General features: G+C 40.4%; 1 protein-coding gene across 1 annotated transcript; it reads left to right on the top strand.

The window, feature by feature from the left end:
• The first annotated feature begins 18,412 nt into the window (after nt 1-18,412).
• On the top strand, nt 18,413-51,620 carry kif4 (kinesin family member 4). Its single transcript, XM_034152301.1, has 31 exons — nt 18,413-18,599; nt 19,950-20,092; nt 20,206-20,320; nt 20,541-20,731; nt 20,822-20,911; nt 21,060-21,226; nt 24,336-24,430; nt 24,541-24,660; nt 25,124-25,299; nt 25,735-25,796; nt 25,888-26,020; nt 26,876-26,934; nt 27,083-27,188; nt 27,335-27,430; nt 28,427-28,609; nt 32,424-32,527; nt 32,620-32,764; nt 34,173-34,283; nt 34,414-34,497; nt 34,604-34,705; nt 35,243-35,398; nt 39,154-39,251; nt 39,638-39,767; nt 41,442-41,612; nt 41,706-41,822; nt 44,554-44,631; nt 44,898-45,002; nt 46,837-46,992; nt 47,275-47,388; nt 49,130-49,240; nt 50,676-51,620. Exons 2-31 carry the CDS (start codon nt 19,970-19,972, stop codon nt 50,889-50,891), a joined length of 3,714 nt encoding a protein of 1,237 aa, XP_034008192.1. The 5' UTR covers nt 18,413-18,599; nt 19,950-19,969; the 3' UTR covers nt 50,892-51,620.
• Nucleotides 51,621-72,089: the final 20,469 nt, after the last annotated feature.

Here is a 72,089-nt window from a genome sequence, read left to right as displayed (position 1 = left end):
TTTTATTTCAGGGCTGCTAGAAATTCCATGCCTCATGACCACATCTTCTCTGGGAGCCTGAAACAGTGAATTAATACAAATTAGTTACTTTAATCATGTCACAAATGTGTCCTGTCGAGTTCTGGAACCTCCTTAATCATTCTCATGTCCAACACATTTTTTTTTCATAGCTTCAGGAATATTAATTTGTAACAGTTAAGACAACAGTGACCAAATCTAACGGACAACGCTCAAAACACACGGTCAGCTGATGATGACCGTCCCCTCATTGGTAAAACATCACAATATAACATCCATTTTAGGGTGTGTTTTCCTTCTCTCTCATGCATTCAAAATACTTATTATCAGTTAAATACTTACTTTGGTTTAAAGTTTGAAGCACTAGGAAAACAATTCCTCCCTTATTACAGATTCATGCCTTTTTCCTATGGTTTTTCATTTGAATTAATGGGACATTTGTAAGGTCTTAGAGATATATTGGATCCAACCGAACCTTGTCCCTCTTCAAGTTGTATGGGCCAATATTGATTTTAAAACGTTGGCAAAGCTGCATACTTTAAAAAAAAATGAAATGGCCAAAACAGTTTTCTAATGTTCAAATAATCAGCCCACTAGTCCAATCCCCTTTTAAAACTAATGATCACACAGAGCATCAGCAGTTAAAGCCTCACTGAGAGAGAACAGGTTGAGTATATTATTTTTAGACCAATCTTTAATATCCTCAGTGCTATTTTATTTATGTATGGTAATGATTCTCAGAAAAGCACTGGCAAATACAATTATGTAAATTCTGTAAAATTCCACTGCCAAATGGTGCTTGTGCTTTCGATTAAAGTGGACCTATCATGCTATTTTTAGGCAATAGCATAGGTCTCAGATATATAAAAAACATGTCTATGAAGTGTTTTGCTCAAAATACCAAACAGATCATCCATTCTAACCATGCTGATTTGGGGTATAAAGCTTTAAAAAAAAAAAAGGAGGGGGCTGAGCTCATGCGGTAGATTCTACCGGCAGATTCTGCGGTGATGAAACGCCATATCATGGATTATCAAGGATTATTTCTGAAACAGTATGGAGCTCAAAGGCTTTCTCTCTTGCCGGTTATACCACAAGGTGAGTTCCTTTTTATTTCCTGCTTCTTCACACACATGCTCTACAGTGGCGCAGCTGAATCCTGGCCACCCTATTGGCCACCCCAAACACCCTCACCACGGGGGCCCAAATAATTGTAGAACATTAAGAAAAAAATGTTTTATATAGGTATGGCCCTACAATATATTTTTCAAATATAGCATGATAGGTCCACTTTAAGTAACCTTTCATCATTCATCAATAATTAACATTAATATAACGTTATATTGATAATGTACTCACTAAACTTACAATTTATTAAATTTATTTTCTTCTAAAAAGTTAATTATCCAAAGTCTCTGTACACCCCCTTCTATTTACATGTAATGGTTTGGTCCTGCCTCCAAACGCAGCACCGGCACTTTCTAGCAGAGTGAGAGCATGTGAGGAGCAGGGATGCTAGTACTTACGTGTGTACCATGTCTCAACAACTAACAAAATCAGGCTTTCAAAAAGAAAAGAAAGGAGAGAAAGACAAGGGAGAGGGACTAAAGGGCGACAGTATGTCACCCAGTTTTTCAAAAGAAAAGGTGGGTGTGGTCCATGAGTGGTTAGCTAAGCGTAGTCCATTGTAAATAATAATTGTTACGTTTTTTTTTGCTGACATTAAGTACTGTTAATATCTATAAAGAAAATGCAGAGGTTTTTAACTAAGTGCTGGGAACTAAGTACGGCAAAGTACTTGGTGTGAAAGCGGCTATTGGTCCCATCAGCACATTTATGCACAATGCTTGCTAATATGCTTTCAATGATGGGGTTCTACAGCAAAATACTTAAATTCACTGTAAACTCAGCAGACTGAAATAAAGCTAAGATTGCTATTACTTTATCTTATGTTACATTTTTTACAGTTAATAGAGCGTTTAGCTTAGTCGTGCATAGAGCTTGTGTGCACACATTGCTCGAGCAGCTGAGCATATTGTACCGTCTTCAAAACCTCAATAGGCGCGTTCACACCAAGTACTTTGCAGTACTTAGTTCTGGCACTCAGTGCCCCGGCACTTTTTACCCCAGGGCACTAAGTACCAATCGCGTTCACACCGGAGTACTTTTCCCTGAGGGAAGATTACGCAAATGAGTCGCTGACGTCACTTCTTCTTCTTCTGCTTTGGGTTTACTGGCAGCCCACAAACCACTTCACGGCGAGTACAGTAGGTGGCGGTATGCACCTTAAAGTTGTTTGCAATCCGCTACAAAAACAAGAGAAGAAGAAGAAGAAAAACTTCCCGCGTATACTGCGACGCCCACCCACTCGCTGTACATTAGGCGTCTGTTGTTTACCTTCCGACCTCAGACATGATGGAGATGGAGTCGACTGAAGTTGTGCTGTTTGTGCTCATGTTATACAGCTTTGTAACTGAGTTAATGCAGCCTGAGCAACTTGCGTACAATAACAAAACAAGCCGAGCACGAGTGGTGGTGGAGAACGCTTTTGGCAGACTGAAGGGCAGGTGGCGGTGCTTGATGAAAAGAAATGACTGCAAGATGGACAAGATCAAAATCCAGGTGGCAGCATGTTGCATATTACATAACCTTTGTGAAAGTAATGATGATGAGTACAGGGACGAATGGACTGCCTTACCGGCGACCCAGCTTGATGGGCCAGCGCCAGCCATTGCCGAGGCTGGGGGGCAAGACACGCGCACAGCCCTTATGAGGCATCTGAACAGCGTGTAAATTGTACATTGTAAACATTTTGACAATAAAGCTGATCTTTTGTACAGTGCTTTTGTTTCTCTCTTTTATTTTCCAGTCAAGACAGGCAACATTACAATAGTGTACAGTGTGGCAATATAATAACAATAAACTGTGCCAGGTGTGTTGTATGCACAGTAAATAGGCTCAGCAGCAAACCCACCTTTATTATATATATATCTTCCTCAGACCCACTGCATCCGTCTGCCATAAACACTATGGAAACCTACATGTTAGTTTTGGCCCATAGTGGACTCCATTTTGTGTTGTGTAAAATGGGGGGGGAATTAAAAGTTTGCAAATCCCCATGTCCTCCTCAGAGGATAATCATAAAAACATTTAGTTTTAGGTCAAATAATATTTAAAATTATATAAATTATCATATTTGTGTATGTGCCCCTGCCATTCCCCCACAAGGTTGCAACATTGATGATAAATAAATGACAAATAAAGCTTCGCCAGTTTATAACCGATGAAATATGATGGTATCAGAATAATCACTTACATGTGATGTATAGGATGCTACACAGGTCACTAAAGATAAAGTGTCAGGAGAAATAAGCAAGATACAGGATCTGTTTAATCGCCATGTACAGTAGGTTCTCTTTATTGCACACTCAACACATAACAGTAGTAAATAGAAGTTCACATTTTTAATGTAAATAAAATAGAAGTTGTACATGTAAGTTAACATTATCAATATAAAATAAAGTGTCAGTTGTATCAAGACTATATAATAACAGTAATAACAATAATATAAAATAAACTGTCCCAGGTATAGGGATAGGCTCAGCAGCAGACATTGTTAACAGTGGCAACTATAGGGAGGAAGACCTGTTGGCTTTCACTAGCTGGGAAAGCACTTCCAGAAACCCATTCTGAAAAGTGGTTTGTCGCTCATCCTGCACCGACACTTCATCCTGGTGCTCCTGGCGCTCCATCTGCCGCTTCAACACTTCAGCCTGGCGCTCCATCATCGTGAGCATCTTGTCCTCCCGTTTCCTGGGCCTTGGTTAACAGCACCATCTGATCCCCGTGCATCGACTCTTTCACCACGGCACGCCGGTCCTCCAACGCCTCGACGGTGTCAAAGAAATTCACATCCCGTGCCCGCTTTCCTAAGAGGGAAAATAAGCAAGATACAAGATCTGTTTAGTCGCCATGTAGTTTTACAACATACTAGGAATGTGTTTACTAGTCAACATTGGACAGGGTGCAGGCCGGGACAAGACAGTGTACACAATGCAGGTGTATAGTAGAAGATAATATAGGATCAAATAGCATAAAATATATATATATATATACACACACACTGAGTGTGTGTATATATATATATATATATATACACACACACACTCAGTGTGTGTGTGTGTGTGTAGCTGCCGCTCAAAGTGCCCTTATTTATTGTTTTGTATTTTTGAAGAGTGCTTCATGTATGCTTGAACTTTGTTTAATGTTGTTGAGGCAAGTTTTCTTACCGGAAGTCATGTGACCTCTAGCCCGGATGTTTACAATGTTTGTGAGAGAGTAAAAACGGCGCGAAAATGTGTAAACGCCGGTCTAGGCGAATACGTTTTCACGCTGTTTCATAATTGTACCAAGAAGGAAATAAACGTGATTGTGAACATCAGTTCGATGCGTAACGTTCTTTCAAGACCAAGTTACAGTGTGTGTACCTTTGCGTTTGGTTGCTGGTAAGGGGGACGAGCAAGCGCTGTGATCTGGAAGGGAAAGCTCGCTTGTTTCCAATCCTGAGAGTTGTCCAGCCTCGCCTGAAAAACACGATTAGTGCCATGAGTTAGTGAAGCAAATTACAGAAACACTGCACAGTTATTCACAAGTCAAAACGTTTTCATAGCGGCCGAGAATATCTAGCTAGCTAGATGTTATTAGCCAGCTCCGGGCCGGTGTTAGCCAGTTCAGCCTAGCATGGCTAGCTTGATCTACTGAGCAAATAAAAGTACATCCGAGACCATTATTGTGCAGATTAAAACCCCAGTGCATGTAGTTGATTTTACCTTCGTCGTGGTCGTCATCGTTGGCCACTGAATCCGCCGTTTGAGCGGCCTCCCACACCATCGTGCCCGAATCGAAGGTCGATGCTGTCCCGGAGAAAAGGTCTGTGGCCTAGCAGAGCATCCAAGCGCTCGTACCATTTACTGGTCTTCCGGTCGTTACCACTCTTGTTATAATAGTCTTTAATTTGTTTGTAGTCCTGCCTGAGTTTCTTTATTTTTAGCCGGTATGCCGTGGCGCTGTGCACGATTCCCAGGTCACGCTCGAACATTTTGGAGTTGGGTACTGGCTTCAGTAGCATTCCCTGGGTCGCGTCCTCGGCGTAGATTTCCAGAAGCGCAGACACCTCCTCATCACTCCACCGCTTCGATTATTTATTGATGCTTGCCATAACTGCTTTCAAAACAAACTACTCTCCGTTGGTGCGCTGGGTTTTTGTAGCGAGCAAATAAAATGGCGGCTCTACAAATCATTTCAGAGTTTTATGGGGCGCGGTTTGCAATTCGCCCAGCCAATCAGAACTGGGGCACTTTTTTTCCCCAAGGAAAGTACGATCTTTCAGCAGGCACTAAAAATGGGGGTAAAAATTCCCGAGATTAAGTACTCTTTTTGGTGTGAACGCTGTGAGCGGGAGGAGCAAAACACACACTTCAAGTCAGATCATCACCCTTAGCTATTTTAATTAGCCTACCTCTCAAACTACCTAAACTAGTTATAAATATGTTTATTTTTTACTGTCGGCCGGGTCACTCATTACTGGATCAGCTGCTGCATGAGACAGACACTGACGCTGTCAGAAGAGAGGAAAAAGAGAGGCTCCGTATATTTTATTATTATATATAGTCGTTATTCATTTGTTTTAAAGCTTAATAAATAACAAAGAAGACCTTTGACCGGCACTTTTATAATTTTGTCCGGAAGATTTAAAGGGGACCTATCATGCAAAATGCACTTTTGTACGTCTTTTATACATGAATATGTGTCCCCGGTGTTCCAGGGAACTCACCAAGTGTCAGAAAACACAACCCTCTCTATTTTCCTCCATACCCAAATCTCTAAAAAAGGGGCTGCAACGGATCTGATAAAAACTGATCCAGATTTGAACACTGTCCTGACGTCAGGACGGTTGCGCTACGGCTATTGGGCCAACTCCACCAATCAGGAGGAGACAGCCACGGCCATTGCCGTTCGACAGCGCTGGAGACGCTGTAGTACATATGCCAGGCCAGTAGATGGTGCTGTTGTCACTGAATCTGCCCTTGCTAAAACAGATCTAAAAAATTTCAAATTGAGCAAAATGAGGCATGGCTAAAATGCATGATCTGTTTGGTATTTTGAAAAAAAAAAAGTATAAATATGCCTTATATAGGTATGGCCCTACACTATATTATTCAAATATAGCATGATAGGTCCACTTTAAACTTTTACACACGTTGACCGGCGAAAAACTCTGCCCGGTTCCCTCGGCCCCCACCACGGTGAATAAACAGAAGGGCAACCATGCTTCTTCGCTGCTTTTGTGGAGGAAGTTACAGCGCCACGTACAGGCTCGGCATATGTACTGCAGCTTTTTCCAGCGGTTGGATCTAAACGGAGCTGTCTCGTGTGAACAGACACTATCCGGTGTATATTGCGTGTGGAAGCTTTTTTGCGATTGCGATTGCGTTAATCCTATGCGTTTTGCCGTATGCATTCCCTTGGGGCAAGCACCTAAAGGCCCTGACACACCAGGCAGTCACCAGAGAACTCGCCGACACCGACACCGACAGTTCCATCGACGAGTTCTCCTGCGTCTTGGCCATGTGTCGCACTGGAACACACCGCAAAGACTTCAGCCGAGCACGTACGAACTGCGCATGCGTGAGTGGCAATAACTCTCCTTACCAGCAGGTGGCGGTAGTGTGTATTCATCATTCAAAATAGGCAACAACCGGAAGACAGAGAAGAAGAACAGACTGTGATATAAACAAACAGAAAATAGCGCGTGCGTTCCATTTTAACTCTGGTCCATCGAAAACATGTTTTAGAATATAAAAATACATGAATGATGAAATGAGCACATAAAGTGCAGACATACTATAAAATCACAGTTAATATACCTGCATCTGATGATCGCAATGTTCTGGCGGGTGTGTAGTTTATTGAGTCAGCAATGTAGTAATGTAATAATGGCCACTTCTTGCTAAATTTACATTTCCATGTGATGCTTTTATCCGAGGCGACTCACAATAGGTAAATGAACAGCAGTAGACAGTATCTCATTTACTTAGACACTGTACTTAAGGACAATGTTGAGGTACTTGAGATCCTGCAACTTTATACTGACAAATAAACCGATGAGATGAAAAACCGGACTTGACCAAACAAATCACGGAGCTCTCAGCAGAGGACAGCCGGGGACGCTCCCGCCGATATCAGAGATGTCCCTGCTATGTGTCGGAGGTAAGAGAGGACATTTAAGGGCTATGTTTGATGTCTTTTAAGTATCACCTGCTGGGGTTTAGCTGCTGTCCTGTGCCTTTTTAAATCGTTTGTTTACGTCCCTCACTTCCGTTTCGCTTCTCATTTGCTAGCTGAACAGCTGATCAGAGTGGTTTCTTGGCCCGATAGCTTGTGTCCGTATTTTGGCCGATTCAACATGTTGAATCGGCCATGTGTCGACCGTGAAAGGCCAAATAAGGCGTGTCACGGCCGAGGGTTCGGGACACACCAAATTGACTTTGGGCGACAAGGAACGCGTTGTCGCCAGACAACCGAAGACGGCCGAATACGGCCTGGTGTGTCAGGGCCTTAAAGGTGAATACAGTAAAATGTGTATCTAATAACGTCATCACAATCGCCACATTGATATGCAAATTAGGCGTTAACTCGTACACTAGTAATAAAGGACTTATCTCTTATCTTATCTTAATTAAAATGCGCTAATTTGCATGCATTTACCAAGGCATTGCAGGTTAAAAGGATAAAACAAAAAACAAACAAAAAACATATCACCTTACAACTTCCCCAGATAGTTACTTACGTCAAGTTAGTTTTTTCCCCAGAAATGTTATGTTTAAATGCAGATTAGCTTTAAATCTATAGATGAATTCAGACATGGTAGTAAAACGAACACCATTTATATGTGTTTTTTGGAAGTTTTCTTTCCATTAGAGTGAAAGAATACATGGAAGCAAAATAACAAAAAGTACATGAAAAAACGATATTTTTGCCTGTAATGTCCTGCCTTATACAGTAAGTTCATAATTTAGATTGTTGGCTGCTCATTTAATAACTATTAATTGTACTAGTTTGTTGTCTGCTCTTGTGCGTAGTGAATACTAAAGAAGACCATTGTCTCTGTGTTAGCTGATTATTTTGTAGAATTCTGTTGAGTATTAAACAATTGCGTGAGTGTGAGGGTATTCAAATAAATTGGTCAGTAAGTCAGAGATGTGCAACTATATTTAACTTTTTGTTTTAAAATATTTAGTTATAAATTATTATGGGAAGTGCCCTTATTCCTACTTGAGCTCCCGCCCCCCAAAATGTCTGTGCACATCCCTGCCAACATGGATGCATGAATAGCCGCGTTCACACCGGAGTACTTTTCACCGTACTTTTCGGGTTTAGTTCCGTTAGTACCCCTTATGTCGCGTTCACACCAAAAATAGTACTTAATCTCGGGAACTTTTACCCCCATTTTTAGTGCCTGCTGAGAGATCGTACTTTCCTTGGGGAAAAAAGTGCCCCAGTTCTGATTGGCTGGGCGAATTGCAAACCGCGCCCCGTAAAACTCTGAAATGATTTGTAGAGCCGCCATTTTATTTGCTCGCTACAAAAACCCAGCGCACCAACGGAGAGTAGTTTGTTTTGAAAGCAGTTATGACAAGCATCAATAAATAATCGAAGCGGTGGAGTGATGAGGAGGTGTCGGCGCTTCTGGAAATCTACGCCGAGGACACGACCCAGGGAATGCTACTGAAGCCAGTACCCAACTCCAAAATGTTCGAGCGTTGTTCGAAAAAGTTACTCGACCTGGGAATCGTGCACAGCGCCACGGCATACTGGCTAAAAATAAAGAAACTCAGGCAGGACTACAAACAAATTAAAGACTATTATAACAAGAGTGGTAACGACCGGAAGACCAGTAAATGGTACGAGCGCTTGGATGCTCTGCTAGGCCACAGACCTTTTCTCCGGTACAGCATCAACCTTCGATTCGGGCACGATGATGTGGGAGGCCACTCAAACGGCGGATTCAGTGGCCAACGATGACGACCACGACGAAGGTAAAATCAACTACATGCACTGGGGTTTTAATCTGCACAATAATGGTCTCGGATGTACTTTTATTTGCTCAGTAGATCAAGCTAGCCATGCTAGGCTGAACTGGCAAACACTGGCCCGGAGCTGGCTAATAACATCTAGCTAGCTAGATATTCTCGGCCGCTATGAAAACGTTTTGACTTGTGAATAACTGTGCAGTGTTTCTGTAATTTGCTTCACTAACTCATGGCACTAATCGTGTGTTTCAGGCGAGGCTGGACAACTCTCAGGATTGGAAACAAGCGAGCTTTCCCTTCCAGATCACAGCGCTTGCTCGTCCCCCTTACCAGCAACCAAACGCAAAGGTACACACACTGTAACTTGGTCTTGAAAGAACGTTACGCATCGAACTGATGTTCACAATCACGTTTATTTCCTTCTTGGTACAATTATGAAACAGCGTGAAAACGTATTCGCCTAGACCGGCGTTTACACATTTTCGCGCCGTTTTTACTCTCTCACAAACATTGTAAATATCCGGGCTAGAGGTCACATGACTTCCGGTAAGAAAACTTGCCTCAACAACATTAAACAAAGTTCAAGCATACATGAAGCACTCTTCAAAAATACAAAACAATAAATAAGGGCACTTTGAGCGGCAGCTACACACACACACACACTCAGTGTGTGTGTGTATATATTTTATGCTATTTGATCCTATATTATCTTCTACTATACACCTGCATTGTGTACACTGTCTTGTCCCGGCCTGCACCCTGTCCAATGTTGACTAGTAAACACATTCCTAGTATGTTGTAAAACTACATGGCGACTAAACAGATCTTGTATCTAGCTTATTTTCCCTCTTAGGAAAGCGGGCACGGGATGTGAATTTCTTTGACACCGTCGAGGCGTTGGAGGACCGGCGTGCCGTGGTGAAAGAGTCGATGCACGGGGATCAGATGGTGCTGTTAACCAAGGCCCAGGAAACGGGAGGACAAGATGCTCACGATGATGGAGCGCCAGGCTGAAGTGTGGAAGCGGCAGATGGAGCGCCAGGAGCACCAGGATGAAGTGTCGGTGCAGGATGAGCGACAAACCACTTTTCAGAATGGGTTTCTGGAAGTGCTTTCCCAGCTAGTGAAAGCCAACAGGTCTTCCTCCCTATAGTTGCCACTGTTAACAATGTCTGCTGCTGAGCCTATCCCTATACCTGGGACAGTTTATTTTATATTATTGTTATTACTGTTATTATATAGTCTTGATACAACTGACACTTTATTTTATATTGATAATGTTAACTTACATGTACAACTTCTATTTTATTTACATTAAAAATGTGAACTTCTATTTACTACTGTTATGTGTTGAGTGTGCAATAAAGAGAACCTACTGTACATGGCGATTAAACAGATCCTGTATCTTGCTTATTTCTCCTGACACTTTATCTTTAGTGACCTGTGTAGCATCCTATACATCACATGTAAGTGATTATTCTGATACCATCATATTTCATCGGTTATAAACTGGCGAAGCTTTATTTGTCATTTATTTATCATCAATGTTGCAACCTTGTGGGGGAATGGCAGGGGCACATACACAAATATGATAATTTATATAATTTTAAATATTATTTGACCTAAAACTAAATGTTTTTATGATTATCCTCTGAGGAGGACATGGGGATTTGCAAACTTTTAATTCCCCCCCCATTTTACACAACACAAAATGGAGTCCACTATGGGCCAAAACTAACATGTAGGTTTCCATAGTGTTTATGGCAGACGGATGCAGTGGGTCTGAGGAAGATATATATATAATAAAGGTGGGTTTGCTGCTGAGCCTATTTACTGTGCATACAACACACCTGGCACAGTTTATTGTTATTATATTGCCACACTGTACACTATTGTAATGTTGCCTGTCTTGACTGGAAAATAAAAGAGAGAAACAAAAGCACTGTACAAAAGATCAGCTTTATTGTCAAAATGTTTACAATGTACAATTTACACGCTGTTCAGATGCCTCATAAGGGCTGTGCGCGTGTCTTGCCCCCCAGCCTCGGCAATGGCTGGCGCTGGCCCATCAAGCTGGGTCGCCGGTAAGGCAGTCCATTCGTCCCTGTACTCATCATCATTACTTTCACAAAGGTTATGTAATATGCAACATGCTGCCACCTGGATTTTGATCTTGTCCATCTTGCAGTCATTTCTTTTCATCAAGCACCGCCACCTGCCCTTCAGTCTGCCAAAAGCGTTCTCCACCACCACTCGTGCTCGGCTTGTTTTGTTATTGTACGCAAGTTGCTCAGGCTGCATTAACTCAGTTACAAAGCTGTATAACATGAGCACAAACAGCACAACTTCAGTCGACTCCATCTCCATCATGTCTGAGGTCGGAAGGTAAACAACAGACGCCTAATGTACAGCGAGTGGGTGGGCGTCGCAGTATACGCGGGAAGTTTTTCTTCTTCTTCTTCTCTTGTTTTTGTAGCGGATTGCAAACAACTTTAAGGTGCATACCGCCACCTACTGTACTCGCCGTGAAGTGGTTTGTGGGCTGCCAGTAAACCCAAAGCAGAAGAAGAAGAAGTGACGTCAGCGACTCATTTGCGTAATCTTCCCTCAGGGAAAAGTACTCCGGTGTGAACGCGATTGGTACTTAGTGCCCTGGGGTAAAAAGTGCCGGGGCACTGAGTGCCGGAACTAAGTACTGCAAAGTACTTGGTGTGAACGCGCCTAGTGTCTCCCCTTAAGTACAGTAGTAGGCAGTGGCGGCCGGTGGTCTTTTTTTTTGGTGGGGCTCTTGACGTACCGTAAGTGACCTACCCGGGGGGGTCCGGGGGGTTTCCCCCCGGAAATTTTTTTCGAGAAATGACCCCTTAAATGATGACTTCTGGTGATGTTAGAGGGGGGGGGAAAGGAGAAATCGAGGCTTAAAAATATGAGAAGACTGATCAATACCTCCATAATCTTCAGTGTGGAAAATATTATTTATCAACCTGAACATCTACTACTTTACCAGGAATTTGTGTTCTCAGAACTGGTCTGTTTTTTTCTTTCTTAAAACTGTTCATGTTTTATGAACCAACACCTTCACCAAGTAGCTTTACAGTGAACTGCATGTGAGATATAAAATTAATAGCATCTTTTCAGTAGCATTAATTATAAATATTTAAGTGGTTCAATACAAGTCACTACAGCATTTCAAACTGAACTGTGAATAAATGCAATTTAAAAAAAATAACCACAGCACAAAATGTCATAAATTGTGTTTTTTCTTTGTTTCTCTGAGGATTATTTACAAACAGGCTTATTTACATATAGCAATAACTCAGAAATGAAAAAGCTACATCGTCTAACACGAACAACCAGTTAGCATAATGATAATATATGTGTTATGTACAATGTAACTGGCAAGGCTAGAGCAAGAAAGAACATAAAGTTTGCAAAAGGTTTAAATAACTTCAAGTATCTGTCTTCAGATTACGTGGAGGTTTAGTCCGATGGGAAGCAGATTTTAAGCGACACCGAAGATAAACCAAAAATGTGGTGGAGCTGCAAACCGTGTAGTGTTGCTGGGACAGAACAGGAGCTATAACCGTTGGAAAATACATCACAGACAATGCAACAAACGTGGAGACAGAACAATCACTTCTGTGATAAATGCCCACTTATTAATAAACTTCTAACAACCATGGGAAACCTCCTCTCTACATATAAAGTGATATCCAAGCATGGGAAACAAAAGACAGCATTTACCTGTTTGCATCCAGCTAGCCAAGCCTTTCTTGTGTACCAGCTACTTGTGAAGCCTCGTGTATAAATTTTGTCTTTTTCACGAGATTGCTGCGATATATTCAAATCGGGTTGGTCCGGTGCAAGGGTCTTTAAGCAACAATTTATCTGCCAAACTTCTCCTTTCGAAAGGATTGGAGATTAGCTCTTGAACAGAATTAGGCGGGGGACCGAGGTCCGGAGACTCCACCTGCACACGAAGCCATCCTCATCAACTACTGCGTCAACCGGATACGAGTCACTGTCCAAACTACTCACAGACTGCACTGGGCGCTGACATTGGCGCCCGGTGACCGTCATCTTTGACGACGCTGATTGGCTGAAATTATATTTTCGCGGCATAGTTTACACGTTACAGATAGCAACAGTCAGCTGCTGGTGGCTGCTGCTGCACTGGTTGAAGGCTCCTCTCTTAGCGCCCAGACGAGAGAAGGTGCATGGGCAAGGCCAGGCAGGAAACATGTGACTTATCAGTAACTTTAGACATCGTAACACAATTTTAAACGAGATTTTATTGTAGATTATACATTTTACTGATACCAATTATATAATATTTACCTTGTTCATTAAAAATAAAAATAAAAACATATATATTTTTTTAAACATATTTTTTTTTTTAATTTTAATTTTAATTATTATTTATTTATTTATTTTTCAATATGGGAAGAGGTGGGGCGGCGCCCCTAGCGCCCCTATGGACCGGCCGCCACTGGTAGTAGGCTACATTAGCCTGTATGCCCATGATAAATTGTCTTAGCTAAACCTTGAGCTAATTTATCCATTAGCTAGTAGCCTATAGTTAATAGCCTATATTTGTTCTTGTCTTTTGGCTAATTAGCTGTAAACTCGAGGCACTGGCAGCTTAGTCATTTGTTCATCACCACTCAGCTTCAAACAAGCCAAGAAAAGCCGGCATAACATGGGACAGTAAAGTGGGAGGTGCTGCTACCTGTGTGTCTGAAGTGACTGCCGATGTCCGCACCGCTGTGCGCGAGACGTCGAGGGAGGGAGGGAGGGTAGAGCATAGGAACTTCACAGTCTAATCTCCCGACCTGATATTTTTATTTTGTATTCAATCAATATATTTTTGGAAAGGGAAACTGTGTGTAAACAGCAGTAGGCTAGATAGGCCTATATATTAATTTATTTTTAAAAAAGAAAGGGAAAAAAGGGCACTTTCTCTGGAGGAAGAAAATGGCAGGGGCTCAAGCCCACTTTGATGTATATGTGTGCACGTGCCTGCATGTTGGCCTATATGCATGGATGATTGCAATGTGATCCAGATTATATTTTGCAACTACAACAGGAAAGAGTGAAGCAGGCGGAATTTCCTCCCTTTTCAGCAAGAGTTTTTGAGTTGTAACTGCTGTCCAAGGTCAAGGTGGCTTTCTAAGCCCCACTGGCTAAACTGATATTATCGACATTTAATCTTCCTATTTAAGAATTCCCCTATGCACAGTCATCATGTAGTGAATATACTGTACATTGACAGAATAGCCTGGTTTGTTCTATGCATTCACTGTCTGTTCTATTTTTAGGAGCGGAGACAATCTGGCATGTTGTTATTAGGCCTTTGGTGGAATTTCCTGTACCGCCAGAACTCTCTGGCCTCTCACGTCTATGTACAGTAGCCTAGACAAAGAGACTGAGCCATGAGATAATTGAAATAAAGATACATTTCAGTAAAACTTCAAAGATGCTTACAAAGTCAGAGAAATACAAAATGACATTACACATCTGGTTGAAAGGTATTTAAATTGTACAGAGGTGAATATTATATAATGGCCAGGTTTGGTACAGATAACTTAGAAATGGTGTCAGTCACTGGATAAAAAGAGATGTACATTCTTGTAATTCAAATATTTTTAAATCAAAATCTTAATCTCATTGTAAATAAGAATTTGTTCTTAATTGATTTTCCTGGCTAAATAAGGTTCTTCTACTACTTACTGTACATTGAATATATAGCACCTTTCACACTCTGGCTATATACGTAGCCACCAACATTTTAGTTCCACAAACAACTTTCTTTCTCTTTTAACCTGTAAAAAACATTTTCAATGTAAAAAAAGCATTTACTTTTAATCAAATCAAAATTACACTTACCAAAACAGTGTTGCCACAAACTGTGTGTGTTTTACAGGATTTAGGATAATGGATCTTTTGTGCACATTTTCATTGCTGATGTTTTTAATTAAAGGCCGCATGGAGAACTCTGCTCTTGTAACGCAGGAGGAGCACTTACTCAAAATATTCATCTTGCATTTTCAATGTTTATAAAAAAAGGTATTTCATCTCCATTATCCATAAATCATGAATAAAACATTAAATTAAAAGCATTGGTTGTAAAAAAAAAACTCATGTTTTTAAATGGCCATATTTAACAATAATGTCATGCTTATTATAATTACAATCAAGTAGTCCTTGACAATTTTACTAATCCTTGACTAATTCTTGTCACAACATTTTTCCACCCACTGATGTTTCAAGGTTTTAAGGCCGAATCCCCCAACCCTGTTATCTCGTTGCTTTCAAATATTCAAATGTTAAATGATTAATTCTCAATAAAGAATATGTACTGTACAAGCCAACAACCAGCATCAAAAGACTTTTGACAACATTTTGGAACATGATGTTAGACTCAACCCCACCAGGTAATTCTTTAAAATGTGTTTTTTATTGTGTGATGGAAATTCAATGAGCAGAGCACCTGAAAACAAAATAACCTGAATGTTGAATTGAAGCTTGATCAAGGAGAATTGACAATGACAAAACAAGGACACAGAGATGTGTCCAAGCTGACATCTGAAGCCCAGCCTTTCTGTTCCCATATTCATCCTTCACAGAGCACAGGCTTCTTTATTTAAACATGAGTCATTTTGATGGAATTTCTGTCAAAAACAATCTTAGGAAGACATTGTATCATCACTGACTTTACCTGCATGGCTTTGTATGGCAGAGCACGATGGGCCAGTCTTATGGGCCAACAGTTCTTCATTTGTATGTTATGTGACTATATTTTGGGGATATGTAAAAGGTTTGAGCTTTTATTGCTCACAAAATGACTTAACAGGGTGGAGCCAGACATCTGTGTTGGAGAGGATACGTTTCATACATGTTCTTGCAGTTCCAATTGGCCACAAAGTTGATAAAGGTCATGGATTGCATAGGACCATATAGTTACAACAGTGTTTGGCAAGGACAGCATTTCGATCAAAGTCCATTTCAGTGCCAAAAAAAAAAGAAAAATTATCGTTTTGTTAAATAGAAACATATGCTTGTCAGAAATGCAACACAGGTTCATGCTGTAACTTCTGACACTATTTTACCCGCCTATAGCCCTTGATTTCCAGCATAAACCCAGTTGTCAATGTACATCTGGACTCTGCTGTTTTCCCCTTTGGCTCCCTTTGGAATGACCTTTCACATTCAAAACAGAGCGTCACTCCCCATTAGGGCTGGAAGTCATCTCATCAAGAGGAATATATGTCATCCACTCAGCTTCCCTTTTGCCTCACTTCTCAAGAAAAAAAGTCTCTCCTGAGCTTTTTTCTTTTTCTTATCGTTGCAAGTCTGTCTTACACAACTACTGAGTGCTGTTGCCTGATAAGCAGGGTTTTGCTGCAAGCTCTCTTCACTCTGCCTCACATACATGCTTGTTGTTTTGTAATATTAGTCATGTAGGAATTTCAAAGTTTTCTTTTATTGCCTTCATTGTCAGCAACTAACAGTGATTCACCTCCTGCCCACACTTTGCAATAAAAGTGTAAAAATGTTTAGTAAGTGGGTGAATGTGTCTTGTGCAAAGGAAGACAAATCTATTATTTTATCAATTTGGTTCATTTAATTAATACAAGAATACGTTGAAATGTTATAACTTTCACAACCGTTTAAGTGTGGCCAATGGGTTCATGAAATCTTCATGTATGTATTATCTGTTATGTGAGCAGCCCATTGAGAGAGACAAGCATTTGAATGCTGACTCATTTAAGAAAATAATAATAGATAATTTGTTTTATAGTCATAATTAACAGAATCCCTTTGAATTTTTTTATTTCAAAGACATGATTACATTATTTTCCTTCAGATTAATGCATTCTTTAATGCACCAAAATAACCTATTTACAATGGAAGACAATTAGGAATTATTATTACTGTGAACTAGACCCACTTCGAATACAGCAAAGAAGGACTGAAAATAAGTAAATATTTTTGAGTATAATGTTTGCTTTATGTGGATATATTTAAAATGATCAAGGTGAACGATTGAGGCAATCATTATTTTAAAGGTCCCATGTCATGGCCATTTCTACTGATCATATTTCCACTGTTGAGGTCTACTAGAATAGATATAAATTGTGCAATTTTCCAAAATCACATTGGTTTCTCATACAGCATCTCTGTATAGTATGTGTATTCACTCTCTGTCCTAAACGGCTTGTTGGAGCTCCTGCCCCCGCTCCCTGTGAGCCCAGTGACAGCCCGGGACAGCTTATATAAAAAGGCTTCAAATGTATTCAGTATTGTATGAACATGTTTTAATTGAGGGGTGGACGTCACATCCTCTAGGGGGGTCCGGGGGAGAATATTTGTTTTAACATTTTAAAGTAAAATGCTTCAATCTGGTGCACTTTGAGCATAATTACTAGAGACTAGATCTAGAACTCTAAAACACCCATATGAAAAAGATCGGTTTGCATTTTAATAATCAAATGAGTATGTGAACATAACCAATAACCTACCATAGCCTAAATGTATTTATTTTACCTAGTTAACATTTATTTATTTATGCATTTTTTTTAATATCTCCAGTTTTAAAGGATATTTTTGGTTTACTGTCCTATAGTATAAATTGGAATGATTTCAAACCTGTTTTTATTTATCCTAATAATTATAAAGGTGTGCCTTGGAAATATTTGTTTACATAAATTGTGACCAAACCGTTTGAGACCCACTGAGATAATTTAGACTAAAGTGAACTATCTAAACACTCACAGAGTCCTTTACCTCACTGAGCCTCTGAGGGCAAATGGAAAATGTGACCGGGGTGAAAAGGGTGTTATCTTTACTTAATTATGAATGTTGTTACATCAAGGCCGAAAATTAGTTTTTTGTTGTAGTATATGTCTATTATATTTCCATTTAATCTTGTGGACGTGCAGATTCCCTGTCCTCCATCAGGGGGTGCTGCAGCACCCTCAGCACCCCTACTTCCCACGGCCCTGCTATGATAGACAGGTCTTTTCTGTGTTAGAGTTGTACTCGCTACAGGGTGTACTTTGAGGGTTTTTGACTCTGCAGACCGTTTACATGCATAAAAACCTTCATAACACACAAGGGGACGGGTAATAACCGGAAAAGCATGACATGGGCCCTAGTGCATAGAACACTTGTGTCTTATTTATTTTATCCTGTAGAGGTCAGTGTGACGCTGCCGAGCTGCGTTGAGTCTACCATAAATCAACCAGTAGAAGAAGAAGAAGAAGGAGGAGCCGTTTGTTTGAAAGTGGCGGGCAGTAAAAACAAAGTGAGGACAAAACTCAAGCCGTAGCAAGTGGGAAGCGATTCTTCATTGAAGAAGAAACAATAATAATAAGAAGCCGTAGCAAGTTAAAAAGTATACGCTTTCCAAGCAGTATTTACAACTTAACTGTACTTAATGCCGTTATAGTGATATCTAAGCTCTCGTACAGGAGGAAACGTGAAAAGGTAAGTTAATGTTAAATTCGACGTATTGTTAACAACTAGCTAGCGTTATTCTTCTAGCTAACCAACGGTCACGTTAGTCAACAACACAATTATGACAACTTGATTATAACCCGTCAACTGGGGTGCAACTTTGTTTTCCATCCAATACAAAGCATTTTAGCGACTGCTACCAATAAAGGCGGTAGATAGTTTCGCTGTGAATTCTTAAACGATAGGCTACATTTGACAAGTTAACGTTAAAGCCAACTGCGTATGTATCTGTTAAGAGATCGATTGAGACGTAAATGTCCATAATAACTTATGCTTATACAGTTGCACAGTTTGGTTTTTAATTTGTGTGAACGAAAGGTTGACAACCATGTTAAATATATATATATATATATATATATATATATATATATATATATATATATATATATATATATATATATATATATATATATAAAACAAATGTAAAAATAAAGAGTGCAAGAAGAAACAGAGTAGATTACGCAGACAACAAGTATGCAAGTGTTAGTGGACAACGTATAAAGCCATTACCTTAATAATTGTGGAGCTAGATACTAACTTTCCTTTATAATTTCAACAACACATTGCATTTCGTTATGTTTTTCCTTTCCTTTCAAGACCAGACACATTTATTTATATAACACATTTCAACAACAAGACTATTCAAAGGGCTTTCAAAAACCATTAAGGCAATATGACAGTGCAAAAGAAACACTAAATACAATTTAAATACATTGAAACGGTCATTAAAAAGCCAATAGAATACAAATTTAACATTTCAGGCAACACTTTTATTTTGTAAAGCAACTAGGTGTCAAATTTGTTTTATATGCAACAAATTATACTTTCAAGAATATTGTGTTGTCTATGCATTTTAAACTAAACCTTTCAACAAGCACTTGCCAAGTTTGCAAAATTCAGTGTGAATCAATATAGTAATGTCATGGTTTAACACAGCAAAAACAATGACTTTTAACTTCAGGTTCTGATGTCTTTTGTTGGCATCATGCAATAAAAAGTCAACACCAGTTCTTTTTATTTAGATGTTATCAGCACTTCATCCCTAAATCCTCCTCCAGTAGTCATGCAATACATTTTATTGCACATGAAAAAAATGTTGAAGAAAATCCCTTTATCTTGATTATGGGAATCAGTCACTATGTCCAAACATCTGCCTGCTTCAACATCTGCCAGTGTTGAAACTAAATGTTTCAACACTGTTATATTTGGGTTGCATCCCTCATTGTTTTTCAAAGTTTTCTGTCTCTTCTTGCTATTTCATGTTGACTTGTCTTATATTACTTGGCTTTATTATGATACCCTGTTCTTGTTTGTTACAAGGAATATCGTCTTGCATCATCATGACAAATGAGGATGATAAAGGGATTCCAGTGCGAGTGGCCTTGAGAAGCCGCCCGTTGGTACCTAAGGAAATCAACGAGGGATGTCAGGGCTGTCTCACGTTTGTGCCTGGAGAACCACAGGTCTGTGCTCAACAACAATTTAGGAAAATACTTATTTCTTTATTCTGCCATTATATCAACATTATATCCACGTTTACAGCTACATAATTAGCCAAATTGTTGTTTGTTTTCAGGTGATTGTTGGCACAGAGAAGGCGTTCACATATGATTATGTGTTTGATCCCACTGCTGAACAAGAAGAGGTCTTCAATACGTCTGTGTCCCCCTTATTATGTGGGCTTTTCAAAGGTAGCTATATGTTTTCAACATAGTGTTTTCTAGGGGGTAACAGTGCAGGTTGTGCACCCAGATTTAGCTGGGAAACACATTGGTTGCACACAAGTGAAAATGATTAATATAATTCAATGGCAAAGATGTTAAATAGCTATAAGGAAATATATATATATATTTTCTTTTCTTCTTGTCTTTTCAATAATTTTGCCTCCTCAATTAATTGTCCTTTTTGTAGGCTACCATGCCACCGTTCTTGCATACGGACAGACGGGATCAGGGAAGACCTTCTCGATGGGAGGAACATACACCTCAGCTCAGGAAACTGATCCTGTAGTCGGAGTTATACCAAGGGTGATCAAAAGGATCTTTGAGGAAAGGGATAAGAGGGCAGACTGTGAATTCTGCCTGTCAGTTTCTTACCTTGAGGTCGGTGGACATGTTGTGCAGAAAATGTTATTAAATGATACAGTGTTTTCAAAAGAAAAGTTACTTAGACCTTTTCCTTTTCGATTGCAGATCTATAATGAAGACATATTGGACTTGCTGTGTCCTTCTAAAGACAAACTTAGCCTCAGCATTAGGGAAGACCCTAAAGAGGGAATAAAGGTGAGTGACTGGCATGTTTTTAAAGAATAAACTTTTGCTTTGAAGCTTAGAGTAGATGGACACACAAACCGAATTATATTCCTTTTTAAATGTAATATAATGTAAAGGGTCAGCTTTTGTATTTATTGAAAATATCCTGTTTTTCCAGATCGTGGGTTTGACCGACAGGCAGGTGTTCTCTGCCCATGAGATGGTGGGCTGTTTGGAGATTGGAAACTCAGTTCGCACCGTGGGTTCCACCGCCATGAACGCCGCTTCCTCGCGCTCACATGCCATCTTCACCATCACACTGGAGCAGCGCAGAGGCAAAGACAAGTCAGTTTGCTGCTGTTTTCTCAAACAACCACATATCTCCTTAAGATACAACATTTTGAGTTTACACAAAGTGAAGTGTTAACAAGGACATGAACACACATTTGATGGCTATGGTAAACAAAACAAAAAGGCTTTTATTGCATTGCAGAAGCTAAAAAGGACGACTGGATTGCGCTTTCAGTGTTTCCCCTAGGATGGAGTCATAGCAGCGGTGCTAAGACACGTGGGCCCAGCATAATGTGAGCGCGGAGCGCATGGAATTTTTTAGTGTGTGCACGTGCGATGTGCGCCCCGCCAATTTGTTTCTATGTGTCTGCCAGCACAAGAAAGGCTTTTGAGGCCTAGTACCAGGGCCAGTTCTAGCCAATTTGCTGCCCTAGGCGAGATTTCATATATAAAGAATAAATGAAAAATCTCTACAAAAGACAAATACACTACAAAAACAGAAACTTATTGACATAGGTAATATATGTCAAAATGGCTTGAAATGTATTCAGTATTGTATGAACATGTTTGAATTGGGGGGTGGACGTCACATCCTCTAGGGCAGCGGTTTTCAAAGTGTGAGGCGCGCCTCCCCTGGGGGGCGCCAGAGAGCTTCAGGGGAGGCGCAGCGTGAGAAAAAATAATAACGAGAAAAAGACGAGTAAAGTGACATTTGCACACTTTTGCCTGTCTGTGGAGACCGAGTTCCCCCACCTCGCCAAAAAGGCTGTTAAAGTGCTCACTCCCTTCACCTCCACCTACCTGTGTGAGTGCGGGTTTTCCGCATTGACTCTGATCAAAGGAAGTGCCGGTCAAGGCTGCAGCCAGAGGATGATCTGCGTTTATTCCTGTGTGCATCAAAGACGCAGACTCATTGTTCCCACTAAAGTAGGGGTGAGTGTAATAAGGAGATAAAGTTGACGTTCAGTGTGTTGCCGGGAGCATATAAGGATGTATCCACGATGTTGAAAATGTTAAAAATGTTTAAAAGATATGTGTTGAGAACACGGCGTGCGAAAATATACGGGTCGTGCTGCAGCTAGATGTGCCTGTCCTCTGTAAGAAGGTGTCGGCGACTGACATGCAAGGAAGAACGGCTGTCCACAGGCTGTTCCAACTTTAACAACTTTATTAACTTCCAGGGTAGTGAATTGAACATGCTATTGTAATTGGGTGTGTGGTATATTTTCATGCACGGACACGCATGTTCCACAACACACAAACTGAACAACACTCAATTGTACGATCGCTACCAGTGTCCTTGCGATCTTGTTATAACAAGTCAACAAGTGCACGTTATTACTGATGCAATATGGTTGAGACCATTCGGGCTTATTCTAGAGGGGTGCAAGGAATAGTCCAAGTAGTGGAGGAGTTTTATACAATATGTTTAAAACATAAAGATAAAAGGTTTTAAAAAGTGATTGTTTAATGTTTTAAGGAGGTGACGCTACTCAGCCAATCAAATCGGTGCAGTCAGTGAGTCAGCACAATAGATTCAAACACTCACAGAGACGAGACAAGAGGAGAGAAACAGTCGGAATAATTTCAAATGGCGGAAGGTAGACAGCGAAAACAGAGCATTTAATGACATGTTCTCTTACTGGACCTCTTTGAAATGCAATGTAATAACAACAATAATAATAATAATAATAATAATAGCAATAATAATTGAGAGGGGGGGCGCGGCTGTTCATATGTTCTCTGAGGGGAGGCTCACCTTCCCACACTTTGAAAACCCCTGCTCTAGGGGGTCCGGGGGTATGCCCCCCCAGGAAGATTTTTTTGAACATTTTAAAGTAAAATGCTTCAATCTGGTGCACTTTGAGCAGACAATTACTAGAGACCTGATCTAGGGGGTACAACTCTAAAACACCCATATGAAAAAGATCGGTTTACATTTTAATAATCGAATAAGTATATGAACATAACCAATAACCTACCATAGCCAATAACAAATAAATGTAACTTATTTTATTTTTGTTGTTCATTCATATCTTATTTTACCTAGTTAACATTTATTTATTCATGCATATTTTTGTATCTCTCCAACTTTAAACAATATTTTTGGTTTACTGTCCTATAGTATACATTGGAATGATTTCAATTTGTGGTCAAAACGTTTGAGACCCACTGAGATAACTTAGACTAAAGTGAACTATCTAAACACTCAGAGAGTCCTTTACCTCACTGAGCCTCTCAGTCTGACAGGAGAGCTCTCCTCCACCCTGGTTGTAGAAACATCTACTTCTTATATTCGTTAGCGCAGCTAGCACCAGATTCTAATAACAACAGCGCCGGTACCGGTGCGCCCTCTCTCCCTCGCTCGCTCTCTCGCTCCCACGCTCGCACTTTGGCTGTGAGCTGCGGGCACCTGATAAGCCAACATCCCCCACTTTCATCACTTACAGCGCCCATCGTACAGGGCAAATGAAAAGTGTAACCGGGGTGAAAAGGGTGTTACATTTACTTAATTATGAATGTTGTTACATCAAGGCTGAAAATTAGGATGAGCGCCAACGGTCAAAAATGTTTTTTCCCCTCCCAGAGCTACCAGTGCAGTGCCCCCCAGATCTGGCGCCCTAGGCGACCGCCTATGCCAAAAAATCGGCCCTGCCTAGTACATACAGTGGCAATGTCTCAAGATTTTGCAAAAATATACCTTTATTGAACATACAGTAACACAAATACTACAAATCCACATAACAAACAATCAAAAATGAAAAAGGGTCGCCACTTATTACTATTTGTATATAGGGGAAACACTGGCTTTGTTTACTCATTTCAAATGCCTTGAAACCGCTCTCTTTGTTTCAGCAGTTAATGTGACATTCAACAGTTTTTAGTTATATATTTTCAGATTTGGATTTCATTCAGTAAAGCTTTAGAAAAATGCGGGTTGTGTTTTTGTGAAGGGGACAACATAATCGGATATCTTTACATAGATATCGTTCAATTTCTATCAAAACAGACTTGACTTGATTTTGATGTGTTTATGCTGTTGTTTTTCATGACTATAAATTGGCCCTGAACTATGTCTGGTTTTGTGTCAAGTCTGCATTCTAAGGCTCACAAAGCGTGAGATCCAATCTTATTTGAACATTTGGGTTTTCTTTTGTTTCAGAGCTGACTCAGTTGTTTCAAAATTGCACCTTGTGGATCTGGCTGGTTCAGAAAGGCAAAAGAAAACCAAAGCAGAGGGAGATCGTTTGAAGGAAGGTAACTGGAAATGTTGCTGACCTGTATATTATTTATATGCTGTTTTACTGTATTGTTGAAGGTCTGTTAACAGCATTTCTGTTTTGATGCTATTCCATTTTCATCTTTAGGCATCAGCATCAATCGTGGGCTTTTGTCTCTGGGTAATGTCATCAGTGCCTTGGGGGATGAAAGCAAAAAGAGCAGCTTTGTTCCGTACAGGGACTCAAAGCTCACCCGTCTGCTTCAAGGTACACTTTGATTTTAAAGTTCAGAGGTTAGTGGTCCAAAAATCTCGGATTGCTTTGAGGAACTTTAGACATGAGCCAATCCTGTTTGTTAAGCAAAGTCAAGTCAACTTGGCTTTAGTTGTTTTGATTAAAAAAATGAATTCTGCTTTATTGATTGCATCGTTAAATGGGGATGTATCATGGTTGGCCATGTTAAACAGGATCTGTGTATGGACACCAAACCAGCTGTGTTTGCACTTTACCATTTCATATTACTGCTTTTTTTTTGACCTGCTATGCCACTTTTCTTTAACACTGTAAATATCCCCGCAGAAGGACTAATTAAGGATTCATGTATTATGTTAGTATAACAATGGCACTATAACTGGTAAATGTACATTAAAACAGGCAAGTTGTTTAGTTTTCAAACGATGCAGTAATGATTTTACTTGGCTGTGAATTGTTTTCTGTCTGTCATCATCAGATTCGTTGGGAGGCAATAGCCACACTTTAATGATTGCGTGCATCAGTCCTGCAGACTCCAACATGGAGGAAACCATCAACACATTGCGATATGCTGACAGAGCGCGCAAGATCAAAAATAAACCTATAGTCAACATTGACCCTAGAGCTAAAGAAATGAACCATCTCAAACAACAGGTACAGAAACAGGAAGTGGAACAAATTATATTCTATGATTTCACAATCAGATCTCAAACTGCCATAAAGGTTAATACATTCATTAATACAATTATTGGTAATACACCTGTTATATATTGTAGTACAGTGTGACTATTTTGACTTTAACTTGTGTTTTATAAATATTGATATTCTATTTCTCTTTTTGTATCTTCATTGAACATTTTTACTTCAACCTCCTTTTTGTAAAAATACTTAAAAAAAAAAATTATAATTGTCTTTTTAATGCACATTCTTACTTTAACTTTTTAACTTTATATTAATAAATAAAACATTTTAACAGTCACAAAACCCAATTCCCCCCAGCAGAAATAGTACTCTGATTATGTCATGATGCTGCAAGTTAAATGCAGTTTATCTTCGTGTAACAATCTCTTGATCCTTTCACCTGTTTAGGTTCAGGAGCTGCAGGTGATGCTTCTTCATGCCCGGGGAGGAGTGGGTCCGGTGCTCTCTGGGTAAGACGTGCTTCTTCCCCAATAATCTCATGTTGCACTTTCAAATAAATGCTTTTCCTTAAACAATGGTTACTGTGTCTCCTTGTTTCAGGCCAGAGTCCACGGAGAAGGTGAGCAAGCTGGTGGAAAGGAATCGCTCCCTGCAGGATGACAACAACAAACTGTGCAGGGAGCTGAGTGAGGCAGCTGGACAGACTGCCCTCATGATTGAGAAAATCATCATGGTGAGTCAGAGCGTAACAACATTTACTAAACCTTCCCCCAATGTCATCAGTGAAAACTGTTACTAGTGTAATAATGTGGTTCCTATGAATATAAATCCTATAAATACATTTATGATCAAATTGACACCTATGCTATCACAGAGATAACACAGGTCTCCTGACCCACAGCAGTGCTAACTTACTGTCTGTGGAAATGTGGTTAAGCTAGCAAGAGACACGATCAATGACTATGAATGATACACTGTACATAAAGATTTTTTCTATAGTTTGTTTTTAGAACAGACAATCGTGCTTTTTGAAATGATTGCTGCATCTCCTCAAAGTTGTTACTAGGACTGAGCAATTGTCTGAATTGTATCGAGATCGCATTATGGACTAGATTCATATTCAAATGAATCAATGAAGTGTGTTGGTGCTGCAGAGAACTGCCAGCCAGCCTACAACACCACTCTCATTATAACATATTTTATAATATCAATTAGAATATACAAAGCACTATCAGCCAAATTGATTGTCATGGGTTATTTCATACCGTTTGACCCTAATTCCTACCCTTAGTACCTAGCCTATTGCCTAGTGACAGCTTTACTCAGAGCAGCTGTCAATCATGACGTTGTGTGACCTATACTGTAACCAGCCCTCGAGATGTTATGCCTTCCCTTTGGAGGAGCTGTCATGTCGTCCATCTTTATTTACAGTCTATGTTTCTTTTCACCTATCGGTAGAAAAAAGCCAGGCCTATTTAAACACATTTCAATTCGTCTTTATCATTTTTAGATGTCCTTCCTCTGACATTTGACTGCTTTGCATTGTCATCCATCGGGTTAATTACATTTAATTTGCTTTCTTTTACAGACGGAACAGGAAAATGACAAACTGCAAAGCAGAATGGAGCAACTGGGTCAACATGCAGCGTGAGTTCACAAAGACATGAAGCTAGGGGAGCTTCAGCATGGGTCTAACATGGCCTGAGTCAGTTTTGATGATTTTAGCTAATTGATTTGTTGACCACTGCCACAATGATAACTTTTGGACCACACTCTTTATTTCCCTGTATTTCAGATGTACGGTGGATCTTCAGAAAGTTCTGGAGACATTGGAGGACCAGGAGTTGAAGGAGAACGTTGAAGTAATGAGAAACCTGCAGGACATTATCTTGGAGCTCAAGGTACACAAGGCAATGCTGAAGACCTTTTAGGCTAAATAGACTTATTTACATGTTATTAATGGTTATTAGAACGTATATTGTAATTAACATACATTTTAAATCCAGCATTGTTGATGTTTACACTATGTTGTTGTGTTTCTCCTTAGAGTGAGAGTGAAGGCATCACTGCCTCCATCGATGGTATGGCTGCTGGAGAGGACGGAGCTGAGGTGTCTGAGAATGGCAGTAGCCATGACGATCCAGTACGTTTGACACTTTTGTCCTCTTAGTGTTTACACAACATGATGCTTCCTATCATATAACACATATACACACGTTTCTTCACTTACTTATGTCTAGAACACAAATATCTGTTTAAATCCCACGTGTTTGCATATTATTACAATAAGTCATATTTTATTTTACTGTACAGTATTTCATTTTTCATTCTGTTATCTGATTCTATATTAAATATGTATAATTAACTTATTTCTGCATTAACTTGCACATTGTGTGGCATGCACCATTCTCTCTAAGTTTACATTTTTTCCTTTTGCAATTTCTTTAATTTCTTTGGTATTTTCATGCATGCAAATTAGTCGCTTTTCGGTGCCTCCCGCTTTTTTAACGCTGATTTGGGTGACTTGTGTAAGAACCGAAGAGTTTAAGAAATCTAGACCGCAAAATAATTAAACAAGAGTGCCTGTTTTTCTTGGCCAAGGACAGGTTCATTGAACACAACACAAGCGTAATGTGTCATCACGTGGTGTAGTGCTGACTGAGAGCACCAGAACCCCGCTCCAGCACTTCAAATATTGCAGTACCCATAAGTAGGGTTGGGAACCGAAACTCTGTTCCAGATGAGAACCGATAAGAAAATGCCGGGTACCCATACACAATACACAATTTCGGTTCTGCTTAACGGTTCCTAAACGCGTTAAGATATCTGGATTAAGAGGTTGCTTTTTCTTTGCACAGCAAGAAAGAAAGGCCAATATATCAGTGTCAAATGATACTGTAGCAATTGAGTCTTTGAATCTTTACTTTATCTTACTGACAAAACTCGGTGCACTGTGCTTTCGTTACCACTGAATCTGCACATTTTATAGGTTTACAAATATATGTGATGAAAATAAAATTCAGTAATTTTATAGAATGTTCTAAAGTGACATTTATTTTCTCATGTACATATTTATTGATCATAGAATCCCCCCTACTGAACCGTATGCAAATTAAGATGTTTCCTACCTCTCACACAGGATGGCACTGGCATTGATGGAAAGCACTCCCCGGAAGGCTTTACAACCCATCATGCTCTGCGGCAGGCCCAGCTTTCCAAGGAACTGATAGAGCTGAACAAAGTGTTGAGCTTGAAGGAAGCCTTTGTGCGGAACATGTGCCAGAATGACACCCAGCTCGAGCCGATGCAGTTAGAGCACCAGGTAAGAGGATTTTCTATCAATATATCGACCCTCCCAACAATATTGGATCTGAGTTATTTTCATTTGGTTAATCAGAAATATTTAACTTGATTTTATGACTTAAAGGGGACCTATCATGCAAAATGCACTTTTGTACGTCTTTTATACATGAATATGTGTCCCCGGTGTTCCAGGGAACTCACCAAGTGTCAGAAAACACAACCCTCTCTATTTTCCTCCATACCCAAATCTCTAAAAAAGGGGCTGCAACGGATCTGATAAAAACTGATCCAAATTTGAACACTTCAATGACGTCACAGAAGTGGCGCTACAGCTATTGGGCCAACTCTCCACCTATCAGGGGAATGTGGGGTTGGGCCACGGCCGGCCATTGCTGCTCGAAAGCGCTGGAGACGCTGTAGTACATATGCCAGGCCTGTAAGTGGCGCTGTAGTCTGCCACAAAAGCAGCGAAGAAGACTTCCCGCGCATATGGTAACCATGGTTACCCTTCTGTTTATTCTCCGCTGTGGCTTTTTTTCTCCCTCCCCGAGGCAAGCGTTTGCTCCCGCTGCTTTAATTCAATGCAATCCCTCCCCGTCGAGGCAAGCACTGTAATTCTCTCCGGTTAGTCCACCAGCAGATGACAAACACCCACCTCTCCGCCTCTTCCAAGGAACGAGGGGACCGTGCGGCAGAGTTTCAGTTTCAGTTTCAGTTTCTTTCGCGGGTCAAGATGTCCGTTAAAGTTTAAATCTTCCGGACAAAATTTGAAAAGTGCCGGTCAAAGGTCTTCTTTGTTATTTATTGAGCTTTAAAACAAATGAATAACGACTCTATAGGCCTATAATAATATAATAAAACCATAGACTGTATATATAAATAAAACACGGAGGACGGAGATCTTTTTTTCTCCCCCTCTTGACTTGATCAGAGCACGGCTACCCTCTCCTGCAGGGGGGCGAGGTCTCACAGAATCAGACCCGTAGACAGCAAACAGCACATAGAGCAGAATGAGGCATGGCTAAAATGCATGATCTGTTTGGTATTTTGAAAACAGAAACGTATAAATATACCTTATATAGGTATGGCCCTACAATATATAATTTAAATATAGCATGATAGGTCCACTTTAATTAAACAAACTGGATTCATTCATAGTTGCTTTTTTAAGTAACTGACGTTGATTATGCGTCACATGAGTTATTAAAAGGGGAACTGTCAGTACATTTGGATTCCTGTAATGTACCTACTTTGAACTCACATTTGCCTATAGACATCGTTGGGGAATAATTTGCTTAGGACACCGCTTTCTCAAGAATTTTTGAGAGGAACGGAGGATTAGAAATAGGTCTATAATTGGCTAGAACCTCTGGATCGAGGTTGTGCTTTTTCAGAAGAGGTTTTATCACTGCTACTTTAAATAATTGTGGAACATAGCCTGATAATAAAGACATTCATAATATTTAATAAAGAAGTGTTAATTAATGGAAAAACTTCCTTTAACAGCTTAGTTGGAATCGGGTCTAAGATACACGTTGATGGTTTAGAAGAAAGAATCATTGAATTTAATTGTTCAAGGTTTATGGCTGAAAAGCATTCTAATTTACTATCTAGTGTAATATTAGAATTTACGTTTCCGGGAGCTGTTGATAACACTATTCTGGTCAAAGGCAAGAGGTCATTAATTTTGTTTCTAAGAGTAACAATTTTATCATTAAAAAAAGCACATAAAATCATTACTACTGAATGCTATGGGAATAGAAGGCTCAGTAGAGCTGTGGCTCTCTGTCAGCCTGGCTGCAGTGCTGAAAAGAAATCTTGCATTATTCTTATTCTCATCTATTAATGAAGAGTAGTAAGCTGCTCTCGCTTTACGCAGTGCTTTCTTCTATTCATTGAGAGTAATATGCCAAATTAAACGAGATTCTTCAAGTTTAGTGGAACGCCATATCCTTTCAAGTTGTCTCGACTTTTGCTTTATTTTGCGGGTTTCGGCATTATGCCATGGAGCTAGTCTATGTTTTATTTTCTTCTTTTTCAAAGGAGCAACAGAGTCTAATTTTATTCGCAGGGCATCTGTAGCACTATCAACAACAAGATCAATTTGGGATCGTGTACATTTTGTATAAGTTTCCTCCCCTACATGCAGACATGCTATCGAGTTAAGTATTGATGGAATCTCTTCCTTAAATTTGGTTATAGCACTAACAGATAGGTTTCTGCTGCAGGAGCTTTTGACTAATGGTTTGTAGTCTAGTAGCAGTACTTCAAAAGTTACAAAAAAATGGTCGGATAAAGCAGGATTATGCGGTTCGACTAATAGTTGCTCAATTTCAATACCATAAGTCAGCACAAGGTCGAGAGTGTGATTATAATAGTGGGTTGGTTTATTTACACTCTGACGGAAACCAATAGAATCTAATATAGAGTTAAATGCAACAGTAAGGCTATTTTTTATCATCGTCAACATGAATATTAAAGTCACCTACGATAACTTTATCTGTTTTAAGTACCAAAGTTGATAAAAACTCAGAGAATTCTGATAAGAATTCTGAATAAGGACCTGGTGCACGGTACACTGTAACAAATAAGATTGACTGCACAGTTTTCCAGGTTGGATGCGTAAGACTAAAAACAAGGCTTTCAAAGGAGGTATAATTTAATTTTGGTTTAGTATTGATAAGTAAACTTGAGTCAAAGATTGCTGCAACTCCACCTCCTCGGCCTGTGCCTCGAGGAATATGAGTATTGATATGGCTGGGTGGAGTGGCCTCATTTATGCTGACATATTCTTCATGTCTCAACCAAGTTTCAGTGAGACAGCATATATCAATATTATAATCTGATATTAAATCATTTACCAATATTGCTTTAGATGCTAGAGATCTTATGTTTAAGAGTCCACATTTAATCTTCCTGTTTTGTTGCACTGTAGTAGTTGTTACATTTACTTTTATTACGTTATTATGTATGACACCTCTATTCGGTTTTACTTTAAATTGTCCTTGGGCAGACGCACACACCGTTAATATTGGGTATTTTATTGGAGAGAGCGCAGAGAAGCGTTTAAAACTGCGACTCCTCCTCCTTTCCCCATGGCATAGTTCTAAGGCCTTGGGTATTGCTGCTATCTCTCTTTAGGAGGGGCAGCTTGGGCGCATTGTTGTTGCCAGCTTATGACCGAGCACAAGCTGCCATGAGCTAGTTTATTGTTCATGGACATCTAGAGGCCCTTCTTTCATCTGGGACGTAGGTTCCCTGGCGCACATTCTTTTCTATGGACGACAGCTCTAGTTAGATTCAGGGTCCATATTTGTTTAGTCTCGCTGATGAAGAATGTTGATTATTACACTCCGAACTAGTTAAAGGTCCCATGTCATGCTTTTCCGGTTATTACCCGTCCCCTTGTGTGTTATGAAGGTTTTTCTGCATGTAAACGGTCTGCAAAGTCACAACCCCTCAAAGTACACCCTGTAGCGAGTAAAACTCTAACACAGAAAAGACCTGTCTATGCTGCCCCAGAACGCCTCGTTGGACATTTCTCTGTTTCCATTGTTTTCTTCTTATCATATCTGTATATGTGTTAACTCAGCTACTCAGTGGTTATCCTAAATGTATTGTTTGTATTTGTATTTATACTTGCACTTGTGTGATTCCTCATCAAACGAGGATAAAATCATTCTCTTTGCACATGCATCGTTATGGCTTTGATTGACAGACGCAGAGTTGCCGAAAATTAACATTTATTTGCTTTTAAAGCAGTCTTTTAGTGTAATATTAATTCCGAGCCATATCTTTTGGAGTTTTAAACTTCTTGGCATTGTTTCCTACAGAAAAATGTTCATAGTCTGCAGACTTCGGTGGATTCTCTGCAGAAGGAGAAAGAGGATCTCCTTCTTGCACTGCAGTCTGCAAAGAAAGACACCAACCAGGCTAAGTATGAACACTTCAATATCTTGGTTGTGTCTGTAACTTCTCAACCTCATAAGCCTTCACTTTTAACTTCCTGTCTGCTTCACCTTCTTCCAGGCTCAGTGAGCAGCGCCGGAAGAGACTGCAGGAGCTCGAGAACCAGCTGGTGGACATGAAGAAAAAACTTCTGGATCAGTCCAAAATGCTCAAACTCAAGGAGACCTCCGTGAAGAAAGTCGGCAATCTCATGCATGAGATACAGGTAATAAAGAATGTCTTTTTATATCATCTAGTTCCTTTAAAAGAAAAATAGATGAGTACATTATGTTGAGCATTAACATGCACTTATACTGCTTCTATCGGATGTCTTTGTTACTGTACTGAACAAATTGCCTTTTTTAATAATACCATCAAATAACTAAATAGATCCTTCTTGGGTCACGCCAACGCCATCTCAATAATATTATGAATAAAATGTACTGTTTATCTATTCATTAATAATATTAAAATGAAGTTGTTACTCTATTTTATAAGATATTAACTAAATAGTAGTGACCATATATAGTGTCCCATTTACTTAAGTGCATAGAACATGGTATCTTGGTGGTGGAATTCCTTGTAAACCACCAATCCATATTTTCTTTTGACCTTTACAGGGATGCAAATTTGTCACCTTTCGGCGAAATTCGCCGTTTTGAATCCAAAATAAGTACTCAGGTCTTGTACTTGAGTAAAAGTAGAAGTACTCAGGTCTTGTACTTGAGTACAAGTAGAAGTACTCAGATCTTGTACTTGAGTAAAAGTAGAAGTACCAGAGTGTAGGAATACTCTGTTACAGTAAAAGTCCTGCATTCAAAATGTTCCTCAAGTAAAAGTATAAAAGTATTCTCATCAAAATATAGTTAAAGTACCAAAAGTAAAAGTAGTCATTGTGCAGATTGGTCCATTTCAGAATAATATATATGATATGTTTTATAATGATTGATCATTAAAGTGTTCTCAAAGCTGGTAAAGGTGCAGCTAGTTTGAATGACTTTGTATACTGCAGGGTAGCTTGTGAATTTACTCCAGGTGGAACTAAAGTCTGATTTAACACTTGATTATATTTCACATCATTCATCCACATCTGTGAAGTAACTAAAGGTATTAAATACATGTAGTGGAGTAAAAGTACACCATTTACCTCTGAATTGTAGTGGAGGAGAAGAACAAAGTAGCAAAACATTGAAATACTTAAATAAAGTACAAGTATCTCAAAATTGTACCCAAGTATAGGACTTGAGTTTATGAACTTAGTTACTTTACACCAGTGGCTATAAAGATAGAAAGACTAAGCCTTGCACAGAGGCATGAAAATACATTTTCAAAATTATAAATTGACTGCTACACAATTAAAATAAATGCTTTTATATATTTCTATTGGCGTTTCTGTTATTATTAACACTGCTGCTTTAGTTGTTCTGACTGCTAAAATCATCTGTTATTCCTAATTCCCCGATATTCCGTGGGGTCGGGGGGCTCGGATCCTTGTCACCTTTTTCATACCTGATGAGTTTGCATCCCTGCTTTATCACACGGGATGTGCATTGGCAAAGAGCACTGCTGTTATTTACAACAACTTTGAATACATGTGAGCCAGATCCTAACACTGTAACGCTGTGTTCTCACAGGCGATGAAGAACCAGCGTACGCAGCTGATGAGGCAGATGAGGGAGGACTCTGAGAAGTTCAGACAATGGAAGAGCATGAAGGATAAGGAGGTGCTGCAGCTAAAGGAGAAGGTGTGTGGAAAGTTGTTCACTGCAGGACGGATGTTCTCGCTACATCCTTTTATTCATAACTTGTTTTCCCTTTGACGCATTTATTAATGTTACCTGGCTCACAGTCTATTTGATTGAATCTGTTCAACAGGATCGTAAACGGCAGTATGAGTTGCTTAAACTTGAGAGGGATTTTCAGAAACAGGCCTGTGTTCTGCGTCGTAAAACTGAGGAGGTGAGGCATACATTTCAGATCTTCAAGTAGTGTGCTGGATTGAATTTGTTCAACATCTATGAAGTAGCTGCTACTTTTCTTATATGAATACGTTTTCCTCCTACAGGCTGCAGCCGCAAACAAGCGGCTGAAAGATGCCCTGCTGAAGAGAAGTGAGGTAGCAGACAAACGCCACAGAGGAATAGAGGGAGCTGCTACACGACTTAAGGTAATAACATTTGTTTGAATTCCTCTCTGTAGTCACCAAGGCCTGTGTTTGGTCAACCACTAAGCGCAAAGTAACAAACATTATTCATGTTTACTAGGAGTGAGCGATATATCTGCATTGTTTTGATGATTGTTTTCGTACTCTTTCCTCCATTGGTTATTGTGAACCAGAATTGTCTTGCTAAGCTAACTACCAATGCTTAGTGTATGCAACGCTGGGGCTAGTTGGAATTGTATCAAATTAGTTTAATTCTTATTGTTTTATCATTTGAACTCCCAACAATATACAGAGAATTAGGTCTTCACATTGTCCGGTGTTTCCCTTTTTAAAGGACACAACAGAAGGTTATCAGAAGTGAAAATGTGTTTGTGTTGTTATCAATTTTATATTTGTAAAATTATCCTCCCTGAAATTTCACATTGATTGAGTAAGCTGCAAATATGTTAAAGATGTTCTGCGTCATTATATGAAGTCCGATTTTTTGGACTAAAGTCTTTGTTGTGTATATGTAAATATTGTCCGTATTTATGTGATCAGAATTGGCTTCTCAATGAAGTGGAGGTGATGGTGAGCACTGAGGAGGCCCGGCGCCACCTCAACGACCTCCTGGATGACAGGAAGGTGTTGGCCCAGGAGATCAACCACCTGAAAGAACAGATGGAGGCAGGGGACCGGCCTGCTGCCAAAATCAGGGTGAGCTTTATTCCTCTACCAGAAAGCTGAGCCCACGTTACTCGTATGAGTTAGACCACGGCATCGTTTGTGTTTACTGTACTTGCTTCACTCAAACTAATCATGCTAGCGAGGAGGCGGGGCTTATCTCCATGTAGATGCCAACAACAACATTAAAGGTAGGGTAGGTAAGTTTGAGAAACCGGCTCGAGATACACTTTTTGTTATATTCCATGGAATGCTCTTAACATCCCGATAGCAATGAATATCTTAAGTGCTTTGACAAAAAATCCATATAAAAATGTCATCTGTGGAAGCCGTAATACTGTAAAAAGTACGACCAATCATTTTAGCCGGCCTGGCTAAAATAACTGGATGGCCTACCTGCCTGTCAGCCTTCCATCTGTGCACAAACTTATCTCGTGCCCTCACTGGTCATTGGTATTTTCAAATTCTAGCGATCTCGAGCCGGTTTCTCAAACTTACCTACCCTACCTTTAACACTTTTTGCCATGATTTATTTGTAATACACATTACATTGCATTTAGCTGACGCTTTTATCCAAAGCGACTTACAATAAGTGCATTCGACCAAGAAGATACAAACTTGAAGAAAACAGAATAATATAAGTACATCAGGTTTCATAGAGCCAAAACATTTCAAGTGCTACTCAACTGGCTTTAGATAATACAACTGGCTTTAGATAATACAAATACACAAATCAAAAATAATACTACATACTGTTACCGGTTAGTAAAAACCATGAATTAAGTGTTCTTAAAAGACTGCAGACAAAAAACAGGTTTCTGATTGGAGATCGAATCGATCTGGTTAGACTAAGCTACCGTTGTATCTAGGGATGCTTCGATCGGCCGCCGAGTTGATCGAGTGTTGGAGACCCCTACAATAGACAGTCCATAGTTTGTACTTTTTATACAAACACTTATTTTTGTCCAGTTTCCGAACATACAGTTGAGGCCTAAATTATTAGCCCCCCAGGAGTTATGGAACATTTTCCTAAAATTCTTCCCAATGTTTCCAACATTGATAAAACTTGATATAATCAAACATTCACCAGTGCTATTTAGTAGCTTTTGGTACATTTTGGAAAATAAAATAAGTTTTTAGGCTTGCTTTATATCAAATATAGTGAAAAATGGGTTGGTCAAAAATATTAGCCCCCAGGCCATTAATAGTCAATAGTGTACCCTTTCTGAGCCACAACTGACAACAACCTCTTATGCAGCTTTCACACCAGCGCTTTTCCCTTTCTAGCTCCTAGCGAGAGCTTTTCTGGTTCAGCTCCGGTTTCCCTTATCAGCTCCCGCTCTGTTCACACCGCCCAGAGCTGCCGCTGCTGCGTCATGACGTCACAGTTTACGTCGCTGATTTTCTCCCACAACAACAACGGGCCGGGGACTGCGTCGGGTTGATGATCGTGTTGCTTTTAATCATACGAAGCCAGATTAAATTAAATAACGACTTCTCCAACCTTATACTTTTCTCCAGAGTGCCGTGGTTCATTGTTTATTAATGTGTTTCAGCGGCATTTACCGACCGCTGCAGTGCTGGCTGCAATTCCACGGGAGTTTATTCTCCCGTTAGCTCCGGGTTAGCTCACACGGCTCTAAAGTATTCACTGTCTGACTGTCACACAAGCAGCTGATACATATCCCCAGTTCCCCTTAAGTGAATGTGTGTCAGTCTGAATTGACGCTGTTTGGCATCACAACGCTGTTATGAAAGTTTCTCTGGTATAACATGGGTGATGTTAGCATAGCAACCGAAGCTAAACTGACTACTTGCTAAGCCGTTTTCTACAGGCACATTTTACCGGCGTATTTTTCATTATGATTCTACTTGTGATAGTCGGACATGACAACCTGTGCAGCCCATGTATTAATTCCATCCGATAGCTGCTATAATAACAAACAAAACGTCTGCCTGCTCTCCACAATGATCAATAACAGCGAACGGATGGTCAAAGTAAGGTTTCCTGCACGCCTCGACGTAAGAGACGTAAGCGACGCCGCGTCATAGCTCCGAAGCTCTTGCCTCTGGACCGACAATTTTTTGGAGCTGGAAGTGAACTGCATTCCGGAGCTATGACGCGCCGCCGCTGCGGTGTGAACAGGAAAAACCGGCGCTTTTCCAGCTCCAGCTCCGAGCAGGAGCTGGAAAAGCGCCGGTGTGAAAGGGGCATTAGAGTAGTCCTTTACTAGGTTGGCACAGGTCTCTTGAGGGATTTTGGCCCATTCTTCCATTGCAAATTGTTCCAGCTGGTCCAAATTGCGTGGTTTCCGAGTATGGACAGTCACTTTGAGCACCCGCCAGATTCTCAATAGGATTAAGATCTGGGCTATGTGCGGGCCACTCCAGCACCTTGGTTTTTGGTGTCCTTTAGGAACTGTTGGACCAATTTTGATGTGTGCTTTGGGTCATTGTCTTTGTTGGAAGACCCAGCGACGACCTAAGCGAAGACTAAGAGCAGATCTTTTCATATTATCCCTCAAAATGTCAACATAATTTAAATTCGCCTTGCACCCGAACAAGGCTCCCTGTGCCTGAGGCTGCAAAACAGCCCCACAGCATGATGTGTTCTTTGGGTTGAAGGCCTCTCCCTTTCTTCGCCAAACATAAGCAACATCCATGTGCCCAAACAGTTCCAGTTTAGTCTCATCAGACCAAAGCACAGACTTCCAAAACGCATCTTTACCTCTCAAATGTTCACGGGCAAACCTCAGTCTGGCTCTGATGTGCTACTCTTTGAGTAAAGGGGTTCTTCTGGGACGATGGCCCTGAAGCCCACCACGACGAAGAGCACTCACAACTGTGTTCCTTGAAACATCAACTCCAGAAGAGGCCAGGTCAGCAACAATCATCTTGGCAGATGTCCGGGGATTCTTGCTGACATCTCTGACTATTTTCCTCTCCAGAGTTCTTGAAATCTTGCGCTTTCGACCACGCCCAGGTTTGTTTCTTACAGAATGTGTCTCCTTGTACTTCGCAATAATGCAACGTACAGCAGTTCTAGACACTGTGAAGCGCTTGGACATAGCAGTATAGCCTTCCCCCTTATCATGAGCCTCCACTATCTTCTTTCTGAGCTCAAGACTGATTTATTTTGACTTTGGCATGGTGAGTAGTAGTAGTAGGAGTAGTAGTAGTAGTATAGTCCCTCTCAATAAGGTATCAGAGTGCCTGTTTCTTGGAGTCCTTTTATGCTGATTGAATGCTCAGGTGTGGCTTGAAAGCTGATTGGTTGATTAGGTGTGTTTTGAAAGCAAAAATTCACATGGGAGCTAATATTTTTGACCAACCAATTTTTCACTATATTTGATATAAAGCAAGCCTAAAAACGTATTTTATTTCCCAAAAGCTACTAAATAGCACTGGTGAATGTTTGATTATATCAAGTTTTATCAATACTGGAAACATTGGGAAGAATTTTAGGAAAATGTTCTATAACTCCTGGGGGGCTAATAATTTAGGCCTCAACTGTATATATGGAACTCTGTGTGCTGTCGCCCCGAGCCAATGGCTGGTGTTTTTTGGTTTTCTGATTCTAAAACGTCATTGACAACAGGCTGAGATTCTCACGGCTGATTGGCTTTTGCGAGACATCGTCACGCCAGTGTTTCATTTTACAGGCTGCAAACTCATTAAAAGAATCCACAAAACTGAGTAACCTACTTAACTGAATCCATTGCATATCAAAGTAAACTGTAAATGTTACAAAGAATCAATGTCTTGTTTTGCGATGTCCTTCCATGCAGCGCCGGACCCTGATCATCTCTGAGCTGGAGACCCATGGGGCGCTGGAGACGCCTCTGGCCAAACAGGTGGAGAACCTCGTGACAGAAATGGCCCTCAGGTGAGTCTGACAACCTGCACTCACTGCATTTCACATATTCCAAACATGTTAAGACCAGCATTCATCCTACTCTGCCTTACGATAGCTTGAATAACCTGCCTATCAATTGTCATTTACACAACATTAAATGATGCACAATAAAAAGCTGTGTGTGCTTTTATTTCCAGTCAGTCCAAACAGATTTTGTGACTTTTTCAAACTACACTAGATTTTTAGACGCCTGGTCAGTCACTTTTTTTATTGGTCATTTTTTATGCTATGCTAAAAGATTTATTTTCAAAATACGTTCTTCAGTCAAGACCAGCCCTAAAATGAATAAGAAGAAACAATGAATTGATTATGGAGCTTATTGCAGTGATGGCTCAGAGTGATTCCTCTCTTCACAGGAATGCCCAGATAGCTGACCTTCAGCAGAAAGTCCTCGTCGCCGACAGCGAGGGGCGCTTGAAACAGCGCTTTGAAAGTTTTACAAGCATAGTGGATGCCAAGTGTGCCCTTAAGCTCCTCGTGACTGAGGTGAGCAAGTACTCAAAGATGATTTCAAATCACAAAATCGTAATATATTATTCATATCAGGGATGCAAACTTGTCACCTTTCGGCGAAATTCGCCATTTTGATTCCAAAATAGGTCGTTTGTGTGATTCATGTAGATCTGCAATAAAAATATTTTTGGGGTATGGGGGGGGTCTGGGACCCGGAGTAATCTGCGGCCGCGAGCTGTTATGTGCCATCATGACACGCATGGTGTTCTTTTTTTATATATTATAATGAAGCGCGAGCACAAGTCTTCCTGCCTGTCGGCTCTGCTCATGGATGTATAATAAGGCTCTGCTGCTCCGGGATGAGGGTCTAGCTTCAGCAGCTACATTACCTACGGTGCGTTCGTTAATATTAACTGAGCGGTCCGGAGTCACTGTGGCACAGACTGGACCGCTGGTGAACAGCTGTTAGAACGGGCCGCTCAGGTGTTCAGAGCAGAGCTCCCTGTCGGAGCGGCAGAGCGTGATGTGCACTGAAAAGTGTTTCTGTCGCAATATTATTTAATGAATCGTTGAGCTAGCTAACTAGCATACATTGTCACTATCTGCTAACGTTAGCTTTAGCCTTCGTTTTCAAATAGTTTCTTTCATAGCCTATAAACGGAGGTGGTATAAGTATATATCTTGTACTTGAGTAAAAGTAGAAGCACTCAGATCTTGTACTAGAGTAAAAGTAGAAGTACTCAGATCTTGTACTTGAGTAAAAGTTGAAGTACTCTGGTCTTGTACTCGAGTACAAGTAGAAGTACTCAGATCTTGTTCTTGAGTAAAAGTAGAAGTACTCAGATCTTGTACTTGAGTAAAAGTAGAAGTACCAGAGTGTAGGAATACTCTGTTACAGTAAAAGTCCTGCATTCAAAATGTTACTCAAGTAAAAGTAGAAAAGTATCATCAAAATATAGTGAAAGTAGCGACAGTAAAAGTAGTCGTTGTGCAGATTGGTCCATTTCAGAATAATATATATGATATGTTTTATAATGATTGATCATGAAAGTGTTCTCAAAGCTGGTAAAGGTGCAGCTAGTTTGAATGACTTTGTATACTGCAGGGTAGCTTGTGAATTTACTCCAGGTGGAACTAAAGTCTGATTTAACACTTGATTATATTTCACATCATTCATCCACATCTGTGAAGTAACTAAAGGGATTCAATACATGTAGTAGAGTAAAAGTACACCATTTACCTCTGAACTGTAGAGGAGAAGAAGAACAAAGTAGCAAAACATTGAAATACTTAAATAAAGTAGAAGTATCTCAAAATTGTACCCAAGTATAGGACTTCAGTTTATGAACTTAGTTACTTTACACCAGTGGCTATAAAGATAGAAAGACAGCCTTGCACAGAGGCATGAAAATACATTTTCAAAATGCTCAACAGTCCTGCCAAAATTATAAACTGACTGCTACACAATTAAAATAAATGCTTAAATATATTTCTATTAGATGTGACTCTTTGGCGTTTCTGTTATTATTAACTGCTTTAGTTGTTCTGACTGCTAAAATCATCTGTTATTCCTCATTTTAAAGCCGATATTCCGTGGGGTCGGGGGGCTCGGATCCTTGTCACCTTTTTCATACCTGATGAGTTTGCATCCCTGCATATGTTGAGTTCGTGTTTCTGAAAAACATCAACTGTTCCCTTTTCATTCAGCTGGTGTCTGCGAAAACCGCCAGTGGCAAGCTGGAGAGCGAGCTCAAACAGGAGGCGGGGAATGCTCAGGACCTGAGGAAGACAGTGGCTGACGAGAGGAACGTCATGTCCACCATGGACATGGAGCACCAGGTGCAGATGGTGGAGCTCGAGCAGAGGCATCAAGAGAAGGTGCTTTACTCCTTTTCCAATGTTCATATATCTTAGAGACATGCATACTTGGACATATCTGTTCTATAAATCTGTTTCTCTTCCTTTGTACAGGTCCTGTACCTCCTTAACCAAATACAGAACAAAACCATATGTGAAGAGTCGGCCAAAATAAAGGAGGAAGAGGAGAGCGCCAAGGAGAAGAAGCTGTTCCAGCGCCTCCAAATTCAGGTTTGTCTCCACTAAAGGCCCTGACACACCAGGCAGTCACCAGAGAACTCGCCGACACCGACTGTTGCATCGGCGAGTTCTCCTGCGTCTTGGCCATGTGTCGCACTGGAACACACCACAAAGACTTCAGCCGAGCACGTACGAACTGCGCATGCGTGAGTGGCAATAACTCTCCTTACCAGCAGGCGGCGGTAGTGTGTATTCGTCATTCAAAATAGGCAACAACCGGAAGACAGAGAAGAAGAACAGACTGATATAAACAAACAACAAATAGCGTGTGCGTTCCATTTTCACTCTCGTCCATCGAAAACATGTTTTAGAATATAAAAATACATGAATGATGAAATGAGCACATAAAGTGCAGACATACTATAAAATCACAGTTAATAGACCTGCATCTGATGATCGCAGTGTTCTGGCGGGTGTGTAGTTTATTGAGTCAGCAATGTAGTAATGTAATAATGGCCACTTCTTGCTAAATTTACATTTCCATGTGATGCTTTTATCCGAGGCGACTCACAATAGGTAAATGAACAGCAGTAGACAGTATCTCATTTACTTAGACACTGTACTTAAGGACAATGTTGAGGTACTTGAGACTAATGGCGCGTTTCCACTACAGCGCGGAGCACGGTTTAAGAGGGCTGTGACGTCAGCGGCCCGTCTTTGGTTGCGTTTCCACTTGGCCTAGTACCGGCCGGCGGGTCCTAATTCACAGTTTTTCTGGCCTCATAAAATCGCGGGTCTAGGGCCAGAGACAACGAGGCTGAGTCGGGCTGAGTATGCTAAACTAGAGAGAGCATCACTGGCAAGGGGGCTACAACTACAACAAGATGGACATATTTGACCGTGATTTAATTGTAATACACGTTTCAAAATGATGCCGAAGTAACAACATACTGATACCGGTTAGTAAAAACCATGAATTAATGCTTTGTCAAGTCTGCAGACAGACGGCAGGCGAAAAACCTTTTAAAATGCGTGTGTTCTAAATGGAGATCGGCTAAGCTAACGCAGTATATGCTCCGACCGTCCACACTCACAACAACGGCCTATACAGACATAAATAAACCAGCGACTGTATTCACCATGACACAGGCAGTCTGTGGTTTGTACTTGTTTAACTTTTGTCTAGTTTCTGAACATATATGAGGAGCTGTGAGCTCTGAGTGCTAACAGCTAACGGCTGTGTTGTTTTTCTGGGGTTCGCTGAAGATCACGTCACGGCTCCGCCTACACTGCGTTACTATAGATACTACCCCAGTTCCTAAACTGTAATGGAAATGCGCCATAAAGTGAGCCAGTCCTAACGAGGCCCAGCCATACCGAGCGGGGCCGAGCGAGGCCGTGTAGTGGAAACGCGCCATAATCCTGCAACTTTATACTGACAAATAAACCGATGAAATGAAAAACCGCACTTGACCAAACAAATCACGGAGCTCTCAGCAGAGGACAGCCGGGGACGCTCCCGCCGATATCAGAGATGTCCCTGCTATGTGTGGGAGGTAAGAGAGGACATAAGGGCTATGTTTGATGTCTTTAATGGCGCATTTCCACTACACGGTCGGCCTCGGCCACACTCGGTACGGCTCGGTACGGCTTGGCCGCGTTGGGCCTTAAGAGGGCCGACTCACTTCATGCTGCGCTTCCATTACAGTTTAGGAACTGGGGTAGTTACTATAGTAACGCAGTGTAGGCGGAGCCGTGACGTCATCTTCAATGAGAAATCCAGAAACACAACACAGCCGTTAGCTGTGAGCACTCAGAGCTCACAGCTCCTTATATATGTTCAGAAACTCGACAAAAGTTAAACAAGTACACACCACAGACTGCCTGTGTCATGGTGAATACAGTCGCTGCTGTATTTATGTCTGTATAGGCCGTTGTTGTGAGTGTGGACGGTCGGGGCATATACTGCGTTAGCTTAGCCAATCTCCATCTAGAAAAACACGAATTTTAAAAGGTTTTTCGCCTGCCGTCTGTCTGCAGACTTGACAAAGCATTAATTCATGGTTTTTACTAACCGGTATCAGTATGTTGTTACTTCGGCATCATTTTGAAACGTGTATTACAATTAAATCACGGTCAAATATGTCCATCTTGTTGTAGTTCTAGCCCTCTTGCCAGCGCTCCTCTCTCTAGTTTAGCATACTCAGCCCGACTCAGCCCTGTTTGTTGGCCCCGATAGAACCACAATTTTCTAGGGCCAGAAAAGAGGGGAAAAAGTGGCCCCGCGCCGTGCCGCGCCGGAACGAGGCCTAGTGGAAGCACAACCAAAAAAGGGGACGGCACGACACGGCACGCTTAAAGCGAGCTACGCGCTGCAATGGAAATGCGCCATTAGTATCACCTGCTGGGGTTTAGCTGCTGTCCTGTGCCTTCTTAAATCGTTTGTTTACGTCCCTCACTTCCGTTTCGCTTCTCATTTGCTAGCTGAACAGCTGATCAGAGTGGTTTCTTGGCCCGATAGCTTGTGTCCGACACATGGCCGATTCAACATGTTGAATCGGCCATGTGTCGACCGTGAAGGCCAAATAAGGCGTGTCACGGCCGAGGGTTCGGGACACACCAAATTGACTTTGGGCGACAGTGCACGCTTTGTCGCCAGACAACCGAAGACGGCCGATATCGGCCTGGTGTGTCTGGGCCTTAAAAGAAGAGTGTTTGATCATACTCACCTTTCTTTTAGGAGAAAAAGTTCATCATATTGTTATTTGTAACATCATTTTAGGAAGAAGAGCTTGAAAAGCTACGAGGATTAAGAGAGCAGCACCAGGCGCTGTTGGAGGAGAACGAGCAGTGTAAACAGGTAACCGTATTATTTATGTTAACATTATCGTCTTCCATCTGTTTCCATTATTTTATTATTTTAATGTAAAGTTAAAATATAAATGTAGAATACAAGGTACTATTGGACACTACACTAATGAGATTGTAGACTTAACATCAACTGACTTAACATTTCTGTTTGATGTAAAAGTGTTTTTCACCATAGTGTCCCCGTTGAGGCTTAATTATGACGACTTGTTTAAATGCAACCTTACTGTTCTATTTCTAAACTTTATTTTTCTGCAGAAAATCTCTTTGCTCAACCTGGCCAGTCATAAGAACGTCCTCATGCCTACGACCACCAACGATGCAAACAATGCAAACGACTCGTTTGAGTACGTTCCTCCAAAGGTAAGTCGTGGCAGAGAGTCTTCCATCCTTTGGTTTTGAATGTCAATTGGCTAATGTAGGTTATTTCCCCCAAAGTCTGTGAACATGTTTGAGCCTGGACCAATGTTTCAAATCAAATACAATCTTATATCAAGAGTCAATGATTCTTTAAACAATATCTTGATATAAAATGAGATGTTGATATAAATGATCTTAAAGACAGGGTGCGTACGGGTGCTGGAAATCCTTGAAAATGCTTGAAATTGTACGAGGGGTTTTCAAGGTTTGAAAAGTGCTTGAATTTTGGGAATGGTGCTTGAATTTGGGATAAAGTGCTTGAAATTGTAAATGCTTTACTTTGCTTTTTAGATTAAAAGAAAATAAAGAAGTCGGAGCGCGCTTAATTGCTTCGCTTTTACATAAAACAGCTCCGCTCCGGCCTTCCCGCGCAATGCGCGTGACCGGCAAGTGTTTTTGTTACGTGTGTGACCTGGGCATTCTGATGGGAGTGATAGATGACAGTATGCCAGGAGGTTGCCGTTTCAACGAGCGTTGGCTAGCAGAAGACAAATACAAGCCATGGCTAAGACGAGGGTCAAGCGAAGCCCAAGAGGAGCCTCCTGCAAAGTGTGCAACAATAACGATGCGAGAGTCTGCGCTGACGCCACACACCACACGAAAGGTACGCCATAGTAGAGCATTTTAGATTAGGCTATCGTTGCATGTAAAATACATGACACTTTTCTCTGCGCGGCAAAACAAGCTCGCCAAAATGGCTTCACTAGTCTGGCAGTATTTTAAGTGTCCGAAAATGACAATAAAATAGCGGTATGCAACGTGTGTGTGAAGCAGAAATCCTGCAGCTCCACCCGCTGTGACGGACCGGTGAGCGGAGCAGAACACACATTAAGAGTTAGACCTAACACACTTAGCTATTTTATCTACTTCTGGAACAAGCTAAACTAGTTATAAATATATTTATTCTTCACTGTCGGGTCGCTCATTACTGGACCAGTGAGCTGCAGGAGATACTGACGGGCTGTCAGGAGAGAGAGAGAGGGGGAGAGAGGAAAAGAGAGCGGTATCGGTATCGGCCGATACTGATTCCGGCGATCGGCTCCAAAATTGGCGATCGGAGCATCCCTAATAATTGTATATGATATGTTTTATAATGATTGATCATGAAAGTGTTATCAAAGCTGGTAAAGTTGCAGCTAGTTTGAATGACTTTGTATACTGCAGGGTAGCTTGTGAATTTACTCCAGGTGGAACTAAAGTCTGATTTAACACTTGATTATATTTCACATCATTGATCCACATCTGTAAAGTAACTAAAGGGATTAAATATATGTAATGGAGTCAAAGTACACCATTTACCTCTGACTTGTGTTTACTGCCAACCTAAAAGTACCTCAAAAATAGTAATCAATAATATATTGAAAAGTTATTTGGCTGATTGTTTTATATTGGCTCAGCCAGGTTATATGGGATGCCCAGTCTACGTACAGATGGGTCACACATTTTGAAATATTAAACTTAGTTTTCTTTTCTAACATTTTTAATTGTTCATCCTCATGTAGAATGCTATTATGAAACACACATTTGGTTGTTTATAGCATAAAGAACATCTGATTTAATGTGAGGTAGGGAAATAATCATTTGAGTATAAGTATGTGTATATAAATATGTAATTTACAACAGCTGTAAGATGCTTGAAAAGCTTGAAAATGCACCTTGAAAATGCTTGAAAAGTGCTTGAATTTGACTTTGGAAAAGGTGTAAGAACCCTGTAAAGAGAACTTCATTTGAAGGTCCAAGTGTGTTGATTGCTCTTTGCTTTTTCCTCCACCGTCAGCCCAAAGGGAAGCGCTTTACCACCACAGCCAAGGTGCAGCAGGACATCGACATGGACGAGCTGATGTCCGACGATGAGGATGAGCAGAATGAGGATGAGTGGCGCCCTGTGAAAGCTGGGATCCGCAGAGTCTCAAAAAAAACAAAATCTATGGCGGTAAGACTATTTGGATAATCTTCAAAATGGTTATTTGTTTATAGACGCTGACTCTCGACATGGCTTAAAGATCATGCAGGGCGAGAACAAACCATAACCACGATATCAAATGCAATCTCACAGCAGAGTAGTGAGGAATAGTCCACTTTTGGTTCAGTTGAGAGGTTCATTAAACACATCATCCTGTTATATCTCTCTATAAAGGAAGGCTAGAAATGAACCTGCAAACTATATGTGTGTGATTGGTGACTTGTGATGGAAATGACATTTCTCTTTCTTTAGTGTGCGTGTAAAGGTCGCTGCAGTAACCGGTTATGCAGGTGCCGTAAAGGGAAGATAAGCTGCGGGGAGAACTGTCAGTGTGACCGTGAGAAGTGTCGAAATATGGATCCCGAGGTAAATGATCTAATGATAAGATATTAAAAAATTATTACGAAAGAGGGGAAACAATCCGTAGATATTTGTTAAATGTACTATTTGTATATAAGACTGTTTATAATCAATCTGCGCTTCTGTGTTTAGTAAAACCAATCTGGATTGATTAACTGATTCAAAAATTCAGGGTCATCGATGGAAAATAAAACTTCCAAACATATCCTCTTCAAGATTTTTTTATTTAGTAAAAAAAAAATCTAAATAAAAATTACTGGATTATTATACTAGTATTTATTACATCACCAATTTAGAATAATAATATTACATTTGAGTCAATTCAAAGAAATACTTGAATAAACCATAATAACCTGATACTAGTTTAAACGATTAATATGTAATTTGTAGGGGTGTAACGGTTCACAAACATTTCGGTTCGGTACGTACCTCGGTTTTTAGGTCACGGTTCGGTACGTTTTCGGTGCAGCAGAGAAAATGATCACAAAACATAAAATGTTTTTTGGCGTTTTTTAATTATTATTAAACTGAATAATGTATTCACTCAAATAAATACAAAATATAATAAAATAAACATTAAGGTGCAGCATTTCGATGAACTGAAATAATCTGTATTTGAAATTGACTGTACTAGTACTCACAAAACATAAAATATTAGTTTTGGGTTTTTCATTATTATTTAACTGTGAATATTCACTCAAATAAATACAAAATATAATAAAATAAACATTAAGGTGCAGCATTTCGATGAACTGAAATACTCTGTATTTGAACTGTACTAGTACCTAAGCAGCCAGCTTGACATTAGGCTTGTCATTGTATTTTCATGTTCTTTTTAAGAAAAATGAACTTGTCCACATTGCTTGCCGAAAGGGCAGATCTGCTGGCACTAATAATGTCTCCTGCTGTGGAGAACACCCTCTCGCTAGGGACAGAGGTAGCAGATACAGCCAGGTAGCGCTTTGCTAACATAGCAACATAAGGATATTTGGCGTTTGTAATAGCTTTGGCTCGGTCTGAACCTTTTGCGAGTGTTGGAGGCTTAAATGCTAGTGGGAGTTGGGTTTGCACTTCAGTCATTTTTCTTTTGGTACCGGTGATATTCACGTTCGGGTGATGCCTTTTCAAATGAGTGTGCAAGTTTGATGTATTGCCAGCCGCGTAACCAATGTTAGTTGAACAATGCCGACAAACAGCTTTGGTTCGGTCCACCTGTCTTTGTCCGTCATCCTTGTACGTAACTGCGAAACCAAAATGTTCCCAAACCGGAGACTTCAATGATGCTGGAGGATTTTCGAGCTCAACTTTATCTGCGTTCGCCATTTCGCCAGTTCCTCAAATTACTGACTAAATTTGAACGCATCCCTGTGACCAGCTCTCATAGTATGCCTCTCATCCAATGAAATGACTTGGTCGCTCTATGACGTGTTGAACCCAATGTGAGCAAATTACACTGAAAGCTGGGACGCAGCACCTGAGATTACTTCCAAAAAGTGGTTCACGATCTCAATTTGTTTACGTTTAACGTTATATTCGTTCGGTACACTTCGGTACACACGTGTACCGAACCGAAGGGCCCATACCGAATAATTTCGATACGTATACCGTTACACCCCTAGTCATTTGGCATTAATTTGCCACATGCTTGTTTCTTCTGTTCACTCAGATTTTGTCTTTCATTGTTAATAAAATGCTTTGATTGTTTTCATGAAAACATCATTTTTCTAAAATGGTATTCTCATTTTAGGATAGAAGTCAGGCAGACAGTGTTCCCAAACACTCTCTTCAGGATTCCACTTCCGTCAGCCCGGACAACAGCACATTCTTCAAGCCGCCATCTTGTACACCCACTAAGAAGGTAAAGCTGGTAAAATAGGAAGACTTGGCAATACACGGAATGATGTGCCTTTTTATAAAAGTATACTCGCGTTCACACCGGAGTACTTTTCCCCGTACTTTTCCCGTTTAGTTCCGTTAGTACCCCTTATTTTGCATTCACACCAAAAAGAGTACTTAGTACCGGGAACTTTTACCCCCATTTTTAGTGCCTGCTAGAGAGGTGGTACTATCCTGGGGAGAAAAAAGTACCAATTTCTATTGGCTGGGCGAATTGCAAACCACGCCCCGTAAAACTCTGAAAAGTTTTGTGAAGCCGCCATTGTATTTGCTGGCATTAGCATTATTAGCATTAGCCCCGTGCACCAACGGAGAGAGAATAACTTATGGCAACACAAAAAAAAACATGGGAGCGGTGGAGTAGTGTCGGCGTTCTGGCGATTTACTTGGAAGGCTTCAGTAGAAGCTGCTGGGAGTCCCAGCAGCTTCTACTGAAGCCAGTCCCCAACTCCGGGGACTTCCGGCCGGGGACTTTGGGTGGCAGTATACGCCGTGAAGTTCTTTGCGGCCTGCCAGTAAACCCAAAGCAGAAGTGACGTCAGCGGCTCATTTGCGTAATCTTCCCTCAGGAACTTATTCCGGTGTGAACACGATCTGTACTTAGTTCCATGGAGGCACTAAGTACAGCAAAGTACTTGGTGTGAAAGTGGCTAAGGGTCTCTGATGTTTGCTGTTATACAAATGTATTGGGTGTTTTGTACCATCATTGACTGCTTACTCCTCGCTCCTCTAAACCGGCCACTACTAAAACAGCTGCTTCAGTAGCATACGGCATTTCAGGCACAACAGAATAAAAAAAAGCCCTCTGGTCTCACTTTTAGCCTTTTAATCTGCAGGTTAATTCGTTAAGAACACTGCGATCATCTGCTGCTGGTTTGTTAGAGGTTTCCAGAAACGCCACAAAAACAAGATTGATGATGCAGCCCTCGTCAATTATGCCCCAAAGCTATGAAACAAAATGCCTATAGACATCAGGGAAGCCTGCTCGGTGGAAGTCTTTAAAAGAAAGCTCAAAACATATCTGTTCAGCATTTAGGTAGCTAACACTTGCTCTCTGCTGCACTTTCTCAATGCTCTGATGCACCTACATTGTCACCTGCTTTTGTCAACCCAATGCTGCCATTATTTTCAGTTGTAATCCCAATGTGAATTTGCACTATCCTCTTTTAATGCACGATTATATTATCTTAAATGTTAATCTATTTAATATTCTATGCTCATTTTATGTCTATTTTGTTGTCTTTCATTTTAAACTATTCTATGTGATATACATTTTCTGTGACTATTTTGTCAATGTCAATTCTCTACTGTGAAGCACTTGGAAGGTGCTATACCAATCAAGTTTATCATTATTATGTATTTGTATTATCTTATTAACTATTTGTATCACTTTAAAGGTGCTAAAAGAACTCGGTGACATGGGACACACCACTGCAGACCTGAAGCTGGCCAGGAAGCCTCTCCTGCCAGAGGAAGAGGAGGAGGAGGAGGAGGAGGAGGAGGACACGGAGGACAGAACAACAGCCAGCTTCCTCAAGAAGAAGAAACGAATCCTGACCAGCTTTCAGAACAGCTTCTTCTCTGGATGCACTCCCATCAGAGAGGAGTCTTAATCAGGGTAGTTTATCCGAGGCGTCCATATGTCTGTGCTTAAATCCTATGTCTTTTAATATGTCCTTAGCTGTGTACTGTAACATGAAATTAGCTGTTGATTCTAAGTCACTTTTTTTCTGTCGAGGGTAACAAAAGGACTGTGAATAGAATTGCACCTTTTACTGGAATGTACAATGAGATGATCGAGTAGCCAATAATTAAACATTTTTAAAAGAAAGTTCTTCTCTCAAAGTATCGGAACCTAACCTTACCATAGTGCAAATTGAGATCATCATAATATAAATGCAGTGTTTCGATTAAAGATTTGGGTTTATTTAATGTCATAAAGATTTCCACTTAAAATTTGCAGTAAGAAATAGCAATGTAAAACCAAACAATGTAGGGGACAAACAAATATAAATACATTATTTGATGAGGAAATATTAAACACTGGTACACATTCAGACAACAATAAACTGTTTATTCTTTAAAAACAGAATTTTAAAGTAAGACTTTATTCAGCTCTGGTCACAGTGAAAACATTAAAAGGCTGTTCTATGTTGTGTTAAAATGTGTAGAATAGTAAAACAGCTTGACTGTAGATTGGTGTACTACTGATTTCTGTACCACTTAGCGAAGTAAACTAAGTCTTACTATAAAGTCAATATCCTCTATCACAGGGGTACTCAAACTTTTTTATTAAAGGTCCAGTTGTGAACTTTATACAAGGTCACTGGTCCGGATCAATGCCAGTAAAGGCCCCCCCCCCCCCCCCGAGCGGAGAAACGAAACTGAAATTAAGAAGCAGTTTCTTGGCGCTCTATGCATGGAGTTTCCCGACATGTCGTTGCAGTAAATTAAAGGGTGTTTCATGTTGTCGTTGCTGTGGACCTTCTTAATCTACCTTCTTTGGGGGCCCCCTTCTGGTCCAAGCACTTGCCTGCCTTGCCTGTCGGTAAACGGCGCCCCTGTATACACACACACACATTCAATACATACATACAGTATGTCAAGGTAAACTTGCGGTTAACTTGCGGTCTGCTATGCGTGTCACGCTCGCGCACACAAGTAAATATATATGCACGTTCATTCTCACAACGCGTCAGACACAAGACGCGCGTACATGATGTACATTAATTTATCAGAATCAGATTTCTTTTTTTATATTTAAAAAAAAAAAAAATTATAATTGGACACTGGGTTCGGTCCAGATTGATTTGCAGTTCGGTCCGGATCCGGACCTTGGTCCGGAGTTTGAGAAGCCCTGCTCTATCACATTAAACTAAAATATTATGTAATAATAATAAATACATTTCTATAGCGCTTTTCTCTAACCCAAAGATGCTTTACATTTGAGGGAGGGTAGACAAACAAGGACAGGCAAAAAAACTAAACTAAACAAAAAACAGTACAGGAAAAGCAGTCAGGAAGTTAGTTGAGAGGGGGGGGGGGGGGCTTATGGATATACAGAGTTGAAGAGGTGGGTTTTGAGGCGGGACTGGAACAGGGTGAGGGACGCAGGGGGTGTTTCTCAATCGTGAGTACGCTTGCTTGGTAGCACATGTCTGCCGAGCATCTTGCTTCAGAAGCGAGTCAAGAATACTTCCTGGCATTCGGAAAACGAAGTGTGGAACAGGCTAGCAAGTGTGCAGGTGTGCGTCATATGAGAGGCCCCGCCTTACATCTTCCGCCACAGATTTGGGGAAATTGGTCCGTGCGCAAAGCATTGTGGGGATTTTAAGACCGCAGAGTCTACTCATGTGCAGCCTCGATATTTCTCCAAACGGAGTACGCCGGGCTCGGTAGATTTCCAAGTATGCTGGAGATTGGAACAGTACTTCGGCGGCACTCGATGACGTAGTATGCTTGAAATAGTGGCTCTGAAGCAGCTTTACTCGCGATTGAGAAACACCCTCAGACTCACGGAGGTCTTGGGGGAGGGAGTTCCAGAGCTGCCACGGATGCGGCTTTCACACCAGCGCTTTTCCCATTCTAGCTCCGTGCTAGAGCTTTTCTGGTTCAGCTCCGGTTTGTTCACACCGCCCAGAGCCCGACTGGTGCTGCCGCTGCTGCGTCATGCAACACCGTTTACATCGCTGATTTGCTCCCCAACGGCGCTCACACAATAATAATAACAACAACAACAACGGGGGACTGCGTCGGGTCGATGATCGTGTTGCTTTTAATCATACGAAGCCAGATTAAATTAAATAACGACTTCTCCAACCTTATACTTTTCTCCAGAGTGCCGTGGTTCATTGTTTATTAATGTGTTTCAGCGGCATTTACCGACCGCTGCAGTGCTGGCTGCTCTTCCACGGGAGTTTATTCTCCCGTTAGCTCCGGGTTAGCTCACACGGCTCTAAAGTATTCACTGTCTGACTGTCACACAAGCAGCTGATACATATCCCCAGTTCCCCTTAAGTGAATGTGTGTCAGTCTGAATTGACGCTGTTTGGCATCACAACACTGTTATGAAAGTTTCTCTGGTATAAAATGGGTGATGTTAGCATAGCAACCGAAGCTAAACTGACTACTTGCTATTGCTATCCTATTGTGGCATAAGCCGTTTTCTACAGGTACGTTTTACCGGCGTATTTTTCATTATGATTCTACTTGTGATAGTCAGACATGACAACCTGTGCAGCCCATGTATTGATTCCATCCGATAGCTGCTATAATACAAAACAAAACGTCTGCCTGCTCTCCACAATGATCAATAACAGCGAACGGATGGTCAAAGTAAGGTACAAATAAACAGAATCACACGAAGCCTGGTTAGTGTTGCCTGACTTTATAAAGTGTGTTTTTTTTATAAGTGTGTGGTTGCCTTCTCACTTTGCTCAGCGCTACTTCTTTAGGCAGGCATGACGAGACTCTTCAGGGGAGGTGGGTTTAGTTTCCTGCACGCCTCGACGTAAGAGAGACGTAAGCGACGCTGCCTCTTAGCTCCGGAGTCTTGCTTCTAGGCCAGGGGTCACCAACCTTTTTTAGGATGAGAGCTACTTTAAAAAAATAAAACAAGTCGTGAGCTACTTTTACTGCTCTTTTTTTTGTTTTTTGCAGTGTATATATTTAGCACATTTTAACATTATGATATGCTTACCTTTAACCTTTGTGTGCTGTTTGGGTCTGTGGGACCCGTTTTCAGTGTTTACTAAAAGAACATGTATGGAATTTAATTATTTTAACCTGCTTTATTTGGGAGTGGACGGGCCTCACCTCTAGGGGGGTCCTCACCTCCTCTAGGGGGGTCGGGGGCATGCACCCCCGGGAAGATTATTTTTAAATGTTGAAGTTAAAAGCATCAATCTGGAGCACTTTGAGCACAACATGAATTTATGGATACAGCTCTCAACACTCAGATGAAAGGGAGCTGTATACTTTTCAATAATCCAAACATCTTTAGAATATGATCACAACCAATAACAAATCATTTAAACTGGTTTATTCTTATCTTATGTTACCTAGTTAGCATTCTTTCTTTTTATTTATGCTTATTTTACTAATCACTCCTTTCAAACTGTTTTTTTTACTGTCCTATACACATTGGAATGATTTCTTACTTTATCTATATTAAATAGATAAAGGTGTGCTCTCCCTAGCGCTCTCCCTCTCTCTCTCTTACACATTTATACAAAAACAATCTGAGTCCCTCTGTGTGTACTGCAACGCAACCTTTGAAAAAGAATAATAATTACAAAGGAAAATCACTTTTCTAAAAGAGAAAAGTGGGAGATGCTCTGACTCACTGCATCAGGGCATTTTTGAGTGATTGTAGTTTTGGTTTAAGGGACTTATGGCCAAGTGAGAGCATCACCCTTTGAATGAATTCAAAAGTGTTCTTAAGTTGTTGAGGGTATTGCAAATTTAGGGCGTAGATGAGTCCAAAAAGTAGGCACATGGCACCTGGGAGAGAATTGATGCCGTCCATCACCATTTTCCCTTCCAATATGATGGCGATTGCTGACGGTGCAAGGTGGAGTGAGTCAGGTGAAGCCAGGCTGTCTTCAGGGATGACTGTAAGGATCCCGATGGAGCTGTTGGAAATGTCCAGGTCATCACAATCCTATAACATAGGCAACAGTAAAATTACAACCACAATAACATTTTAAATGCAGAGTTTACCTTGGCCTGCTGAAGGCCCACTTTTGGCCAGTATCATAACAAAAGCTAAAATATATTTATGTAACACAACTTGGGACAGGATAAAATAGATTGGGCATCCTGTGGCGTAGAATTTAAATAATGATGAAAAAAGACTACTTACAAAGCAAGTCTTGAAGAAGTCATTGTTTTCATCACCCAGGATGACAGGAAGGCCTCGGAGGACTGCTGTTCGCTTGCCATTAACATCTGTACCCTGAAATATATTGAAACACCGATTACTCATAAGTGGTCAAGAATAATTTGTTAACAGAAAACAGAAAACAAAAAATTAATGTTATTTGTGTATGAAAAAACTTACCGCTGGTGCCACCTGTTGCATGTTTTAAGCGATAGTGCTTCAATAGCCCTCTTTTCAGAAGAAAATATGCAGTACTTACACTGCCACTGCATGTTTTCTGTCTCTGAAGATCAATACCTACACACAAAAAATAGAAAAACACAATAAGTTAAACTGCATTCAAACTATACAGGGTTTCTGCACAAATTCTGAAATCAAATTTCATGCATTTCCAGGCCATGACAAAATATAGAATAACACTTTACCAAACTAATAATACAAATAAGGCCTGCAACAAATAATTTACTCAGCATTTATTGGAAATGTTTTTTAATATCGTCTTGTGTTATTTTACAATGTTTGAAAATATACAATCCGCCCATATATATCAGTAGTATGTAGTTAAATGTGACGTTTTTGAATTGTAATTACATTTATTCATTTATAAGGCAGCTTGTGTTAAAATATTGCATGTACAATAACAGTTTTTAGTGCTTTAGGACGCGGTAGGGCTGTGCGGTATAAACAAATAATATCACGGTATTTTTCCTAATTATAACGCAGTGTTTCCCCTACCATTGTCTTGGGTTGACAGTGTGTGCTCTCGTGTGTGTGTCGGGAGGGGAGCCCCGCCCTTCAGAAACAGAGCTGAGGAGAGAACGTGTCTTTTTATTTTTTTTTATTTTTATATATGCCAAATTGCAACTGAAGTAATCTATCTACGGTCACTTTTTGCATTGAACATGTGCTCTTTTATTAAACAAACTAAACGCTTATGTTATTTATCCAATGTATGTGCATGTTTCAGTGTCCACTGCATTGCACGTTCTCTCCTCAGCTCTGTTTCTGAAGGGTGGGGCTCCCTTCCCGACACACACACACAAATGCACACACTCAGTCAGAGACAAGAGCGGAGGAAAGGAGAACAACAAAGTGTAAAAAGTCAAACAACTCTGCATTATAGCCCCGATCTCTGCTGTTGGTCATGTCCTGGGCGTCATTTCCCCATGTTCACTGTTCAAAATCCCGTTTGTGTCCCACACACTTTCAAATTAGTTTATCATTGTTTGTTTAGCCTCAAGCCGTCATTGTCACGGAGGAGCAGGACACACAGCCTGCCTAATGCTGTGTTCACACCGGCCGCGATGCGATGTTTGGGGGCGGCGCGATTACATGTAAAGTCAATGCAGAGACGCGGACAGACGCGAATTCGCTCCGACGGCGCGCATGAAGCGGTGGACGCGGCGCGAATCACGCGATTGAGGCGATTGAACGGTGCCGCATTAAACGCGAGAGTTCAATTTTTTCAACTCGAGCGTCAAATTCACGTGACGCGTTCTCGTGGAAGCCAATCAGCGGTGAGGATCTCAGCCTGCCGTCACTGACGTTCAACCACACAACATCAGCCGTTAGCTGTTAGCAGTTAGCACACAGAGCTCACAGCTCCTCATATCTGTTCAGAAACTGGACAAAAGTTAAACAAGTACAAACCACAGACTGTCTGTGTCATGGCGAATACAGTCGCTGGTTTATTTATATCTGTAGGCCGTTGTTATGAGTGTGGAATGAGCATATACAACGTTAGCTTAGCCTGGTCGATCCGATCTTCATTCAGAAAACAAGCATTTTAAAAGATTTTTCGCCTGCCGTCTTGTCTGCAGACTTGTCAAGCATTAATTCATGGTTTTTACTAACCGGTATCAGTATGTTGTTACTTCGGCATCATTTAGAAACGTGTATTACAATTTAATCACGGTAAAATATGTTCATTTTGTTGTAGTTGTAGCTCCCGAGTCAGCGCGTCTTGTTTGAATGATGCGAGTAAACACAGCTGGCAGCCGCGGTGAAACTCCAGCGTTTCGAGCGATGCGATAGGAGCGAATATTCGCATTGCGTCCGGTGTGAACGCAGCATAACGCGCCCGTAACGCGCCCGTAACGCGCCCGTAACGCGCCGCAGACGGACCCGGTGGAATCTAGGGGTTAGGCGTTGCTATTGTTGTCACTTTAGCCTGTTAAGCCTGGTTGCCCCCGGCGGGACGCAACATCTTGCAAAAAACAGCGTGGCTTCTTAACATTTAAAAACCTATTAATGATGCACCCACTTCACGGGAAGAAACCCAGCCAACAGACGATATTAACCATTTTTACTTGCTCATCATCATCAAGTGCACGCTACAGTACGTTCGTTTTATGCTGTGTTCACACCGGACGCGATGCGAATATTCGCTTCGCTCTAATCGCATCGCTCTTATGCTGCGTTCACACCGGACGCGATGCGATGTTTGGGGGCGGCGCGATTACATGTAAAGTCAATGCAGAGACGCGGACAGACGCAAATTCGCTCCGACGGCGCGCATGAAGCGATGGACGCGGCGCGATTGAGGCGATTGAACGGTGCCGCGTTAAACGCGAGAGTTCAATTTTTTCAACTCGAGCGTCAAATTCACGTGACGCGTTCTCGCGGAAGCCAATCAGCGGTGAGGATCTCAGCCTGCCGTCACTGACGTTACTGACGTTCAACCACACAACATCAGCCGTTAGCTGTTAGCATTTAGCACACAGAGCTCACAGCTCCTCATATCTGTTCAGAAACTGGACAAAAGTTAAACACCATGAATTAATGCTTGACAAGTCTGCAGACAAGACGGCAGGCGAAAAATCTTTTAAAATGCTTGTTTTCTGAATGAAGATCGGGTGGACCAGGCTAAGTTAACGTTGTGTATGCTCATTCCACACACATAACAACGGCCTACAGACATAAATAAACCAGTGACTGTATTCGCCATGACACAGACAGTCTGTGGTTTGTACTTGTTTAACTTTTGTCCAGTTTCTGAACAGATATGAGGAGCTGTGAGCTCTGTGTGCTAAATGCTAAGTCGGTGTTTGTCTGACTAAAGAGGATGACTCATTACAAAAAATAACGATAGCTAACCCTGAATGATTTCGGCTAACTTCCCAACTCTGTAGCACAATATTGTTTGTTAAAACTTACCTTCTCATGTTCTCGACAATGCTTTCTTCCCGCGTCGTTCCATGGCCCATGACGTCGGTCTGACGTCTCTGTGGCAAACTGCGCATGTAGTCGCCGAAGCCTTCCGAGTTCTGTCGAGTTTCTCCTAAGCGGCAAACTCTGGGGAAGAGCCGGGACGCCAATACGGAAGTGCCACAAACTGCAGTTCATATATTGGCCGATAGGCGATGACTGCAGAAAGGAGCAATTTCCATAGACCCCCATGTTAAAATGCCCAATTTTACAGCAGAAAAAAAACATGTTTCTACCCCTGGATGCAATACATATCATTATGGATATAGTTAGATTCCACCTTCATGATTATGAATCAGTGAGTGAATTGTTTTCTAACGCAACCCTTTTATTTATATTAGGTCTTAAAGTTTTTGCATAAATTAGGGCGTGGTCACTTTGATGGCCTCACTGTCAGCTAACAGCAACTTGTCCACTCTGCTAGGCTACAACGTTAGTTAGTTGTAGTTACTGTACTTGACCCTTTAGCCGTGTTCGTGGTGATTGTGCCTTTTAGGGAATATTGTTACAAATACCAGACAATTAAAATGTTGTGCTGTGCGCTTGAATGTACTAACAGAACTTCCAAGAAGTCTAAAATTATAATATTATACATGTTATTATACATGTTAACCCCGTTAGCAGGTGTTTGTGTGCGAATTATACGAAATCGCGACGTTATAAGCAAAAACAGACATCAAAACATTTGACTCTAGGTAGCTAAAAATGCTAACAAGGTTACCTTGGCTCTGTAGTCTCTCCAAAGTGGTCTTCAATGGCATTAAAACGATAAAAACGCTGCTGAAGTTAATCCATAGGTTAATCCAATGTGTCTGTGTCCCTTTGAAATGATTTCTGATAATCCATGAGCAATGAGACGGATAATCCATGCTTTTCCATTTCTAGATGTCAGAGCTAGAGTGTAGCTTCACTCTAATGCAAAATTACATGCGCAAAGCCCTCACCTTTTTGTTTCACAATGAGTGTGTGTGGGGGACTCCCCCTTCGATTATATTGGCTCTAACGGTCAGAAAGAGGTGTCAACCATCAAAATCGACCAATGGGTTCCAGAGATATGGAAAAAAAAACATTTCCACCCAAATCACCTCAGAGGTGGAGTGTTTTTGGCTAAACCTCTCTAAAAAGGTCAAATGTCACTTGTTTTGCATCAATCTTGATACAGGGTACTTATTATATGTTGTACTTTGGATTCCTAAAGCTTTTAGTCTACCTTACCATCATCCAAGGGTAGTTTTTTTTTATTTAACCCTTTTAGAAGGGAAGATATGGTCATTTGTTCTGGGAATGTCATTTTCGAGCCTGAGACCTGAAAAACAGGCTCAGGGCTTAACAGGTTAAGTAAGGGGCACTATTACAATTTACAGTGTAGGTGAGGACCAGGAGTTTGTAATGGATGCGGTATGAAACGGGGAGCCAGTGGAGTTCTTTGAGGACCGGGGTGATGTGATGCCATGATTTGGTGTGGGTGAGGAGTCTGGCGGCTGCGTTCTGGACACGCTGGAGTCTACTGAGGGCCGTAGAGGAGTGAGTTGCAATAGTCAAGGCGGGAGGAGATGAAGGCGTGAATGAGTCGCTCAGCTGCAGGGCAGGTGAGAGAGGGATGGAGTTTGGCAATATTGCGGAGGTGGAAAAATTAGGTTTTTACAACTTGGCGGATGTGGGGCTCGAGGGAGAGGGTGGGGTCAAATATAACGCCAAGGTTGCGTGCCTGGGTGGAGGGGGAAACAGGGGTGCCATCAATGGTGAGTGTCAGGTTGGGGGTTTTGCTGAGGTTGGATTTGGAGCCGATGAGGAGGAGTTCAGTTTTATTGCTGTTGAGTTTGAGGAAGTTGTGTTGCATCCAGGATTTTATTGCAGTCAGACAAGATTCGATGTGGGTGAGGGGTGGGGTTGTGGGGGGATTTGGTGCTGAGGTAAATCTGTGTGTCATCAGCGTAACAGTGAAAGTCCAGGTTGTAGTGGTGGAGAATCGGACCAAGGGGGAGGATGTAGATGATGAAGAGGAGGGGGCCGAGTACTGAACCTTGGGGAACACCTGGGTGACTGAAGCTGTGGCAGAGGAGTGGTTGTTGAGGGAGAAACAGGCTTTTATAATTTGTGTAATAAAACATTTGGGATTTAGAAGTGGGATATTCATTCTAAAGCATGAGGATAAAAAGGTTGATTATTAAACAATGACTAACAAGATATAATGACCGAGAAGATTTACGTTTGAAAATAAACTTGTTGATCCTTATTGTAAATCTGCGTGTGACCTTTTGACCAACATATATGAAGACATCGGAAGAAATTCTTTAAAACTTTGTCTAAATAAACAAAAACATATGCCCTGATAGTACATGGAGGTTTAGGAATGCGTTTAAGAGGGAAGAGATTATCAGGCCTCTGAAAACATTTTTATAAATACAGAAAATATTCCTCAGATCTCTGGTCAGAGGTGGGAGAAGTACTCAGATCTTGTACCTAAGTAGAAGTACCAGAGTGTGAATACTCTGTTACAAGTAAAAGTCCTGCAATCAAGTGTTACTTAAGTAAAAGTACGAAAGTATTGGCATCAAATTATATTTAAAGTACCAAAAGTAAAAATACTCATTATGCCGATTGGTCCATTCAGAATAATATATATTATATGTTTTGATTATAATTATTGATCATTAAAGTGTTATAAAAGCTGGTAAAGGTCCAGCTAGTTTGAATGAATGACTGAATTGCAGGGTAGCTGGTGAATTTACTAAAGTCTGATTTAAGTGTTAATTATATTGTTTTTCATTAATCTACATCTGCAAATTAACTAAAGGTAATCCGTAAATGTAGTAAAAGTACACAATTTAAATCTGAATTGTAGTGGAGTAGAAGTACAAAGTAGCATAAAATGGAAATAATCTAATCTCTGGAGAGGAGAATAATTTGTTAAACGGGGGGTACTAACATCTGCAGTACCATGGTTTTAAGACAGGGAGCAGTGCAGTTCTCAAAACGCATTTGTAAATTCTACAGTTTCGGTTTTTTTCAGGTTAGTTTATATCTTTTATTTTAAGTATAGTATATTAAGTACACACAAATTGTGCTTACTTGTGTTTGCAGACAGATTCAATTACATATGCTCTCTTGCATAATAGAAGACTAATTACTCAAACTAAAAATCAGTTTGATAGTACTTTTTACATCTTAATATTTAGAATCTGCTGCAGTGACTAACCGAACACAGACAATTATAATATACTTTGAATATTTGATGAATCATGGACCTTAATCCCAATCATCAATTGTTTTGAAACATTTATTTATCTAGGTAAATTCAAGATTTTGAAATCCAAGGAAGCAGATGCAGTGTAGCAGCAGTGTAATCTTCCTGAATCAGCGCCCATTGGACATGACAGTGACCTAGTTAGACCTGAGGAAGAACTACATGCTGTAGAGGACTCAATCCTGCAGTGCTCTATTTCAGTTTAGATATATAGTCTCTACCCTCAGAATTGCTGCAAAAGCAGAACTGCCTAAACCTGTTGACCTATTGTGGGGTTTTTATCTGAACTTTATTGTTCTCTTCACTCATGCAAACTAGCTACATTTCCAGTAGGGAAATAGCATCCACAAATAGGAGCACAGAGGGTTTTAATAGACGAGGATACCTATTGTTGAACTGTATTTTTTCAAACCTACAATATGGCTTGAGTACAATGCACTGTAGGCCCAATTTCTGTGTCTCTGCAAGCAGGAGAATTCAGCTTTCTCTGTGTATGTGGAACACACGGAAAAATGTGTTTCTTTTATTGCTCTCAATGCTGATTGGTTATCCTCATAAAAGATGGTGTATTTTATCTTTGGAAAGTATTAAAACCATGATGATAAAATGAATCTACCTGATAAAGAAACATAGGTGTGGCTTGATCAGATTGTCAATGACTAAATAAACCAACAGTCATCAGATTTGATTCCTAACATTGCCAATAGAGTGGCGAAGTCCCTCCCACTTACTTCCGGGGTATGGGACCTTATTCCGGAAAAGTTATGCATTGAAGTCAATGGGGAGAGAAAACTTATCTTTCGATCCCGTTTGAATTGTGCCATGAATTACACATATGATGTTTGTCAATCTTAAAAAATAATTTCCATGTCAAAAAAGTCACAGTTTGTCGTAAAACTGTTGAAATATAAGACTATGAAAAATACGTAACTAGAAAGACTACAAATCCCAGAGTCGCGTAAGTGATGTCACAATTGTTTACCTCCACCATTCAGATACCTAAGATCAGCGCAATATAGATATAATCTATCTATATGGCGCTGGCTAAGATAAGATAACTTTAACAAGATGCCTGTGTGCTTAGTACCAGGTTGTTATTATACCAGCAATGGGTCTTGCTCGTTCTTTTGCTTCCCGTCTGATGAAACGACCAGGAGTGGCATGATCAAGTTAGCTACCTAGCTAGTAGCTAGCACGTTAGTTAGCATTACAGCCTTGTCATTTTTATTAGCCTTAACATGAAGTAACATTAAGTAACCCAAAATGTTAAACAGTAAGAGTAGTAGTCATATTTCGTGAACCCTTTGAATAGTACTGTCACCGGTGTGATCATTCTATAATACACCATTTAATTCCGGGGGAGAAATGCTAACGCTAACGTTAGCATCGGCGATCTTTTCTACTTCATGCTATCTGCACAAATGGTTGACATTAAACATTAAAACGACCAGGCAGTTCAGAGAGAATCAAAGGAAGGCAGGCTTTGCATGACATTCTTCAGGACGTGTTTCATTGTGGTGATAGTCAATCGTTTGTTGACAAGACAGTAGTGACGGCCATCTTGGTGACGTGTGTGGTTGACCAGAGATGTAGTTCATTGAGCCTTTCACACAAACAAATGTGTTACTTCACAGTTTTACGACACATTTTAATTTTTTTGACTTGCAAAATTATCTTTTAAATTGACAAACATCATATGTGTAATTCGTGGCACAATTCAAACGGGATCGAAAGATAATCTTTCTCTCTCCATTGACTTCAATGCATAACTTTTCCGAAATAAGGTCCCATGGGGCTCAACCGGAAGGGGAGGGACTTCGCCACTCTATTACTGATTGTTGCACTGAAGTGCCACCTAAGCTCCGCCCACTCCAGACAGCAGAAAGAGACATCTCTCAAGTGAAGATATCTAACGTGTTGAAACTTTGTCAGAATTGCTTGTTCATATGGGATCATATAACTCGTAGTATAGGAGGTGATAGCAAATGTGTGTTTTTATAGGGCCTTTAAGAAAAACACCAGAATTACGGAAAGTTCGGTTTTCACATAAAACAAATACCAACATTCTTGACATTAAAATATAAAGACACTGTTGTTGGATCACTCAAATATGACCATACACTTCTCTATTCTTCTTTACTAAAAAATCCTAACCAGCCAACCAAATATAAAAAAAATAAAAACCTCCTGTTTGCTCTTTGCGAAAAACATTAGTCATCAGATAATGGAGGGTGCGCTTTTATGAAGGAATGTGTTTAGAGTAGCATGCTGGAATGCTGCAAAATTAGACATCTTTGTAGCTGTCTTTTACAGAGGTGGGAAGTATCTATAGTAAATTAACTCAAGTAGGCTTACTGTAGGCTACTGCGATACTTGAGTATTTCCATGTTATGCTACTTTGTACTTCTACTCCACTACAATTATTTAATATCTATAGTTACTTTGCAGATTTGGATTAATGACGTGAAATATAATCAAGTCTTAAATCAGACTTTAGTTACACCTGGAGTACATTCACAAGCTACCCTGCAGTATACAAACTCATTAAAACTAGCTGTACCTTTACCAGCTTTGATAACACTTTAATGCATCAATAATTATAATCAGCACATATAATATATATTATTCTGAAATGGATCAATCTGCACAATGACTACTTTTGGTACTTTACAGTAGGTATATTTTGATGCCAATACTTTAGTACGTTTACTTGAGTAACATTTTGAATGCAGGACTTTAACTTGTAACAGAGTATTTCTACACTCTGGTACTACTTAAGTTCAAGATCTGAGTACTTTTCCCACCTCTGGTCTTTTATCATACAATATCTTTGAAAACTCCCACACAGGAGGAACAGATATACAAATGGCAAGTAAGAACTGCCAATAAAGGATGAAAAAGCCTTGCAGCGTCAAAACTCTGCACACATGTATTCACAATTAAACATAATTACCAGACAAACCAAATTAAAGAAAGGGGAAACAGCAGACAGAGATTGTTTTAATGTTAAATTGAGCTCAACAGGCACAAAAACATCAACCATACGCTCGATTACTTCTGAAATTAGAACATCGTGCAATAAGATTTGAGCACTGCATGTGACCTTGTCCACGAGATAATTTCATGCTCAGCAGATTGATGTTGTTATCTGATCTAAATTGCAGCAGAAATGATTGTGACCTTAGGCACCGTGGATTCAAAGGAGCAACAAAGGGACTTTATCTGAGCGGCAGATTAATGCTGTGCACATATCCTCTCTCAGAGACACTGGACTCTGCACTCCATACCAACCCCCTTGAACTTGTCGAGATAAGATAGGCCAAGTATATGAATGCAAGAGGGGGCATGTAAGAAATGCTAAAACTTAGAAGGAAACATGGACATTTCACTTTTTGTAATATCTATTGTATCTACTTTTATGGAGTTTGTGATGTAGTTGCATAGTCAGGAGTCAGGACTTTAAAACAGGAACATTAGAACAACAGTTCAATCTGTTTTCTGTTTTATTATGAATCTGTCAATAAAACTTTTATAACCAGATAAAATCTCTTTTATTTTCCAGGCACTCCTCCAGATAAGATATTAAACATATTATAATATTTTCCAAGGCTGAGATGAGTCAGAGACAGAAATCCAGGCTACATGAAAAACCAATTTAAACCCACAGGGTGAAATATCCTTCAAACCACTGCAAACTCTAAGTGTTAATGTCATTGTAAAACAGTTTATCACCAGGAGTTTATGTCACATGTTACTTTACAGTGCCCTAAAGTTAAGGATTATTATTCAGGGTCACCTATCATGACTTCATTTACAAGTTATCTTTTCCCTCTCAGAATACCTACTCTGATCATTATGAGTTCCTTATTAATATAGGGACAAGTACATCTTACATCACAGTCTAAAACCCCACCTGTTTCTACTGCATCTAGGCAACTAAAATACATAAATAAAATATGTTTCATTGTAAATTGTTTGGCTTATTTGAAACTAATGTACTTGCAGGATTCTCAGTGTTTGGGATTTGTATCCTTTTGATCGACTGCACTTATTGTAAGTTGCTTTGGTGTCAGCTAAATGAAATGTAAAGTATTTGTGACATCCTTAATAAGCATTAAAAAGTAGTACTATGCACCCTAATGCTCTCTCCCGATCTTAAACACATCACTTTTTAATTGTTCTGTTATTTTTACGTGGCTGACCATCCACAGCTTTTGCTTGTACCTGTGCGATTGCTTCTTATCCCTGAGTTATTTCTAGTAAATGTGTGAAGTTGTAAGAAATAAAGCAGTAAATGTAGATTGGACTCACATGCTCCTGTCACGTTGCATTTACAAGCAAAGGAAGTGTTAACTCTGATTTCCTGGACAAGTATGATTCTTAGAGTAAGTTTCTATTTACAAAATACATCTAAAGAATATGAAAAGTCTTAAGAACTATGACATGGAAGCTGAGTTTAACTTTTTTAAACTTTTTTTCATAAAGACCACACTGCATGTTTCCTGCAGGCCATGTGAGGTGTTGAATACATATTTTGAGCAGGGGACAAAAGAGATGTGCTTGACGCGGGCCCTACCCTCTCGGTGTGGAATCAGGATGTTGGACTGAGGGCAGGGCGCTGGGCCTGTTAAATATTGACTGCAAGTGTAATAATTAACCTTCCACCCAAGCCCTGATCCCTTAAACTGGCTGCTCTGCCTCGCTGCCATTGCCTTCGCCCTCCTCGCTGACATTTAGACGGAAAAGCGCCTCTTCAGCTTCCCCGTGAGTTTTCTGTCTCTTCATTTGCTTTTTCTTGTCCGCTATGCTTCTTCTTTTCTATATTTCCTCTCCTTACTCGGCTCCCTTTGTCACAACGCCTTGCTGCTGCTCTGCAAACCTTTGGCCTCGTCCTGTAGAAGCCACCGGGCCATGCATCTAAAGGTGAGTACGGCCACTACCAAAAACTATTTAAAATGTACAGGATTTAACCCTCCTGTTGTCTTCGGGTCAAATCTGACCAATTTACTACTTTCATCAATCATACGTTTTTTGTTTTACATTCGATTGCATTAAGGCTTTATGATATCCTTCACAGTAGACATTGGAACATATCAAATTGCTGATCACCACTTTCATTGAATTTTGGATGATTTAGTCAACTTTGTAACACCCATGGTGTTCCCGGTCAAAGCTTACCGCCATAAAGAAAAGGAATTAGTAACCATCCGGATCAGATAAAACACACACACAAACACTCACACACATACTCTAGATGTGTCCCCCCCCTTATGTGCCCAATCCCCCCATGTGAATCACACCTGGCACACACAAACACACACACACACACAGAACAATTTGACACATTTCCCGCTCTTATGTGCCCATCCCCCCACATGGATCACACCTGGCACACGCAATACATGTTCAGTGTCTATTCTTTGTATATTTACTGCAGTTTTTCATGTATACCAGTAGTCTGATACAATATTTACAGTTTGAAAGGGTGTTAAATGAAATGTGGTGATGACTAATGGTTATTGTGTTAATGTAATAGCAGTTAAAACAGGACCGGTCCAATTTGACCGCGAACACCAAAGTAAGGGGGGGGGGGGAAACGAAGGCAATAGGAGGGTTAAAGCAAAACACAAGGACAACTCCAATTCTTTTTTATGGAGAGAATACTCACAAAAGCAGGCGGTAAACCTAGAAAAAACATAGAAACCATTGAAAATGCTCTAACTTTAATAAACATGATGTATTGTCTGTCTTAGTTTAATATGCTGAAGACCTTGACTAGATTGTTTTTTTATATATATTTTAAAAATGCATACCTGATTCTGCGCTGTTATTGAAAGAAACAGCTTCAAAAATTCCAATTAAGTTTATTTTCTTAGAAGAAGCAACACATGCAATCTGATTGGTCCGTTCAACAGAATAAAAAGCAACACGGTACAAACATAGATGATCTAACAGAGTTGCTAATCATTCAATCATTTTATTGTACTGTGTTTTGTTCTTTTACTGCAAGGCAAAGTCTACAGGGATATTACTTTTATGCGCTGAACAAGGCAGCTAAAAAAAGAACTACATGATTTGAAAAATATCAACTGATAGAATATTGACAAACTATGAAGCTAATCTTAAAGTAATTATGAGGACAAATGTCAGTGTAAGCAGGAAATGGCAGGCCTGCAGGTACATAGGTCAGTCACACCCATATACTCACATATTGAAAGGCGCCCTTATGTTGACAGCAACCATAAAATCTGTGTTATCTATACAGGCCTTGGCCCTTTGGCCGTGCTGTTGGAAGAGTGTGAGCAATGATGCCGTCTACCTGAGGCAATAAAAACTGGGAGGAGGAAATTGCTGGGTCAAAGTCACTTCCAAATGGGGACTCATAAGCAACTGCCTCCAAGTCAAAATCTTTAGTTAACCGGTCTCTTGCTCCTCTTTCTCCTTTCTCAGGTACTTCCGCACTAGCACCCAACCCCGGCTGAAGAAACTGGAAGTGTGGTCTCATCAAAGGTTGGTCCACAAGCTGCAGTTTGCTGTCAGTCTCCTGGTGCTCGCTGGATGTAACAGCAACTCCATGTGGAAGCTGTGAGTGTTCCAGTGGAGGTGCTGTTACCTGCAGAGAGCCACCGACAGAACACAAAGCCTGAAGGACTCCAGAGGTAGTCCTTTTTATTTCAAAGTAGATGAAGAGCAATGGGACACAAGGGGATGACCTATGAATTGACAGCCAGTGATCGTAACATTTGCCTGTCAGTTCTGTAGGCCACTGCTGTGTTGTCCATCTGACTGCGAACACATTCAAAAGGTAAAACGAAGGTACCGGGACCATTGAAAGCAACTGTGACTTATAACGTTTTTATTTTTTTATTTTCACAAGAAATACAATTGTTTTTGGAGCATCTTTTACAATCAATAAAGGCTGAATTTCTCTATGCGTTGATGAGTCGGTCGTTTGTTCTGTATTGGTCTGCATACAATGAATGTGTTGCCAAAGAAAGTCAAGTTTCTGTCGTTCATAATATGCAAAATAACAATTTATTGTGAAACGTTTTAGATGCCAGAATATAAAGGTCCTGTTTATGCAATGTTAGATTTCCCATTTGACCCTTGTTTTTTACTTAATTAATCAAGTCTAGGTGCTAAACATTGTGTGAAAGTATCGGAAAAGCTAATCCATAGACGATTAGAAAACTTCCTGCATTCAAGAAGAGAGAAAGCAAACTAAAGTGCCCTGACAGCATTCAAAATGAGCTAAGTTATTACAAATATTCAGAGAGAGCAAATGCAGTGTGTCCCTAAACGGCTGACCAATCAGAGCAGCCTGGGCCTTTTTGGAGGGGTTCTTAAAGAGACAGGCGCTAAAACAGAGCGTTCCAGAAAAAGGTTGAATGAAGGTATATTCAGGTAGGCAGTATGAGAAAGATAAAGTGTCTGTAGAACATTGAAGCACCTAAACATGTTTAAGTAGAAACCCAATATACAAGTATACACCTGAAAATGACCACATTTCACATTTGCATTCTGTTCTTTGAAAAGTTCACCAGTTCAAAAAATAAAAATGCCCACATTCATGTGAACTGTTAAGGATGATTAAAATTCAATATATATATAATTATTCTAAGCAGCTAGGTTATGGTCTATATCCTTTATAAATACAGTCTATGGTCCATATCTAATGCTCTATAACAGGGCCCGGATTTGGCCCGCGGGCCTCATTTTATGTGAGAGAGCTTGCAAAGAATATAATACGTTTATTATACGGTTACATGCCGCTTTACAGAAGCACCTTGCCCATAAACTACATGTCCCACAATGCATAAAGTTTTGTGACATGCACACTGAAGAGTCTTGCAATTATTTGCCCTAGACTTCTGCTTTCAGACGTACTTAATTATTAAGTTATTACCCTATCCGATAATAATCCAATGCAGAGGCAATAATGTAATATAATACATTATTTTAAATGTATTATATATTTATATATGTATATTTATGTAGTCTTAAAGTTACAACCGGCCCCTTTGAGTGCAACCATAATGGCCCGCGATGAAATTGAGTTCGACACCCCTGGTCTATACGTTTCATGCTGTACTTTCCAGCACAAAACTAAACAATCAATATGGATTGAAGAAGATTATATTATATTATAACCAGTAGGAGACCATTAATAAGTGAACTAATGTTGGTAACACTTAACTGTATGAGAAAGTTATTGAATATTTCTGTAGTATGTCTCATAGTGTCTGGTCTGTTTATATCACATTAGTTTTAGTAGAAAAATAACGTTAGAACTAATTGTGAATGAGGAAAAGGGTTAGTCCATGGAAAATAATGAAAATACATGTTAACTTGACACTGTGAAGTCCAATGAACGTACCTGTAATTTCAAAATGTCATCACCAGGTGTCACCATGCACATATTGTGGACCCACACACATTGTGAATGTGTTCAATAGAGGGAAAGACTATCCTCCTGGTCATGCATGACTGTGAGGAAGACTGAAGATTCTGCTGTGCTTTTAATCATTTAAATACAGAGCAGCATATTGGGTATTTCTGTTTCCACTGTGTAAGGAATTTACTTTCCAAGCTATGCTATTATCATTAACATCTTTGCAATTACTTGCATGTGTCTCCTGAGCGCTTTCCATGAAAAGTAAGGGAAGGCTGACAGCTTTAAGTGTGTTGCTGTACGCTCAAACACGTGTATCTACCACGTTTTTAATAAGATATCAATTCAATACCCTGCTAATGCCAAATGAGGTGCTATGAGCTCTTTAGCACATTGTCCAAACTGACAGAACAGGGTTGTCAGTTCTCATGGAGTGGACAGTAATGCTTTAATGCCTTCCTCTCTTTAAGATAACTCAGATGATAGTGATGATGACAAATGTTTGGAGTGCTGCAGTGCCTGGCTCCATCTGTAATGCTCTTGTAGGATTTCTCAGATTATCACTAGGGACATAATTTCTCTGAAGTCTTCATCTCTTTGCATGCATTCCTATTTATGGCTGAGGTCACTTGAACATTTGGCCGAGTACATTGCCCTGCCTTCCTGATTTATAGGCTGATCTTTTTATAAACGCCGGATAATGAACTTTAGAGGAACCACAATTACAGAGAACAGATGGATACGATTGATAGGAAATCATTAGTTTCGGTCTGTCACCTTTCCAAATGGACTCACACAACTGCACCGTACGTTAATCGCTTTTCCAGCTCTTCAAAGCAGCGCCACATTGAGCAGTGATTTAAGTAATTTAAGAGTCATTTGCACAGAGAAGGTGTGGAGTAATAACACACCATCAGTTGGCTCAGGGAGGCCTGAACATGACCTTACTCCAGGGTGCATGTGAACAAAACTCTGGTCTCTGTGTCAGTTCATTTAAAGTTTGTTTTCCATGTTTCTCAATTCCTCCACCCCCTCCCCCCTTAACCATTAGCTTCTCCCCTGCACTGCCATTCCCTTTGACTTCTCCAAAAGGAATGCACATTCAACTCCAAGGGTTGCTAAGGAGTTATTGCAGAAACGTACACCCTTTGCTTGAATTTCTGCTCAGAGCAAAGGTCACTATTACTCCCACTCATAATGGCTGTGGCTACACTCACAGACGCTGTCCCCCCCCCAGCAGACTCGGCACGTCATTGCATTCCTGCTTCTGCTGCCTCTTATCAAGACTTGGAGTTAACACAAACACAGCACAGCATGAGTAGGGAATGCTCATTTCTTCGCTGTGAACACTTCAGTTACTTTTTAAGTCATATGTTAAGTGAATCTGGAGACACAACCTCTCTGTTTCGAACTTTTATTAGCTGTCCATCATGCCTGCTCCAGACTTTAATCATAATGTTGCAGCTCTGCCAATTGAAACAGCCCCCCCCCCCCTCCACACAGGCCTCAGTAATGTAGGCCACAGGGTTTGCTTTCTAGTGAATCTTATCAGTGAAAGAATACCTCCCCCCCCCGCCACCCCCCGACTGTTTTTCTTCCCTCTTATTGCGAGGGCAAATAGACACTGACTCAGATGTGTTGGAGCCAAAGGAGCCAGTGGGGCTTAGGGAAATACAGTAATAGGACAGAGATCATTAATGTTAACAATACTTCTTTGTCTAGGTCGTATTGGAGCTTATTTTGGATGATAATTTATGGCTAGACGTTATCATTCTATCAAGAAACAATTCTGTTTTGTAAATGGGAGAAACTTCAGTTTAATAGGATGACATTTTGAACTATTAGATAACTTCATGGAGCTTACCCAGTTGCTTTCTTCCAATAAGGCTATCTTTATTTTATTGCATTTTCTAAAGTATGATGTTTAAATGTGCAAATAAGGCATTATCTTAAGTAATCTCAAGTATGTGTTCATTTGCATATATTATCAGAACATACATCTATCAGATGGATAATGCCAGAGAATGAGCAAAAAGTCATTTTGAAAAATGTTATGTTGAATTCAACACAATGAGCAAGAACCC

Source organism: Trematomus bernacchii, unplaced genomic scaffold (genome assembly GCF_902827165.1).
Source record: "Trematomus bernacchii unplaced genomic scaffold, fTreBer1.1, whole genome shotgun sequence".
In the NCBI taxonomy this organism is placed as follows: Eukaryota; Metazoa; Chordata; class Actinopteri; order Perciformes; family Nototheniidae; genus Trematomus; species Trematomus bernacchii.
This window is presented reverse-complemented; position numbering and strand designations above follow the sequence as displayed.

Coding starts and splice junctions, on each gene's coding strand:
- kif4 (XM_034152301.1), top strand. CDS start 19,970: ATGACAAATGAGGATGATAAAGGGATTCCAGTGCGAGTGGCCTTGAGA. Junction 39,768..41,441: donor TTAAGCTCCTCGTGACTGAG/GTGAGCAAGTAC, acceptor CTTTTCATTCAG/CTGGTGTCTGCGAAAACCGC. Junction 46,993..47,274: donor AAAAAACAAAATCTATGGCG/GTAAGACTATTT, acceptor CTCTTTCTTTAG/TGTGCGTGTAAAGGTCGCTG.